At 46.1% G+C, this 72,089-nt stretch overlaps 1 protein-coding gene across 1 annotated transcript; it reads left to right on the top strand.

Annotated features, from left to right (window-relative positions):
• The first annotated feature begins 20,768 nt into the window (after nt 1–20,768).
• Nucleotides 20,769–70,560, top strand: LOC125519326 (anthocyanin 3'-O-beta-glucosyltransferase-like). Its single transcript, XM_048684169.1, has 4 exons — nt 20,769–20,948; nt 21,444–21,890; nt 41,319–41,341; nt 69,867–70,560. Exons 1-4 carry the CDS (start codon nt 20,769–20,771, stop codon nt 70,558–70,560), a joined length of 1,344 nt encoding a protein of 447 aa, XP_048540126.1.
• Nucleotides 70,561–72,089: the final 1,529 nt, after the last annotated feature.

Genomic DNA, 72,089 nt, shown 5'->3' with positions numbered 1-72,089 from the left:
ATATACATACCAAATCCGAATCATAGACAGGACGAGGGCCGACGGGGGCGGATACCAAAACCATCGCACTATATAAGATGCAATAATAAATGTAAGAAAATGATACAAGTATCTATCTAAACATACAAGTAAGAAATTTTTTCCTTTTAGAAAGAAGATAAGAACAAGAGGCTCACCACGGTGGTGTCGGTGATGAGATCGGCGCGGGTGATCGACGGCAGTGAAGACGGGGACGGGGCGTGACGGACCGCTAAATCTAGACAAATCTCGAGGAAAATGGAGCTTGGAGGTCGAGCTTCGAGAGGAGAAAGCTTAAGTAGTGTGGCTCGGGCATTCCATCGAACACCTCATGTGCATAGGAGGTGAGCTAGAGCACCACAAAGCCCTCTCCCCCTCGGCCAGAAAAAACAGAGCACTGTGCTCTGCTCTTGCGCGAGGGGGTATATATAGGCACCTCATTGGTCCCGGTTGGTGACATGAACCGGGACTAAAGGGGATCCTTTGGTCCCGGTTCAAGCCACCAACCGGGACCAATGGTGGTGGGCCAGGAGCGAGGCCCATTGGTCCCGGTTCGTCCCACCAACCGGGACCAAAAGGTCCAGACGAACCGGGACCAATGGCCCACGTGGCCCGGCCGGCCCCTTGGGCTCACGAACCGGGACCAATGCCCACATTGGTCCCGGTTCTAGACTGAACTGGGAGTAATGGGCTGAGCCGGCCTGGACCATAGCCCTGTTTTCTACTACTGTGAAGATATATTCCAAACTTTGGTGATCGGTGAAGATCTTGCAACGATTACCGAGAAGGTAATGTCGCCAAGTTTTAAGTGCATGGACTACAGCTGCAAGCTCTAGATCATGTGTGGGATAATTTTCCTCATGGGGTGTAATTGCCGTGAAGCATAGGCAATTACCTGTCGATCTTTCATGAGTATGCAACCTAGTCCTTGTCGCGAGGCGTCGCAATAGATAATAAAGTCCTTGGAGAAATCTGGTGGTACCAGTACGGGAGCAGATGTCAGGCGTATTTTCAGTTCCTGCAAGCTGAACTTGCACTGTGGGGTCCACTCGAACTTTTTATCTTTCTTGAGGAGTTCAGTTAGAGGTTTAGCAACCTTGGAGAAATTCTCGATGAAGTGGCGACAATAGCTTGCTAAGCCAAGGAAGCTCCGAACTTGCTTGACCGTCTCAGGTGGAGTCCAATCAAGGACGGCTTGAACTCGCTCGGGATTGACAGCAATACCCTTAACAGAGATTACATGGCCTAGATAGGTCACTTCTGGCAACCAAAATTCACACTTGGAGAATTTGGCATAAAGGCGATGCTCTCGAAGTTTCGTCAATACCAGCCTTAGATGTTTGGCATGTTCTTCCTCACTCTTGGAGTAGATGAGTATATCATCGAGATATACCACGACGAATTTATCCAAATACTCCATGAAGACCGAGTTCATTAACCGAGAGAAGGTGGCTGGGGCATTGGTTAAACCGAAGGACATAACGGTGTACTCGTATTGGCCATAACGAGTAACAAAAGCCGTTTTGGGAATGTCCCCGTTTTTTATTTTGATTTTATGGTAGCCCAACCTCAAATCCATTTTGGAGAAGACTGAGGATCCAGCGAGCTGATCATACAGATCGTTGATCCTGGGGAGCGGATACTTGTTCTTGATAGTGACAAAGTTGACAGGTCGGTAATCTACAACCATCCGATCCGTTCCATCCTTCTTCTTGACGAAGAGGACGGGGCAAGCCCAAGGAGAAGAACTAGGACGGATGAAACCCTTTTTCAAGGACTCATTGAGTTGAATCTTAAGCTTGGCTAGTTCTAAGGGTGCCATCTTATAGGGTCTTCTAGAAATTGGGACGGTTCCTGGAACAAGGTCTATCACGAACTCGACATCCCTGTCAGGTGGAACACCCGACAGTTCTTCTGGAAAGACATCCGGGAAGTCTTGGACTACCAGAATATCTTCAAGGTCTGGAAGGGGGTTGGCATTTAGGGAGTAAAGCTGGCGCTTGGCCACTCGAGTTAAGACATTGACTGTCTTGCCCGATGGGTGAGTAAGTTAAACGGTTCTAGTGGCACAATCAATCTTAGCATAATGAGCTGACATCCAGTCCATACCCAAGATGATGTTTATGTCTGAGGACTTGAGAGCTATTAAGGATGCAAGGAAGACAAGTCTATCGACAAGAATTTCATTCCCATGGCTTACTCTAGAAGTTTGCCATTTGGAACCCGGAGTTTGAATTACCATGGAAGTGGGCATGTCATAGAATGTCGTGTTATGCAATCGAGCATAGCTCTCAGATATGAATGAATGAGATGCTCCAGTATCGAAAAGAACAGATGCCGGATGGCAATTAACAAGGAGCGTACCAAGGACGACGTTAGGATCATCATGAGCCTCCTCAGCTGAGACATAGTTGACATGGCCACGTGTAGTGGTGGCTGGCTTGGCGTAAAATGTGTTTCCCGCTGGCTTACCACGGCCAACAGACTTTCCAGACTGGTTGGGGTTGTTGTTCTGGGGACACTCTCGACTGTAGTGACCCGGCTCTCCACACTTGAAACATGTCACAACATTGGGGCGCGGAGCAGCATTAGCAGCGGGGCCACCATAGGTCTTAGGTGGTGCAAACTGCTGGTTGGGGCGAGGCGCCTCAAAGGATGGCCTCGGAGTGAACCTGGGTGGCAGGGCTGTGCTTGGAATCCACACCCGGCGCTTCTGAGATCCAGAGCCGGATGAAGAACCAAAATCACGGGAGTGCTTGCGTGAAGCGTCATAGTCAGTCTGACCTGTCTCATCACTGATGGCCTTATTGACCAACTTCTGGAAGGAGGTGCACTCGTGCAGACGAAGATCGCGGTGAAGCTCGGGGCTAAGTCCCTTACGAAACCTTGCCTGCTTCTTAGCATCAGTGGATACCTCTTCAGGAGCATAACGTGCCAGATTTCCAAACTCACAACTATATGCATCCACAGTCAGTCTGCCTTGGGTGAAATTGCAGAACTCTTCCCTCTTACGATCCATGAGACCTTCCAGGATGTGATGCTCACGGAAAGCCTCACTGAATTCAGCCCAAGTAGTGATTTGGCCGACCGGGCGCATAGCCTCAAAGTTTTCCCACCAAAGGCTAGCAGGGCCTTCGAGGTGATATGCAGCATAGGTAACCTTATCAGCTTCGGCTACGTTGGCAGAACGTAGCTTGTGGGTGATGCTGCGAAGCCAGTCATCCGCGTCGAGGGGCTCGACGGAATGATTAAACTTTGGTGGGTACAACTTGATAAAGTCATTGATTGACACCAAGTCGTTTCGCTGATGACATGCAGTGTTCTGCTCAATCTGCTCCAGCAAGTGGTTAGTCTCACGCTTGTTTCTTTCTGCCTCCAGCATAACTTCGGCCAGAGAAGGCGGGTGAGGCAGATTCTCATCCCTAGCTGCACTGGCTTCCCCCCTGCTCCGGGGCAGCAGGGTTGCTGCGGGTGTTGACCATCCTAGGAAAAACAAGACAATGGTTTAGACAAGGATGGCACAATCTTGGCAAGGAAGTGCAGAATGTAATGGATAACATGGAATGCTGAGATGTTCATTGCACGACATGGTAATATAGAAACTGCCATATATATACCATTGGTCATACGCACCGTACATAGTTTAGTACAAGCCCAGGCTAGAGTACAACTATGGTGAGAGACATTACATCTCATCGGAGGCATTCCAAGATCCTATACATTATTTTCTACACCTCCGGAGCGTGATACACACCAAGTCGTATCCCATGGGTCACGCAGGACTGTGGAGAATACAACTATTACAGTACTAGTGAAACTACTACTAGCTCAGACAGCTCTGTAGTAATCCTCATAAAAGTCACCACCAAAACCTGGAAGCGGAACATGATCATCTGGGAACAGACGGTCCTGTGGAGCTTGCGGTCCATAGGGACTCGGATGTGGCCTTGCTCCCACAAACGGTGGCAGACGGGGACCACGAGGAGGGGTGATGCCTCCTACATCATGCCAGTCCATACAATCTGGCAACCCAAACCGCACAGGGTACACGTCCCTCATGTCCATGTATCCCACCTGCACAGCAGGTGCAAACCGAGTCAAAGTGGCCAAGTGATCAGAACAAGACTTGAAGAGCTCCATCCGCAAGGCTTGATTTTCACGGTCCTTGTCCTTGAGCATCTCGGCAGTGGTGCAAAGTAGTGACTCCTCATGTGTAGAGTCATAGTACAAAGCCTGATAGTACCCCTGTGCTCCAGGGAGTGAGGCTGGCATGTAGCGAAAATCGGTGTTGTGGAGCAAGGCAGTTCTGGCTCGAATGATAGTCATCATTGAGTAAGCTGCGTCCTGCACGGACATCTCAATAGTAACCGCAAGTCCTTAAGAGCAGTGGAGGGGTTCAGTGGCTCCAGGATAAGAGGGATATATCCTGACGGTACAAAGGTACTGGCTCTGATTGAAGTCTCGGAACTGCTCCTCGACAGTATACTCAGGATACCATCGATAGCCTGTCTCGACCATCACCCGGACCAGCATGGACGTGTGACCGGGTACATCGAGGCACCGAGTCAGATGAACCACTTGGTTCTGGGAACGGGTGGCCATCTGAAAGCACAAAATAATGCAAAGGCATTAGAATTTTCATGGAGAAATCAGACAACATAACGGCTGTAAATGCTCAGAAAAAGATTTGAGACATTCACAACAGTTTGCAAAACCACTCAACAACATCATATCAAGGTTCTGGTTCAACTCACAACATACTAAAAGTAGTAGAAACTAAACCGAGGCTTGTAACAACAATCCTATAAGCTACTACGGATTAGTAACACGTGAACCTGCTAGAGAGAAGAGAGCCTAGTCCTTAACCCACGTAGAAAGAGAAGAGAATGACTCAGATCAGAGGGCATAAGGCAAAGGAGTAAAAGAGCCTTACGTTCCCTCCCACAATCAATTCCCCTACATATAACTAAAGCATTTCTAGACTCGACATCGACCAGTTTGGCTCAACGAACCTACCAGCAGTCCGGCTCTGATGCCAACGCTGTCAGGACCCCGATTCCAAGTCACATCGATCTAGCCGGTAACACCTCATATCACTTTGCGGCCTCACGCACGGTATTCCCACGAGTGTCGCCTTACCATGGCCCGGGACCGTTTGCGCCTTTTGGCTCACGTATATGATAGTGTCGCTAGCATCCATATGACAGAGAACCCGGGCTGACATGGCTAGTCGTGAACCCAAAGCGGCACAAACCTATGGGGACAGGCATACATGAATCACATCGAGCATGTCGGTCAACAGCGTGTGAATCCGGGCTGTAGCACTGGGTTAACAGGACTCCGGGGAACCCGGGCTGTAGCAGGCTAGGCAGGACTCCAGATGTCACCGCGTGACATTTCCCCGAAGGGACAGACACATGAACGAAGTGAAACACATGCCGGCCAGTCAAGTGTCCTGAGCAGTAGTGCTGGGCTAGCAGGACTCCGGTGAACCGGGCTGTAGCGGACTACTATGGCTCAAGGAGGCACTATACATTTCCCCATAAGAGAGGCTGCCAGGGATAAACAACTAGATTGTTGGATCCCACACATACCAAGCATTTCAATCATACACATAATATGCTCGATATGTGTAAATACAACATGGCATCACAACAAAACTCTACAACTCAAGTACGTTATTTAAAGGCTCCGGAGAGCCATACATAACATGTTAATACAGGTAGGGGTCACATGACCCGACACTCAAGTCATATAAGCATACAAGCACATGCGGAAGCAAATAAGTCTGAGTACAGATACTAGAAAGAAAGAAGGCTTGACGAAGCCTGTCTGTCTACAAAGGGCCCTCCATGGCCAGAATCATCACCTGGGTGGCACGTCACTCATCAACGTCGAGGTATACGTAAAACCCGTCGGAGGGGGCGGTGTTATCGTCTAAAAACAGTAATTAAAGCAACATAAGTACAAAGGTACTCAGCAAGTCTTACACCAGATCCTACTATACATGCTCATTCTCAAGAAGGTGGTGGATTTATTGCAGCAAGCCAGCTTTGACTCTTGGCTAAGCTATCCTACGAGACACCACTAGTAAAATAGTTTTCGCACACGAGTCCACTAATCACCAACACAATACTCCATCATGGATCCTCCCTCGTCATCCTACGAGAGGGCCATCCTCGGTACTCACACTTATCTTGAGTCTTTTTGTAGTAACCATTAACTTGTCTATGAACTGTATAGGCAACCAAGTAGTCCTTTACCGCAGACGCGGCTATTCGAATAGGTTTATACCCTGCAGGGGTGTACTTCGTCACACATGTTTCCACCACTTAGCGTCTGCACACGACATGTGCTCGGCAGACTTCAAGCGAAAGTCGACGTGGGTGTAGACCACGACCTGACTAACCACACAAGTCTCTAGTCTAGGTTTATCGCCTATTTGGGTTCCATCCGCAAGGAAATCCGGCCGGGGTGTCCTCAACGGCCCCAAACGATGTGTGCAGGGTTCCCGAGACACCAAACGGGCGACTCGGTACACCGTGCCACGGTGTATCTACCGCATCATAGCCCACCCCTGGGGTCAGCGCTACGCACGGACGCCAACACATAACCTATAAACACCAGAAACTAGTTGCAACTCCTGGACAGAGGACGAGAGGGGCCAGTAAGTCGAGCGGGGTCATATTTCAGGGCCCAATGTGTGGTAGTAGCTGAATCTTAAATCACGCATACAGATCTCAGTTCTTAGGGACGACCTCAATGAAACAACCCACCATGTACTCCTACATGGCCTCTCATCGATACCTTTACCAAATCATGTTCAACACATCCCTCACATTACCGACATAATCATTTCACTCTAGCCCATCACCTAGATGAACCAGACCTGACACAACTCTAAGCATAGCAGGCATAGCAAGGTAGGAAACACATACATGTCTCAATCAACTCCTACACATGCTAGTGGGTTTCATCTAGTTTCTGTGGCAATGACAGGTCATGCAGAGGATAAGGGTTCAGCTACCGCAGCACACAGCGGTTTGAAACGTTGTTGTTTTAATGCAGTAAATGAGAGCAGGAGCGAGAACATGGGATTGTATCGATATGATCAATGGGGCTGCTTGCCTGATGGAGTAGTAGTAGGGTACTGCCCTTCAGTTGGATACTCGGAAATATCCTCGGAGGCAGAACCTACCATGAAAGACACCACAGAACACAATCATCACATGGCAATATGCAACAATATGATGCATGATATGACATGGCAATATGAGGTGTCCTGGCTAATGCATTGTGAAACAAGTTGGTTTGAGTCCATTTGAATCAAGGATTCAAATGGAAGCTTATGTTCTTAAGCCATATAAGTGCATTAGCTTGTTTCACCTATAAAGTAGGGTTAAAATGTTTTTTCATGCATGAAACCATTACAGATGGAAAGATTGAATTTTTCTCATCAAATTTCATATATAAATCTTTGCATTTGCAGTTACAGATTAAAAGATATGAATTTTTGAAGTTTGTAATATTTTCTAGAATTTCCTATATAAGGATAATTCTAGTAATTGAATTATTGCGTCAGCATTGCGTTAGGGTGACGTCAGTGGTCAACGGGGCCGGTCCAGGTCAAACCTGACCAGTTGGACCTGCGTGTCAGTAGTTAATTAACTAAATAAATTTAGTTAGTGCTAATCTAAGTTAATTAGCAGAGCGGTCCCACTTGTCATGGACTCAGGGGGAGTCAACTTGGGCCCACACGGGGTCAATCGGGGTCAAACTCGCTGGCGTTTAGCTGCCGGCGAGGCCAGACGCGGCGGAGCGGTACGGGTTTCGTGCTCCGGCGACCAAAACGACGGCGGAGGACATCTACGTGATGCGGGGAGTGAGCCGCGTCGAGTGGTGGCAGTGGGTGGAGCTGGGGTGGCCGGAAACGTCGCCGTGACGAGCTGCGCGGCTGCCGGAGCTCGGGTGAGGTCGAACCCAAGGCTACGGGGCACGACGAGGCGCGTGGAGAGGTGCTATGGGCTTCTACGAGTGCGGTGAGTGCGTTGGTCACGGTGGTGTGGCCGGTGGGTGGACGGAGTCACGTCGGCGACGAGCTAGGCGGCGGCGGGCGCGGGTGAACGTGGTGCGGTGCATATGATGCAGGAGAGAGTTAATGGAGAGGGGGAGGACGTAGCTGAGCTCACGGCGGTTGTAGCAAGCGTCAAAGCGGGCTCGGGGAAGGCCGGAGCTGAGCGGGGCGACGATGGCGATCTCGGCAGCCAGAGTTGGGGGAGACGGTGTCGGGGCCGACTCCAGAGCGGGCGAGCGCTCGGGGCTCGGCCTGCTCGACGTAGTCGACGACGGCGGAGCGAACGGACACAATGACGCGACACGGGGACGACGACGGACGCGGTTATCACGGTGGCGCGGGCGCGGAAGCATCGGCCATGGTGGGAGAGGGCGAGGGAGAGAGGCAGAGGAGTGAGCGAGGTGTCTGCAGGGTCGGGGCGGCGACGTGGAGCTCGCCCAGGTGTCTAGGGGCGAGGGCGGCAAGCAGCTGACGCGCTGGCGAGCTCACGCACGCCGGCGTCACCTCCCTGCCTGCCTGGCGGGGACGAAGCAGCTGGCTGGCACGGGCCAGCATAGTGCTGGGCCGCCAGGTGGCTTTGCCAGGTAAGTTAGTTTCCCTTTTATTTTTCTGTTTTCTTTATTTATGCAAGTTTGTGGCTTTTCTAAAAATACTTAGGCATTTCCAAAAATCACCAAACTGCACATGCCCACTGTTTAGAACATATCCCACATGGAACATTTCAGTTTGGGATTATTTGGACATTTAAAATACTTAGTAGCATTTAAATGTCCAAATGAAAATAGCATATGGTTTAATCCAATGACCTTATGATGTCCTAGAAAAGTGTGCACCATTTTTGTCAAAGGTTCTAGACCAAGGCAAAGATGATGAACATTTTAGAAGGGCATTTCAGGTTCATTGAAAAAGATTTTAGTAAACCCTAGTTGGTTTCCAGGGGGGGTGCTGGGGGTTCTGTCATCCCCATTTCAGTTTTCTGGAAAAGAAGACATGATGCAACACTCTAATGCATGAACTAGCTAGGGTGTGACATACTAACAACATTGCAATCATGCTCATCATTCAAAGATTTAGTGCCAAACATTCTAATGCATTCTTCCTCTAGCAATTGGGCACAATTATCGAAATCCTTACTTTCATGAAATATATTAAAAAGATGAAGCATATGAGGTACCCTCAATTCCATTTTTTTGTAATTTTCTTTTATAGACTAAACTAGTGATAAAACAAGAAATAAAAAGATTCGATTGCAAGATATAAAGATATACCTTCAAGCGCTAACCTCCCCGGCAACGGCGCCAGAAAAGAGCTTGATGTCTACTACACAACCTTCTTCTTGTAGACGTTGTTGGGCCTCCAAGTGCAGAGGTTTGTAGGACAGTAGCAAATTTCCCTCAAGTGGATGACCTAAGGTTTATCAATCAGTGGGAGGCGTAGGATGAAGATGGTCTCTCTCAAGCAACCCTGCAACCAAATAACAAAAAAGTCTCTTGTGTCCCTAACACACCCAATACAATGGTAAATTGTATAGGTGCACTAGTTCGGTGAAGAGAGGGTGATACAAGTGCAATATGGATGGTAGATAAAGGTTTTTGTAATATGAAAATAAAAAACAGCAAGGTAACTAATGGTAAAAGTGAGCGTAAACGGTATTGCAATGCCAGGAAACAAGGCCTAGGGTTCATACTTTCACTAGTGCAAGTTCTCTCAACAATAATAACATAATTGGATCATATAACAATCCCTCAACGTGCAACAAAGAGCCACTCCAAAGTCACTAATAGCTGAGAACAAACGAAGAGATTATTGTAGGGTACGAAACCACCTCAAAGTTATTCTTTCTGATCGATCTATTCAAGAGTCCGTAGTAAAATAACACAAAGCTATTATTTCCATTCAATCTACCATAGAGTTCATACTAGAATAACACCTTAGGACACAAATCAACCAAATCCCTAATGTCACCTAGATACTCCAATGTCACCTCAAGTATCCGTGGATATGATTATACGATATGCATCACACAATCTCAGATTCATCTATTCAACCAACACAAGGAACTTCAAAGAGTGCACCAAAGTTTCTACCGGGGAGTCAAGACGAAAATGTGTGCCAACTCGTATGCATAAGTTCACGAGGTCACAGAACTCGCAAGTTGAGCACCAAAACATACATCAAGTGGATCACGTGATATCCCATTGTCACCACATATAAGCACATGCAAGACATACATCAAGTGTTCTCAAATCCTTAAAGACTCAATCCGATAAGATAACTTCAAAGGGAAAACTCAATTCATCACAAGAGAGTAGAGGAGGAGAAACATCATAAGATCCAAATATAATAGCAAAGCTCGCGATACATCAATATCGTGCCGACTCAAGAACACGAGAGAGAGAGAGATCAAACACATAGCTACTGGTACATACCCTCAGCCCCGACGGTGAACTACTCCCTTCTCGTCATGGAGAGCGCCGGGATGATGAAGATGGCCACCGGAGAGGGATTCCCCCCTCCGTTAGGGTGCCGGAACGGGTCTAGATTGGTTTTCGGTGGCTACTGAGGCTTGTGGCGGCGGAACTCCCGATCTAGGTTATTTTCTGGAGGTTTCTATATTTATAGGAATTTTTGGCGTCGGTCTCACGTCAAGAAGGTGCCCGAGTCGTCCACGAGGCAGGCCCACGCGCCTGGGGGGGGGGGGGGGCGCGCCCCCACCCTCGTGGACGGCCCAGGACTCTTCTGGCCCAACTCTTTCACGCCGGGGTCTTCTTTTGGTCCATAAAAAATCGTCAAAAATTGGAACGTCAATTGGACTCCGTTTGGTATTCCTTTTCTGTAAAACTCAAAAAACAAGGAAAAACAGAAACTGGCACTGGGCTCTAGGTTAATAGGTTAGTCCCAAAAATCATATAAAATAGCATATAAATGCAGATAAAACATCCAAGGTTGATAATATAATAGCATGGAACAATCAAAAAATATAGATATGTTGGAGACGTATCAGGGCACCGGAGTCAGGCCATCGCAGTATGCCAATTGATCTGGACGATGAGGAGGATGACGAGATGGTGAATGCTATGGCCGCGCTGGAGGACAACTACAAGGCCAAGGGGCCCCACAGCTCCAAACGCCTCTAGGGTCGCCAGGGCTAGGATTTACTTCTACTGTTTAAGATTAACCACGAATCCCCATTCCCCTTGTATTTAATCTTGATTGGAACCCTAAAATCCATAGCTACTTAGTGCTCCCTTTGTCCCAAAATAGAAGAGCATTTTAACACTACACTAGTGTAAAAAACGCTCTTATATTATGGGACGGAGGGAGTACTCATGAAGACGTGTTGATCAATCCTATGGCTATTTACCCTGATTCCCCATTTCCGTAGAATGCGGATTGAATACAAAAATCGTAAGCGAGGAGGTAAAAATAGGTCTTACCACCATTGCCGAAGTTCTACAGGGTATGTTGGTGATGCCGGTGATGGAGGTCGGTGGTCACCTTGTTGTTCTCCGATCCGCTGATCGCCGCCATCGATGTGAGAGTGGAGAGAGAGAGAGCGGTGAGGGTAATTATTGCCGGCGCTTCGGGAAACAACGCAACATCTTAAGCGTGGCTCCTCGCGTGCAGCCGCCGCCACCCATGTTCATCCCCTGGGCCCGAGTATGAAAAAACTGCCAATTCGGCGGTTCCCGGCGGGCCTGGCCCCAAGTTGCTTAAGTTTCGTGCTATGTGGGCCAAATAGTGAATGTAGGTAACCAAATAGGCCAAAAAAATCGCGCGGGCCTGATTGGGCTTGCTACCTCTTGAGCACTGCATTGGTTTTCCCTTGAAGAGGAAAGGGTGATGTAACAAAGTAGCGTAAGTATTTTCCCTAGTTTTTGAGAACCAAGGTATCAATCCAGTAGGAGGCCATACGCAAGTCCCTCGTTCCTACACAAACAAATAAGAACCTCGCAACCAACGCGATAAAGGGGTTGTCAATCCCTTCACGGTCACTTACGAGAGTGAGATCTGATAGAGATGATAAGATAATATTTTTGGTATTTTTATGATAAAGATTGAAAGTAAAGATTGCAAAATAAAATAGATTGGAAACTTATATGATAAAAGATAGACCCGGGGGCCATAGGTTTCACTAGTGGCTTCTCTCAAGATAGTATAAGTATTACGGTGGGTGAACAAATTACTGTCGAGCAATTGATAGAAAAGCGAATAATTATGAGTATCTAGGCATGATCATGTATATAGGCATCACGTCCGTGACAAGTAGACCGACTCCTGCCTGCATCTACTACTATTACTCCACACATCGACCGCTATCCAGCATGCATCTAGAGTATTAAGTTCATAAGAACAGAGTAACACATTAGGTAAGATGACATGATGTAGAGGGATAAACTCAAGCAATATGATATAAACCCCATCTTTTTATCCTCGATGGCAACAATACAATACGTGCCTTGCTGCCCCTACTGTCACTGGAAAAGGACACCACAAGATTGAACCCAAAGCTAAGCATTTCTCCCATTGCAAGAAAGATCAATCTAGTAGGCCAAACCAAACTGATAATTCGAAGAGACTTGCAAAGATAAACCAATCATACATAAAAGATTTCAGAGATGAATCAAATATTGTTCATAAATAAACTTGATCATAAACCCACAATTCATCGGATCTCGACAAACACATCGCAAAAAGAGTTACATGGAATAGATCTCCAAGAAGATCGAGGAGAACTTTGTATTGAGATCTAAAGAGAGAGAAGAAGCCATCTAGCTAATAACTATGGACCCGAAGGTCTGAAGTAAACTACTCACACATCACCGGAGAGGTCATGGAGTTGATGTAGAGGCCCTTCGTGATCGATGCCCCCTCCGGCAGAGCTCCGGAAAAGGCCCCAAGATGGGATCTCTTGGGTACAGAAGGTTGTGGCGGTGGAAATGGGGTTTTGTGGTGCTCCTGGTTATTTTCAGGGTATATGAGTATATATAGGAGGAAGAAGTATGTCAGTTGAGACACGAGGGGCCCACGAGGGGGAGGGCGCGCCCAGGGGGGTAGGCGCGCCCCCTGCCTCGTGGACTCCTTGTTTGTTTCTTGACGTCCACTCCAAGTCCTCTAGATCATGTTTGTTTCAGAAATAACTCTTCCGAAGGTTTCATTCCGTTTGGATTCCGTTTGATATTTCTTTTCTGCGAAACACTGAAATAGGCAAAAAAACAGCAATTTGCACTGGGCCTTGGGTTAGTAAGTTAGTCCCAAAAATAATATGAAAGTGTAAAATAAAGCCCATTAACATCCAAAACAGATAATATAATAATATGGAAAAATTCAAAAATTATAGATATGTTGAAGACGTATCAGGACTCTATGTGAGCAACCAAACACGCCCGTAGTGTTTGAACGAATATGATGTAGGAGCGAGCTCCATCAACCGCACCATCGAGGTGATGCTTTCTGGCTACAACTTCGAGCGGCTCAACAAGGAGTACGTGAGCGGGACAACGAACCTGGAGAGCTGTAGCCTATAGAAACCGACTGAGGGTGTCGTGGCTGGCAGGGTCATCGCTGCTCTACCGCATTGTTACACCAGGACAAGGTCTTACTGGCAAGGCCGTCTCTATAAACTTGGGATCCTGAGATGAAACACAAAATGTGGCCATAAAATTTACTTTTAGTATAGCTAAAGAACTAATACAATTAAAGCATAATTTTACCTTGTTATGTAACTTCAAATATGCGTCGTTCCATATAATGTTTAGGAAAATATCAAATATTAACTATATATATGTCCGAATTGCAATGGCTAGCGCTGCAATTTTTTAGTTTCTAAATGATATCACACATGTTATTGCAGAAATATTTGGCAATATATTTAAATGGGATTCGATTGCATGAAACATGAATATTTGGAGTAATAATGTGAGAAATAAAATTGAAAGTACATATGATTTACTGTGTTTGATTTGATTATTGTATAGTTGTAAATTATTTATTAAATATAAATAGCATAACATAATGAAAATTCTCATGCATGTTTACGTCATTCAATGTTGTGGTGGGCACTTTTTCATGCATGTCGCATGTTGAGATGGCATGCTTACATGTTGCAAGAAATATGTTAGTGGAGACTAGGAATTTAGATATCAGTTTGGCTAAAGCACATCTAGATGTGTCATAAGTATTGCACATCTAAATTCTATGACATTGATCTTACACAAAGACTCGCGTGGACTTTTTTTTTTCATTTTTCTTTTTCTCTTTATACTTGATTCACTCACTTAGATATGCAATAACTAGACAAACCCGATATAAAAGATGAATGCCAGAAATCAAAGAGCGCATGTGCGATAGAGTTAGAGTTCGGACCTTGATTTTTGGCAAGCTGTCTACTTTGTTCCCTGTTATTAGAACCATGCCGGTGAAGATGCATCAGTTGTGGCAACGATGTCACTCGGACGGCGGAAATGATTCCGGGAAAATTGTACTTCGACTCACTGCATCCACCACAGAAAAAAAATAAAAAATAAATAAATCATGTTGTACAGTTATAGTACATATTACAGTCATTCAGACATGCAGTAATCATCAGGTGTCTCTGAACGCAAAATCACAGCACCCTGTCGATATCTCAAGCATTCATGTGGCGGTTAGCACCGATCTTAAGATTGATTTCAGAGCTGATGATGAAAGGAGGCTCACACCCAACCTAAAACCACGACATCAATAACTGAGAAAGCTACCAACATTAATCACACACAAAGCAACGATATGATGTAGAGTAGATTGATTTGTGTTTTCTTTTTTCTCGAGAAAACACAAAGCCTGCGTTTGAATGAAAGTGTCCTTCTCGGCTCGAGCTCATATGAGCTCGTGTGAACAGTAAAATTCAGAAAGAAAACAAATCAAAACATTCTGAAATATTTTGGTGACAAACTTTGACAAAATTTGCGATTCTTGCAATTTTTATCATGAAATGACATTCATGAAAGTCATGGAAAGAAAATGGATACTCCAAAATTCTTTTGAAGCATCGATTTTGTTTTTCTCCCACGTCTTTTATGAATGTCATTCTTTGATGAAACTTTGCAAGCATTCAAAACATTTATCAAAGTTTGTAACAAAAAGAATTCATTTTTGTTCAAATTTAAGTGTTCAGTGTTTACCCAAACTTATATGAACTCGAGCTCAGTTAATCTGCATCCGCTTTTGAATCCTTTGATTGAAAAATGATTTACAACCCAGCAACCCAAAAATAAGCCGAAACAACCAAGCACTCAAGACAAGGCTACGACACACACTACAACAGACACCACCAGTTCAGAGGGACATCGTGTGACTTGGCATCACCGTATTTTGTCCATTGAATCTGACATTGATCCAAAGACCAAGTTGACGCTGCCCTGCCTTTTCTCGGCAGTTACTGAAACTGCTAGCCTGTGCAAAAGTCTTTTAACCAATATGGCATGCAGAAGCACATGGAACGTCGCGCGTACATCTTTATTCGTAATGGAACAGTTGGTAGTTTTCGTCGGTTAATTTTCGTCCCATCTATCATGGTTTTTTTTTCATCCCACCTTCGTTGGTTTTTTTTTCATAGATTTTTTTCGTCCCCTCCCCCCCACTTTATCGGTTTATTTTTGCGTCACCCTCTCACACAACGAAAGAAATCTAAACAGATCAGAACTTTCCATACCGGCGCAAGTTATTTAGTAATGTAGAATCAATCACGAACAATCTTTAAAGATCAAATCTAAATTAATTAAACTTACCTTAAATCACTCAATCAAATTAATTAGAAAACATTTTCTTTCCTAACTACACCCCGCTTAGTGTGCACATAACAATCCGAAGTAATTAGAGCCACATGATTGAATCCATTTATTTAGAGCCACTTGATTGAATCCATTTATTAACAATAAAATCCCCACCAAAACTGCGCTTAGCAATTTTAGAGGGCAGACCAAAACTCTGCCATCCGCTCGCCCGCGTTTGTTTAGGTACAGGAAAAAATGGCATAATATATGGAAACAACACGACCGGGGCGGGGGCGCAATCTTCGGGGGTAGGGGATCGGAGGAGAAGGATTGGCCTGGCAGCATGATCGGGGTGCTTCCCCGCGGCCGCGGTCGTCCTCGCGATGCCACCTACCCGAAATCAACGCTGCTCCCTGCCGTCAGCCGAGGCGACGCCGCCTGCCCTCCTACCCACGGTCCGCGGCCGCGTGGGCCTACGGCGGGAGGAGTAGCAACGGGGCCGAGGTCCTCCATTCGTTCCGGGATGGAGGCCATGATTTCGTCGAGGTCGTTGCTGCCTCCTGCACTCAGGGTGTGTCGCCGAGATCGAGGCGAGCATGAGGAGATGTGGCCACCGCCATGGTCACCCCATCGCAGGGGATGGAGCACGCCGTCGGCCTACAGCTTGTGGAGATCACTGTTGCTCTTCAGGTCGCATGGTGACCGGATCTTGCCGACGCGTCCCTCCCCGACAACCTCCTCTTCGCCCGGTTGGCCGACATGGATCTCGCCACTGCTGCCCTCAACTTCTCTGTCTCGAGCTCGACGGTCAGCCACCATGGATCCCCCAGCTGGAGGGTCACGTGAACCAGCAGTCCTCCCATGCTGCAGCGGCGAGAAGGTGACATGGCTCTCCGTACACGAAGAGTGGAGTTCAGTCAAGTACTTATATACTTGGCCTCTACTGCTGATCCATGTACATGGAGAAGAACAGACAACCGCTCATTCATGCTTCGTTCCACTCCTTTGCGCTACATTACTGGAGGTGACATTTTCCTATCTGTCTATGTTGTAACAAGCCTACTGCCTGCATAGTTAATGGATTTTTTCTTTTAAAATTTATCGCTGCTTAGTGCTTTGTTTCAATTGTTCACCCAAGATTCTTATATATAATCTGAGCGTACGTAGGCATACTTAGCTTTGCTATTCCGTTTTTTCTGGCGCATAGAAATAAGAGTATTGTCCAGGTTAGGTATTCAATTGAGTAAAAAGTGAACAAGTAAAATTTTCTTGCATTTAAATTTTCTTCCGTATCAGTTCTTGCATTAGATTAGATTGTCCATCTTCCCATTTTCATTGCCATGCTATTAAATTTGGATCCGCCTTTTTTTCGTTCCAATTAAAATCAACATCTATGATATTTATATGATAACTGCTTTGTTCTCTATGTTTGATACACTCCACCTTAATTTTCTTTTATTTAGAAAGATGACTAGAGATTATATTCTTCCCATTATGTGCAGTATGGTACCTAACTATTTTTAGCGGAAAATACTCTAAAAATATCATACCGTTTCAATTTTGATTTTTTTTCATACTTGGCATAAATTTAAGTGGTCGGACCCTTCTCCGGACACTGCGCAAGCGGGAGCTAGGTGTACCGGACTTTTTATATTTGGCACAAATTTCTTTGGAGCAAAATTTTCTGGACCTCCCAGCATATGGTTGCTTCTAGGTGGAATATGTGATTGCCGGCGATACACAAAGGTGCCCCTGAACACTGATAAAATTTAATGATCTGCATTGAGAAATTTTGATTGGTAAAGCTGTAAGTTTAGGTGGAATATGTGATTGGGGGCGATACGCTGAACGATGTGGCGGCAGATGGGCTATGCTCTGGTAGTGACTGCAGGGATGGCGTAGGACGAAGTTTGCAACGATGGTAGGAGTTAGTGCTGGGAAAGGGAAGTGGTGTTGGTTGGTTATTCTCCATCATTTTGTGTATTGTCTGTCATTTTTGTTTGAGTAGCTGACATCCTTCTCTCTATTATATCTCTATTGTTTCTGTCTATGCTCAGGAAAGAAGAAATGTCCGAAGAAGGACCAATGCGGGTTATTACATGATTTGGATGTCTGGTTAATCAATACACATAAATTTGTTAGTTTGTCCCGCTCATGGACACTATTTTATTGATCATTGACTTATGGACTTTTGCTGCATGTAGGTGCAATGTTTTTGAAAATAAAGGTTTCAAGCATGGTTCACTTTTAACTGGCGATAATGCTCTCGAGTCATATCCTGATGTGAGATTGATATCTTTTATATTTAACTTCTGTTTCTTTATGAGTTCCCTGTCACCCCTTTTGCATTTGGATGTCAAAGCTTTGTGGGTTGTTCATTTCAGTTCTGCGACTACTTCTCTTATGGATCTTAAGAGAACTCGAGGGATATCGTTTCGGACAAAGTTGGTCACTTGTTTCTCCAGAAATTACGCTGTTGCATAGTATCATACCTGCTGCAAAGGAACGAAAGTAGTATGGTAGTATAAATAAATAAGGTTGTATTGTTTTCCTTTTTATCCGTTTGATAATTATGATAGAATTATTGCATGAAGCTGTGTGCGCATACAATATGTAACCAAATGTGAATTATAATAGATTCAAGCCTTGCTTCTTCACTTGGAAGCAAATCTTCATCTTCTTAAGGGATTATCCGCTACAGTGCCTAGGAAATTCAGAGGACGTTTTAATGGTCTGTTAACTAAAGCGATGGTCATCCAGAAAAAATATTTGAAGTTGATACTAGCCATAATAAGTGCATAACAAGCCTACATGTTCTCTACATTTTTGCAGATCTGGCTATCCTTGTTTAACTCAATGAAATCAGATAATTTAATCGTGTTCCCTAACAAGTCCTTGTAGATGTGCACCTTCCTCCTCTGACCATCTCCTCAGGGTCTCTCTCTCTAATCCTAGAGCCAGGCAACAAGAATGGTTGGTTTTAAGAACAACATGTATCTATTTATTCATTATTGGTTTATTGTTTTCGGGGAATTGTTTTGCCCCTAATCATATCATTGTTACTCTGCTTGCACTAGATTATGAGTATGACAATGATGAATTTTATGTAAATTCTAATGGTTGACTACCACATTACAATGCTCGGCCTGCCTGACTTTTGAGGACCCTTCTACTTTCCGTTCCACGAAGAAAAATAACACATAAATTTATCGCACAGTAGATACAGTAGATACTGTTCCAACGAGTGCCTGTCCCTGGGCGTGGCGAAATCCTGCCCACGGCACTGCTTCCATGTATCACATTTTGTATTCTACTTTCTTTACCCGAATGATGCACAATTCAAGCAGATTTACCTTAATTGTGTTTAATTTGTTTAATTGCAGATTTATGTATTTATTTAGTCTTGGCCATGTATAATTTTGTGCAAGATGTTGGGAATGGTACTTATTGACAACTTCCAGCAACTTTGTTTACTATGTACAATGCCGATTACATGGCACGAATGTTGATTCTCATAACATGTTTTTTGGTGCACTTCTCACTTATACACCGAGAATGAAATTGGAGACAACATCCATGAGAATTGCATAATCTAATTTATGAATTACTGGGATAATTGCTTGTGTCTTCACTCTTTACACTATGCATAGAATGATAAATTATAGCATTTCTTGGACATTTGAATCATAAGTTGATTGGCCCAGGAGCTTTGCCGGCGTATTGAGGACGAAGTCGGATTGCAGATGCTCTCCGGGGCCAAAGCCCAAAGGGTTGGCTGATATCTGGAGATAATTTCATTTCAACTGTATGTGGGTTGTTTTCCTTTCCGTGACATTATGGTTGCCCGCCAGGTGTAGTCGCGTCGTCTTTGTAACCGCGGCATGGCCACCCGACTCTATGTAATGTCTATTTCTTCTTCTAATACATCAGCATGCAAACCTTCTAATACATCTTCTAATAAAAAAAGTTGATTTATGGTATTTGGATTGCTATCAGAATGTCTTTTCTATGCATGTGATTTCTCACATTTGGTTATAATATTTGTGAAGATGTGCATTGCACGTGCACTTGGAAGCGGGCCCGTGGCCCGCGCCGGAAGGCGCCGACGTTGACCCGGGCCACCTCGTCCACGTATTCTTGGAGATGTGGCTGGCCGATTTACATGAAATTAATTCCCTCAGTTGTGGTGGCAAATATAATACACATAATCCATATTGTTATGCACTAGCATGTGTGTGTGTGAAATAGATGGATTATGGTCCTGTACCCAATAAAATGGATATGTGTGTGTTAGAGAGAGAGGGAGAGGGGGAGAGAGAGTGAGGAAGAGGGAGGGAGGGAGAGAGAGAGAGAGTGTGTGTGTGAGGATTTGATGGTAAAAAAGGTCGCCAATGTTGTAATATTGAACTCTTAAAGTTAATGTGGCCCCGTTGCAATGCACGAGCGTTCTTCTAGTACCTGATGAGTGGCGACTGGCGGCTGATATTTAGCACGACAACTGTTTTGACCTTTTTATCACAATTTAGCATGATTTTTTCTTAAGTTGGCACGAACTGACTCTTTTTGGTTACGCCACCTAGCATGGCGTTGGGTTGCACGGGGGACATCAGAGCATCTCCACTCATTTGCCCCTAGAGGAGGCATTTTTTTAGCCAATTGGGGAGCTGCCCGTGAAAATTTTGGCCGGGGGGGGATGGGAAAATTTTTCCACTCGTTGCGCCCTCCAGGAGCTGGTCTTCGGCGACGACGAAGAGGAGGTTGGTCGCAAGCGCGGCGGCATAGACGGGGGCCAGGGCCGCTTGAGGTGGGCGACGGCATCGCGGAGCTCAGCGTGCTTGCGCATCTCGTAGAGCTGGTGCTCACGCGCGAGGCGGGCCTTGAGGAGCTGCTTCGCGAGGTCCCCGCGGCGGAGGGGGTGGCCGATGGGGGAGGGGAGTGAGAGGAAGGGGAGGCTGAGGCGGGCCTTGAGGAGCCGCTTCGCGAGGTCCCCGCGGCGGAGGGGGCGGCCGGCGGTGGAGGGGAATGAGAGGAAGGGGAGGCCAAGGCAGACCTTGAGGAGCTGCTTCGCGAGGTCCCCGCGGCGGAGAGGGCGGCCGGCGGGGGTGGGGAGTGAGAGGAAGGGGAGGCCGAGGCGGGCCTTGGGGAGTTGCTTCGTGAGGTCCCCTTAGCGGAAGGGGTGGCCGGTGGTGGAGGGAAGTGAGAGGAAGGGGAGGCCGAGGCGGACCTTGAGGAGCTGCTTCGTGAGGTCCCCGCGACGGATGGGGCGGCCGGCGGGGGAGGGGAGTGAGAGAAAGGGGAGGCCGAGGAGGTGAGAGGAGAGCGGCAACGGCAGCGCCGACGGCAGAAGGCGCGGCGAGGGCGGGTGCCAGGGCGGCTTGGTGGAGGGCGGCTAGTCGGTGCAGGGCGTCCAGGATTGCTGGAGAGTAGGGAGGCAGTGCAGAGGCTGGCGTGCTTCGAGTGGATGCGTGGGGTAGGTGGAAAGAGAGGAGAGAGAGGGAAAAGGTGGCTGACTGTGAGCCAATTGCATGTGAAAAATAGCGCCGGTTTCCCCAGCCTGCCTGCCATGGGAGCTGCTACCATGAGCATGAGCAGTGTAGCAGCACCCCACCTGCCTGCCATGGGAGCCGTTCGAGCGGTTCCTGGCCGACTGCCACGCCGACGTCAACGCCGTGGTCTCCTATGGCTTCTACTACTGGTCCGTGGACGTCGCGGCTGCGTACGGCGTCCCACGTCTCATGTTCCTTGGTATGAGTATGTTCGCCCAGTCCTGCGCCCAGTCTGCGTTGTCACAAGAGCATAGTCGCAACCCACACTACGACGACGATCCCGATGCTGTGGTGTCGCTGTCGGGTCTACCGCACCGCGTGGAGATGAGGCGGAGCCAGATGATGAAGGAGCCGCACTTCCTGGCCTTCTTCAGGAGCATCTACGTTGCAGGTCGGAGGAGCTACGGCGAGCTGTTCAACAGCTTCGAGGAGCTAGAGCAGGACAACGTCGAGCACTACCGCATGACGCTCCGCCGCCGCGCGTGGCTCGTCGGGCCGGTCGCTATTAAACATAGGATTTGTGGGAACTGGCTCAACCCTCTAGGGGTGGCCTATCACATATATTTATAAGGTTACACAATATACAGTTTACACAGTTGGGCTACGTTACAAAGTCTAACACCCTCCCTCAATCTCAACTCACTCATGATGCATCTAGGAGGTTGAGATTGCGCCTACAGACCTCGAACATGGGAGAAGGTAGAGGCTTGGTGAAGATGTCGGCAAGTTGATCCTTCGAGGAGATAAACTTGATCTGTAGTAGCTTTTGTGCAACACGTTCCCTCACAAAATGATAGTCAATCTCAATGTGTTTGGTTCATGCATGGAACACCGGGTTTGTCGAAAGAAACGTAGCACCGATGTTGTCACACCAAAGAACCGGAGGATGTGACTGGGAGATTCCTAGCTCTCGAAGCAAAGACTCAATCTAGATAAGCTCAGCAGTCGCATTGGCAACGGCTTTGTACTCGGCTTCTGTGCTGCTGCAAGAAACAATGGCTTGCTTGCGTGCACTCCAGGCAATCAAATTAGGACCCAAAAAATATAGCATATCCCCTCGTGGATCGACTATCATCCGGACACCCAGCCCAATCGGCATCTGAGAATGCAGATAGAACAGCAGAGGAACTAGGTCGCAGATGAAGACCATAGGAGACAGTGAGGCGCACATAACGAAGAATGCGCTTCACAGCAGACCAGTGCACATCAGTAGGGGCATGAAGATACTGACACACCCTGTTAACCGCAAAGGAAAGATCTGGACGTGTGATAGTCAGATACTGCAAGCCACCAACAATACTCCGATACTCCGTAGCATCCGTAGGAGACATAATAGTACCAGCAGTAGCCGAGAGCTTATCAGTAGAGGACATGGGCGTGGGGGATGGCTTACACTTGAGCATACAAGCACAGCGCAAGAGGTCAAGGGAGTACTTCTTCTGGGTGAGAGCTAAGCTGCCACGAGACTGATGTGCAACTTCAATGCCCAGGAAGAAGTGTAGCTGTCCCAAATCTTTTACCGCAAAATCTCTGCCAAGTGCAGTCACAAGAGCATCAGCAGCCGTTGCAGAGGAGCTGACCAGAATAATGTCATCCACGTACACAAGCAAATACACAGTCACACTGGGGCGCTGAAATAAGAACAGCGATCTATCAGCTGTCGACGGAACGAAGCCATGAGTATGAAGAGCCGAAGCAAGGCGAGCATGCCAGGCACGAGGCTCCTGTTTCAGTCCATATAGAGCCTTTGTTAGATGACATAGATGATGAGGCCGAGCGTGATCAACAAACCCTGGTGGCTGTCGCATGTAAACCTCCTCTTCAAGCAGCCCATGGAGAAAAGCATTCTGCACATCAAGCTGTCGAAGAGACCAACCACGAGAGATTGCAAGAGACAGGAGTAGCTGAATAGTAGTAGGCTTAACAACCGGGCTGAATGTATCCTCGTAGTCTAGACCCTGACACTGTTTAAACCCTCTAGCCACGAGACGCGCCTTGTAGCGCTCAATAGATCCGTCCGCATGTCTCTTGACTTTGAAAACCCACTTTGAATCAATGATGTTGACGTGAGGTGGAGGGGGAACTAGTGTCCATGTCTCATTATGCATAAGAGCGTGGTGCTCTTGCTCCATAGCAGCCCGCCAGTGAGGAATACTCATAGCGGCCTCATAGTTGCATGGTTCATCATTGGGATCTGCAACAGAATGAGCAAGATGTTGGGGAACGTAGTAATTCCAAAAAATTTCCTACGCACACGCAATATCATGGTGATGCATACCAACGAGAGGGAAGAGTGTTGTCTATGTACCCTCGTAGACCGGAAGCGGAAGCCTTAGCACAACGCGGTTGATGTAGTCGTACGTCTTCACGGCCCGACTGATCAAGCACCGAAACTATGGCACCTCCGAGTTCTAGCACACGTTCATCTCGATGACGATCCCCGGACTCCGATCCAGCAAAGTGTCGGGGATGAGTTCCGTCAGCACGACGGCGTGGTGACGATCTTGATGTTCTACCGTCGCAGGGCTTCGCCTAAGCACCGCTACAATATTATCGAGGATTATGGTGGAGGGGGGCACCGCACACGGCTAAGAGATCAATGATCAATTGTTGTGTCTATGGGGTGCCCCCTGACCCCGTATATAAAGGAGTGGAGGAGGGGGCCGGCCAAGGAGGGTGGCGCGCCCTAAGGGGGAGTCCAACTCCCACAGGGAGTAGGACTCCCTTTTTTCCTATTAGGAGTAGGAGAGGCAAGGAAGTGGAAGGAGGGAGGAAGGAAAGGGGGGGCCGGCCCCCCTCCCAATCCGGATTGGGCTTGGGGGGGCGCCCCCTCTCTTGCTCCTTTCCCCTCCTTTCCACTAAGGCCCAATAAGGCCCATATACCTCCCGGGGGGTTCCTATAACCTCCCGGTGATCCGGTATTGTCCCAATCTCACCCGGAACCTTTCCTGTGTCCAAATATAGTCGTCCAATATATCGATCTTTATGTCTTGACCATTTCGAGACTCCTCGTCAAGTCCGTGATCACATCCGGGACTCCGAACAACCTTCGGTACATCAATATATAAACTCATAATGAAACTGTCATCGTAACGTTAAGCGTGCGGACCCTACGGGTTCGAGAACAATGTAGACATGACCGAGACACGTCTCCGGTTAATAACCAATAGCGGAACCTGGATGCTCATATTGGCTCCTACATATTCTACGAAGATCTTTATCGGTCAGACCGCATAACAATATACGTTTGTTCCCTTTTTCATCGGTATGTTACTTGCCCGAGATTTGATCGTCGGTATCTCAATACCTAGTTCAATCTCGTTACCGGCAAGTCTCTTTACTTGTTCTATAATACATCATCTTGCAACTAACTTATTAGTTGCATTGCTTGCAAGGCTTAAGTGATGTGCATTACCGAGAGGGCCCAGAGATACCTCTCCGACAATCGGAGTGACAAATCCTAATCTCGAAATACCCCAACCCAACATGTACCTTTGGAGACACCTGTAGAGCACCTTTATAATCACCCAGTGACATTGTGACGTTTGGTAGCACACAAAGTGTTCCTCCAGTAAACGGGAGTTGCATAATCTCATAGTCATAGGAACATGTACAAGTCATGAAGAAAGCAATAGCAACATACTAAACGATCGGGTGCTAAGCTAATGGAATGGGTCATGTCAATTGCATCATTCTCCTAATGATGTGATCTCATTAATCAAATGACAACTCATGTCTATGGTTAGGAAACATAACCATCTTCGATTAACGAGCTAGTCAAGTAGAGGCATACTAGTGACACTTTGTTTGTTTATGTATTCACACAAGTATTATGTTTCCGGTTAATACAATTCTAGCATGAATAATAAACATTTATCATGATATAAGGAAATAAATAATAACTTTATTATTGCCTCTAGGGCATATTTCCTTCAGTCTCCCACTTGCACTAGAGTCAATAATCTAGATTACACAGTAATGATTCTAACACCCATGGAGCCTTGGTGCTGATCATGTTTTGCTCGTGGAAGAGGCTTAGTCAATAGGTCTGCTACATTCAGATCCGTATGTATCTTGCAAATCTCTATGTCTCCCACCTGGACTAGATCCCGGATGGAATTGAAGTGTCTCTTCATGTGCTTGGTTCTCTTGTGAAATCTGGATTCCTTTGCCAAGGCAATTGCACCAGTATTGTCACAAAAGATTTTCATTGGACCCGATGCACTAGGTATGACACCTAGATCGGATATGAACTCCTTCATCCAGACTCCTTCGTTTGCTGCTTCCGAAGCAGCTATGTACTCCGCTTCACATGTAGATCCCGCCACGACGCTTTGTTTAGAACTGCACCAACTGACAGCTCCACCGTTTAATGTAAATACGTATCCGGTTTGCGATTTAGAATCGTGTGTATCAGTGTCAAAGCTTGTATCAACGTAACCATTTACGATGAGCTCTTTGTCACCTCCATATACGAGAAACATATCCTTAGTCCTTTTCAGGTATTTCAGGATGTTCTTGACCGCTGTCCAGTGATCCACTCCTGGATTACTTTGGTACCTCCCTGCTAGATTTATAGCAAGGCACACATCAGGTCTGGTACACAACATTGCATACATGATAGTGAAGGAAATATGCCCTAGAGGCAATAATAAAGTAATTATTTATTTCCTTATTTCATGATAAATGTTTATTATTCATGCTAGAATTGTATTAACCGGAAACATAATACATGTGTGAATACATAGACAAACAGAGTGTCACTAGTATGCCTCTACTTGACTAGCTCGTTAATCAAAGATGGTTATGTTTCCTAACCATAGACAAAGAGTTGTTGTTTGATTAACGAGGTCACATCATTAGTTGAATGATCTGATTGACATGACCCATTCCATTAGCTTAGCACCCGATCGTTTAGTATGTTGCTATTGCTTTCTTCATGACTTATACATGTTCCTATGACTATGAGATTATGCAACTCCCGTTTGCCGGAGGAACACTTTGGGTGCTACCAAACGTCACAACGTAACTGGGTGATTATAAAGGAGCATTACAGGTGTCTCCAAAGGTAGATGTTGGGTTGGCATATTTCGAAATTAGGATTTGTCACTCCGATTGTTGGAGAGGTATCTCTGGACCCTCTCGGTAATGCACATCACATAAGCCTTGCAAGCATTGCAACTAATGAGTTAGTTGCGAGATGATGTATTACGGAACGAGTAAAGAGACTTGCCGGTAACGAGATTGAACTAGGTATTGGGTACCGACGATCGAATCTCGGGCAAGTAACATACCGATGACAAAGGGAAGAACGTATGTTGTTATGCGGTCTGACCGATAAAGATCTTCGTAGAATATGTAGGAGCCAATATGGGCATCCAGGTCCCGCTATTGGTTATTGACCGGAGACGTGTCTCGGTCATGTCTACATTGTTCTCGAACCGTAGGGTCCGCACGCTTAAGGTTTCGATGACAGTTATATTATGAGTTTATGAGTTTTGATGTACCGAAGGAGTTCGGAGTCCCGGATGAGATCGGGGACATGACGAGGAGTCTCGAAATGGTCGAGACGTAAAAATTGATATATTGGACGACTATATTCGGACATCGGAAAGGTTCCGAGTGATCCGAGTATTTTTCGGAGTACCGGAGAGTTACGGGAATTCGCCGGGGAGTATATGGGCCTTATTGGGCTTTAGGGGAAAGAGATAGGAGAGGTTGGGCGCCCCCCCAAGGCCTAGTCCGAATTGGACTAGGGGGAAGGGCTGCGCCCCCTCCTTCCTTCTCTCCTCTTTTCCCTTGCCTTGACTCCTACTCCTAATACATGGAAGGACTCCTAGTTGGACTAGGAAAGGGGGAATCCTACTCCCGGTGGGAGTAGGACTCCCCTAGGGCGCGCCATAGAGAGGGCCGGCCCTCCCCTCCTCCACTCCTTTATATACGGGGGCAGGGGGCACCCCATAGACACACAAGTTGATCCTCGTGATCGTTCCTTAGCCGTGTGCGGTGCCCCCCTCCACCATATTCCACCTCGGGCATATTGTTGCAGTGCTTAGGCGAAGCCCTGCGACGGTAGAACATCAAGATCGTCACCACGCCGTCGTGCTGACGGAACTCATCCCCGAAGCTTTGCTGGATCGGAGCCCGGGGATCGTCATCGAGCTGTACGTGTGCTAAGAACTCGGAGGTGCCGGAGTAACGGTGCTTGGATCGGTCGGATCGGGAAGACGTACGACTACTTCCTCTACGTTGTGTCAATGCTTCCGTTGTTGATCTACAATGGTACGTAGATCATACTCTCCCCTCTCGTTGCTATGCATCACCATGATCTTGCGTGTGCGTAGGAAATTTTTTGAAATTACTACGTTACCCAACAGATAGAGCCTATGGCTGAAGCATAGGGAACATCTTTCATTTTCTCTCTATCTTCTGCAGTGGTCGGGCATTGAGTCTTACTCAACTTTACACCTTGTAACACAGGAAAGAATCCTTTCTTTGATTGATCCATTTTGAACTTCTTCAAAACTTTGTCAAGGTATGTGCTTTGTGAAAGTCCAATTAAGCGTCTTGATCTATCTCTATAGATCTTAATGCCCAATATGTAAGCAGCTTCACCAAGGTCTTTCATTGAAAAACTCTTATTCAAGTATCCCTTTATGCTATCCAGAAATTCTATATCATTTCCGATTAGTAATATGTCATCCACATATAATATCAGAAATGCTACAGAGCTCCCACTCACTTTCTTGTAAATACAGGCTTCTCCAAAAGTCTGTATAAAACCAAATGCTTTAATCACACTATCAAAGCATTTATTCCAACTCCGAGATGCTTGCACCAGTCCATAAATGGATCATTGGAGCTTGCACACTTTGTTAGCTCCCTTTGGATCGACAAAACCTTCCGGTTGCATCATATACAACTCTTCTTCCAGAAATCCATTTAGGAATGCAGTTTTGACATCCATCTGCCAAATTTCATAATCATAAAATGCGGCAATTGCTAACATGATTCAGACAGACTTAAGCATCGCTACGGGTGAGAAGGTCTCATCATAGTCAATCCCTTGAACTTGTCGAAAACCTTTTGCAACAAGTCGAGCTTTGTAGACAGTAACATTACCGTCAGTGTCAGTCTTCTTCTTGAAGATCCATTTATTCTCAATTGCTTGCCGATCATAGGTCAAGTCAACCAAAGTCCACACTTTGTTCTCATACATGGATCCCATCTCAGATTTCATGGCTTCAAGCCATTTTGCAGAATCTAGGCTCACCATCGCTTCTTCATAGTTTGTAGGTTCATCATGATCTAGTAGCATGACTTCTAGAAAAGGATTATCGTACCACTCTGGTGCGGATCCTACTCTAGTTGATCTACGAGGTTCAGTAGTAACTTGTTCTGAAGTTTCATGATCATCATCATTAGCTTCCTCACTAATTGGTGTAGGTGTCACAGAAACCGGTTTCTGTGATGTACTACTTTCCAATAAGGGAGTAGGTACAGTTACCTCATCAAGTTCTACTTTCCTCCCACTCACTTCTTTCGAGAGAAACTCCTTCTCCAGAAAGGATCCATTCTGAGCAACAAATGTCTTGCCTTCGGATCTGTGATAGAAGGTGTACCCAACAGTCTCCTTTGGGTATCCTATGAAGACACATTTCTCTGATTTGGGTTCGAGCTTATCAGGTTGAAGCTTTTTCACATAAGCATCACAACCCCATACTTTCAGAAACGACAACTTTGGTTTCTTGCCAAACCATAGTTCATAAGGTGTCGTCTCAACGGATTTTGATGGTGCCCTATTTAACGTGAATGCGGCCGTCTCTAAAGCATAACCCCAAAACGATAGCGGTAAATCTGTAAGAGACATCATAGATCGCACCATATCAAGTAAAGTACGATTACGACGTTCGGACACACCATTACGCTGTGGTGTTCCGGGTGGCGTGAGTTGCGAAACTATTCCGCATTGTTTCAAATGTAAACCAAACTCGTAACTCAAATATTCTCCTCCATGATCAGATCGTAGAAACTTTATTTTCTTGTTACGATGATTTTCAACTTCACTCTGAAATTCTTTGAACTTTTCAAATGTTGCAGACTTATGTTTCATTAAGTAGATATACCCATATCTGCTTAAATCATCTGTGAAGGTGAGAAAATAACGATATCCGCCACGAGCTTCAACATTCATTGGACCACATACATCTGTATGTATGATTTCCAACAAATCTGTTGCTCTCTCCATAGTACCGGAGAACGGCATTTTAGTCATCTTGCCCATGAGGCACGGTTCGCAAGTACCAAGTGATTCATAATCAAGTGGTTCCAAATGTCCACCAGTATGGAGTTTCTTCATGCGCTTTACACTGATATGACCTAAACGGCAGTGCCACAAATAAGTTGCACTATCATTATCAACTCTGCATCTTTTGGCTTCAACATTATGAATATGTGTATTACTATTATCGAGATTCATCAAAAATAGACCACTCTTCAAGGGTGCATGACCATAAAAGATATTACTCATATAAATAGAACAACCATTATTCTCTGATTTAAATGAATAACCGTCTCGCATCAAACAAGATCCAGATATAATGTTCATGCTCAACGCTGGCACCAAATAACAATTATTTAGGTCTAATACTAATCCCGATGGTAGATGTAGAGGTAGCGTGCCGACCGCGATCACATCGACTTTGGAACCATTTCCCACGCGCATCGTCACCTCGTCCTTCGCAAGTGTTCGCTTAATCCGTAGTCCCTGTTTCGAGTTGCAAATATTAGCAACAGAACCAGTATCAAATACCCAGGTGCTACTGCGAGCTCTAGTAAGGTGCACATCAATAACATGTATATCACATATACCTTTGTTCACCTTGCCATCCTTCTTATCCGCCAAATACTTGGGGCAGTTCCGCTTCCAGTGACCAGTCTGCTTGCAGTAGAAGCACTCAGTTTCAGGCTTAGGTCCAGACTTGGGTTTCTTCTCCTGAGCAGCAACTTGCTTGCTGTTCTTCTTGAAGTTCCCCTTCTTCTTCCCCTTGCCCTTTTTCTTGAAACTAGTGGTCTTGTTGACCATCAACACTTGATGCTCCTTCTTGATTTCTACCTCTGCAACTTTTAGCATTGCGAAGAGCTCGGGAATTGTCTTATTCATCCCTTGCATATTATAGTTCATCACGAAGCTCTTGTAGCTAGGTGGAAGTGATTGGAGAATTCTGTCAATGACGCAATCATCCGGAAGATTAACTCCCAGTTGAATTAAGTGATTATTATACCCAGACATTTTGAGTATATGCTCACTGACAGAACTGTTCTCCTCCATCTTGCACCTATAGAACTTATTGGAGACTTCATATCTCTCAATCCGGGCATTTGCTTGAAATATTAACTTCAACTCCTGGAACATCTCATATGCTTCATGACGTTCAAAACGTCGTTGAAGTCCCGATTCTAAGCCGTAAAGCATGGCACACTGAACTATTGAGTAGTCATCAGCTTTGCTCTGCCAGACGTTCATAACATCTGGTGTTGCTCCAACAGCAGGCCTGGCACCCAGCGGTGCTTCCAGGACGTAATTCTTCTGTGCAACAATGAGGATAATCCTCAAGTTACGGACCCAGTCCGTATAATTGCTACCATCATCTTTCAACTTTGCTTTCTCAAGGAACGCATTAAAATTTAACGGAACAACAACACGGGCCATCTATCTACAATCAAACACAAACAAGCAAGATACTATCAGGTACTAAGTTCATGATAAATTTAAGTTCAATTAATCGTATTACTTAAGAACTCCCACTTAGAAAGACATCCCTCTAATCTTCTAAGTGATCACGTGACCCAAATCAACTAAACCATAACCAATCATCACGTGAAATGGAGTAGTTTTCAATGGTGAACATCACTATGTTGATCATATCTACTATATGATTCATGCTCGACCTTTCGGTCTCAGTGTTCCGAGGCCATATCTGCATATGCTAGGCTCGTCAAGTTTAACCTGAGTATTCTGTGTGAGCAAAACTGGCTTGCACCCGTTGTAGATGGACGTAGAGCTTATCACACCCGATCATCACGTGGTGTCTGGGCACGACGAACTTTGGCAATGGTGCATACTCAGGGAGAACACTTTTATCTTGAAATTTAGTGAGAGACCATCTTATAATGCTACCGTCAATGAAATCAAGATAAGATGCATAAAAGATAAACATCACATGCAATCAATATAAGTGATATGATATGGCCATCATCATCTTGTGCTTGTGATCTCCATCTCTGAAGCATCGTCATGATCACCATCGTCACCGGCGCGACACCTTGGTCTCCATCATAGCATCGTTGTCGTCTCGCCAATCTTATGCTTCCACGACTATCGCTACCGTTTAGTGATAAAGTAAAGCATTACAACGCGATTGCATTGCATACAATAAAGCGAAAACCATATGGCTCCTGCCAGTTGCCGATAACTCGGTCATGATCATCTCATACAATAAAATTTAGCATCATGTCTTGACCATATCACATCACAACATGCCCTGCAAAAACAACTTAGATGTCCTCTACTTTGTTGTTGCAAGTTTTACGTGGCTGCTACGGGCTTAGCAAGAACCGTTCTTACCTACGCATCAAAACCACAACGATAGTTTGTCAAGTTGGTGCTATTTTAACCTTCGCAAGGACCGGGCGTAGCCACACTCGGTTCAACTAAAGTTGGAGAAACTGACACCCGCCAGCCACCTGTGTGCAAAGCACGTCGGTAGAACCAGTCTCGCGTAAGCGTACACGTAATGTCGGTCCGGGATGCTTCATCCAACAATACCGCCGAACCAAAGTAGGACATGCTGGTAAGCAGTATGACTTATATCGCCCACAACTCACTTGTGTTCTACTCATGCATAACATCAACACATAAAACCTAGGCTCGGATGCCACTATTGGGGAACGTAGTAATTTCAAAAAAATTCCTACGCACACGCAAGATCATGGTGATGCATAGCAATGAGAGGGAAGAGTGTTGTCTACGTACCCTCGTAGACCGGAAGCAGAAGCGTTAGCACAACCTCACCCGGAACCTTTCCGGTGTCCAAATATAGTTGTCCAATATATCGATCTTTATGTCTCGACCATTTCGAGACTCCTCGTCAAGTCCGTGATCACATCCGGGACTCCAAACAAGCTTCGGTACATCAAAATATATAAACTCGTAATGAAACTGTCATCGTAACGTTAAGCGTGCGGACCCTACGGGTTCGAGAACAATGTCGACATGACCGAGACACCTCTCTGGTCAATAACCAATAGGGGAACCTGGATGCTCATATTGGCTCCTACATATTCTACGAAGATCTTTATCGGTCAGACCGCATAACAACATACGTTTGTTCCCTTTGTCATCGGTATGTTACTTGCCCGAGATTCGATCGTCGGTATCTCAATACCTAGTTCAATCTCGTTACCGTCAAGTCTCTTTACTCGTTCTATAATACATCATCTTGCAACTAACTTATTAGTTGCATTGCTTGCAAGGCTTAAGTGATGTGCATTACCGAGAGGGCCCAGAGATACCTCTCCAACAATCAGAGTGGCAAATCCTAACCTCGAAATACGGCAACCCAACATGTACCTTTGGAGACACCTATAGAGCACCTTTATAATCACCCAGTTATGTTGTGACGTTTGGTAGCACACAAAGTGTTCCTCCGGTAAACAGGAGTTGCATAATCTCATAGTCATAGGAACATGTATAAGTCATGAAGAAAGCAATAGCAACATACTAAATGATCGGGTGCTAAGCTAATGGAATGGGTCATGTCAATCACATCATTCTCCTAATGATGTGATCTCGTTAATCAAATGACAACTCATGTCTATGGTTAGGAAACATAACCATCTTCGATTAACGAGCTAGTCAAGTAGAGGCATACTAGTGACACTTTGTTTGTTTATGTATTCACACAAGTATTATGTTTCCGGTTAATACAACTCTAGCATGAATAGTAAACATTTATCATGATATAAGGAAATAAATAATAACTTTATTATTGCCTCTAGGGCATATTTCCTTCACAAGACAAGCAGCCAAATATGTGATAGTACCATCATGACGCTACTTGGGTTGAACAATACCGCTGCGGCTGCGAGTATGCGGTCGTTGCGGTGCAACGGAAACAGGAGCCGGCGACGCCAATACTGGAGACGACGGCAGGTCGGGCGACGGGGGCCTAGATGAGGACCCAGGCGAGAGCTCAGGCTGTTGGAAATATGCCCTAGAGGCAATAATAAAATGGTTATTATTATATTTCTTTGTTCATGATAATTGTCTATTGTTCATGCTATAATTGTGTTATCCGGAAATCGTAATACATGTGTGAATACATAGACCACAACACGTCCCTAGTGAGCCTCTAGTTGACTAGCTCATTGATCAAAAGATAGTCATGGTTTCCTGATTATGGACATTGGATGTCATTGATAACGGGATCACATCATTAGGAGAATGATGTGATGGACAAGACCCAATCCTAAGCATAGCTCAAAGATCGTGTAATTCGTTTGCTATAGCTTTTCCGAATGTCAAGTATCATTTCCTTAGACCATGAGATTGTGAAACTCCCGGATACCGTAGGAGTGCTTTGGGTGTGCCAAACGTCACAACGTAACTGGGTGACTATAAAGGTACACTACAGGTATCACCGAAAGTGTCTGTTGGGTTGGCACGAATCGAGACTGGGATTTGTCACTCCGTCTGACGGAGAGGTATCTCTAGGCCCACTCGGTAATGCATCATCATAATGAGCTCAATGTGACCAAGTGGTTGATCACGGGATCATGCATTACGGTACGAGTAAAGTGACTTGCCGGTAACGAGATTGAACGAGGTATTGGGATATCGACGATCGAGTCTCGGGCAAGTAACGTACCGATTGACAAAGGGAATTGTATATGGATTGATTGAATCCTTGATGAGGGAGTCCTGGATTAGGGGGTGTCCGGATGGCCGGACTATACCTGCAGCCGGACTCCTGGACTATGAAGATACAAGATTGAAGACTTCGTCCCGTGTCCGGAAGGGACTTTCCTTGGCGTGGAAGGCAAGCTTGGCGATACGGATATGTAGATCTCCTCCCATTGTAACCGAATTTGTGTAACCCTAACCCTCTCCGATGTCTATATAAACCGGAGGATTTTAGTCCGTAGGACAACATACAGAACAACAATCATACCATAGGCTAGCTTCTAGGGTTTAGCCTCTCCGATCTCGTGGTAGATCTACTCTTGTACTACCCATATCATCAATATTAATCAAGCAGGACGTAGGGTTTTACCTCCATCAAGAGGGCCCGAACCTGGGTAAAACTTCGTGTCCCCTGCCTCCTGTTACCATCTGGCCTAGACGCATAGTTCGGGACCCCCTACCCGAGATCCGCCGGTTTTGACACCGACATTGGTGCTTTCATTGAGAGTTCCTCTATGTCATCGCCGTCAGGCTCGATGGCTCCTATGATCACCAATAACGATGTAGTCCAGGGTGAGACCTTCCTCCCCGGACAGATGTTCGTCTTCGGCGGCTTTGCACTGCAGGCCAATTCACTTGGCCATCTGGAGCAGATCGAAAGCTATGCCCCTGGCCGTCAGGTCAGATTTCGAAGTTTAAACTACACGGCTGACATCCGCGGGGACTTGATCTTCGACGGATTCGAGCCACTGCCGAGCGCGTCGCACTGTCTCGACGAGCATGATCTAGCTCTGCTGCCGAACAGTGCCCTGGAGGCCGCACCTGCATCGGCTTCGACCCTTAATTCGGAGCCAACTGCGCCAATCGAGGATGGGCGGTTGGACGCCGCCTCGGGGGCTGCGATCCCAATGGCGATTGTGCCAAACACCAGCCCCGCACTCCGCGAGACTCGTGACTCCAAGGAGCCGGACTCCTCTCCGGACTCCGAACCCTCCACGCCCCTGCCGATCGAATCCGATTGGGCGCCGATCATGAAGTTTACTGCCGCGGACATCTTTCAGCACTCGCCCTTTGGCGATATTATAAAATCACTAAAGTCTCTCTCTTTATAAGGAGAGCCCTGGCCGGACTACGGTCAGCGAGATTGGGATACGGACGATGAAGAAATTCAAAGCCCACCCACCACCCACTTTGTAGCCACTGTCGACGATTTAACTGACATGCACGACTTCGACTCCGAAGACATCGACGGTATGGACGCCGATGAAGGAGATGATGAAGAACCAGCGCCTATTGGGCCCTGGAACGCCACCTCGTCATATGACGTATACATGGTGGACGCACCAAAAGATGACGACGAGGAGCAGAAGGACGCACCAAAGGCTTGTTCCCTCGAAAAGCAGTCAAAGCGGCGACGCAAGCGCCGCCCCAAATCCCGCCTCGACAGAAATAGCGATCACACAGACCCAACGTTGGAGCAGGGCGAACCGCTGCCGGACAACGGCAATCCGTATAATCAAACCGAACAAACAAATCCTATCAAGGATAATGGTCCAGACGACATAACACCGGACAGACACCCGGAGCAGCAGACTGCCCGTAAAAGGCTTGTTGCCACCGCGAGGAGTTTGAAAAAGCAGAAGCAAAGGCTCAAGGCTGCGCAAGACACACTCCACATCCGATGGAGTAAAATACTCAACACAGCAGCGGTGTACGGTGACAATCGCCCCTCCAAGAGCTACCCAAAGTGGAAGCTGCTACCTGAATTCGATGAGGAGGCCTCAGACCCCCCACAACCAAATATCAAAGCAGCCACCTGGTTGGATAGACGACCCCTCTATCAACACAGAGTGGCATATAACGCCACTCACAATACAACACGCGACCCATGCGAGGGCTCGCACCCAAAGGACATCGCAACAAGATCCATCTATGGACCACGCAAGCGCGCCCCAGCATACAATGCAACACAACAAACATCCGAACAACGCGGTACACCCAGCTATAGGGGTGCCGCACACCCCCTATGTTTCACCGATGAGGTCCTGGACCATGAATTTCCAGAGGGATTCAAGCCCGTAAACATAGAGGCATACGACGGAACAACAGACCCTGGGGTCTGGATTGAGGACTATATCCCTCATATCCATATGGCTCGAGGAGATGATCTCCACGCCATCAAGTACTTACCCCTCAAGCTCAAAGGGCCAGCTCGTCACTGGCTCAAAGGCCTCCCCGAAAGCTCCATTGGAAGTTGGGAACAGCTCGAAGACGCCTTTCGGGCAAATTTTCAAGGGACTTATGTCCGACCTCCGGACGCGGACGATTTGAGCCATATAACTCAACAGCCCAGAGAGTCAGCCCGAAAGCTTTGGAACATGTTTCTTACTAAAAAGAACCAGATTGTCGACTATCCGGACGCTGAAGCCTTGGCAGCTTTCAAGCATAGCGTCCGTGACGAATGGCTCGCCAGACACCTCGGCCAAAATAAGCCGAGAACGATGGCCGCATTAACAAACCTCATGACCCGCTTTTGCGCGGGCGAGGACAACTGGCTAGCCAGATGCAGCACCAGTGACCCCAGTACATTTGAAGTTAGAGATGGAAACGGGAAATCACGGCGCAACAGGAATAACAAACGCCGGAATAAAGAAGACAACACGAAGGGCATGACAGTAAATGCCGGATTCAAAAGCTCTCGACCAGGTCAAAAGCCGCCCCCTAAAGGCACCAGGGATGAACTGTCCAGCCTCAACAAAATTCTGGACCAAGTATGTCTGATCCATAGTACCCCTGGTAAACCTGCTAATCATACCCACAGAGATTGTTGGGTCTTCAAGCAGTCCGGCAAGCTCAACGCCGTACACAAGGGGGAGGATACACCAAGTGAAGATGAGGACGAGCCTCCCAAGCAAGACACTGGGGAACAAAAGAAATTTCCACCAGAAGTCAAAAAAGTAAACATTTTCCACGTGATCAAGGGAAATAATGCGGCACTCCCAGAGAAATATACCCAAGCGCCTGTCACCGCGAAGTCCTGCCACTGGTCGTCTCAACCGATCACTTTCGACCATCGCGATTACTCAGCAAGTATCCGACACGCAGGATGGGCTGCCCTGGTATTAGACCCAGTAATTGGCGGATATCACTTCACACGAGTCTTGATGGACGGCGGCAGTAGCCTAAACCTAATATATCAGGATACAATCCGCAGGATGGGGTTAGACCCAACACAAATTCGCCATAGCAATACTACCTTTAAAGGAGTAATGCCAGGCCCAGGGGCTCATTGTACGGGCTCCCTCCTACTACAGGTTATATTCGGCTCCCCCGATAACTTCCGTTGCGAGCATTTAACCTTCCACATCGCTCCGTTTCAAAGTGGCTATCAAGCACTGCTCGGACGCGAAGCTTTCGCTCGCTTTAATGCAATACCACACTACACCTCCCTCACACTCAAGATGCCCGGTCCACGTGGCATCATTTCAGTGCACGGAAATATCAAGCGATCTCTGCGCGCTGAAGAGATTGAGGCTGCCTTGGCAGCCGCGCACTAAAGGCGCCCGGACCAGCGAAAGCATCCAATAGGTCGTCAAGACATCAGACACAACTAATCGAGTCCGGCGCTGCTACTTATACCGAATAAATGGTCACACCCCTATTTGTCAATACAAGGGGCTCAATGCGCGCAGACAAGTGGCAATTTCTCCTCATCTTGAATTATACATGGTTTCCTTAAAAAACTATCTTTTTGCACGGCAACTTTTTCACCTAAATTCCTCTCTTTTATAGACGATCATCGTGCTACACCCGTCTAGGATACGGCACAACGGAGACACAGGCGCAGACATGCAGCAGGGACCCGCTCCAAGGATTCCTTTTAGATTAAGACCCTGCGTAAACCTTTTTTACTGTCTCTTGTTGATACATATCCACCATTGAGAAGGATGCTGACGTCTTGGCATGTGGCCACGCCAGAACAATGCACGTACCTGGACACAAGGGGCTTCTTACAAAGGCCATTATTTAGGCCCGGTTTATACCACTAAGACCGACTACCTTAGGGAGTGTTCGGCGTCGCGAGTTTGGCCTTATATGCATCAGCTCCGAATCATTGTCTTTGGTCAAATGTTGGGTTTGCCCGGCTCCTGTGTTTTGGAGCCTTATGTTCCACTTTACCGGCTAAGGTAGCACCAGGAGAACTACTACGATTGTGCCCTGGTTCATCCAGACAAGCACCTCTGTAGAGAAAGCCGAAAACTGACTGTCATGATATAGCGTGAGACTGGTCAACCACTCGATGACCTATTGGAATGTTAGGATTCCTCCGCCTTAACGAAGGGCCGTTTTCCGGCCAGGCATGTACGCACCCCGGGATCGGGAAAGTGCGGAGCCACCAAGGGCTATTTAGTAGCCCCACTGTCAAACTCCTATGGCTAAGTGAAAGTGCTAAAGCATTATAGTCCGGTTGCCTCGCTCGCTCCGCTATCACCTCCTTAATAGGACCAAGACGTTGGGTTAAGTGTGAACGCATGTTTTTGCGAGCACCTCCGCATTATATGCATGAGGGTTGAAGCCGACGGCTGCAATCTTTCAGGTTATACACATGTATACATAAATGGCTGCCGAGGAGGCATCATATTACTTTCAGGCAAAAGTATAAAAATAGCCTTATAAAAATTTATAAAAGCATTTCGCTTACAATGAGATTACATATCACTCAAACATAATATTTTTTGAGCACTGGGTCTCTATCAAACGAGCAACCTCAAGAACTTCTTCAAAGTAGTGCTCAGCAGCCCTTCGACCTATGGCCGAATCCCGCGCTGCAATAGTGGTAACATCCATCTCCGCCCAGTATGCTTTAACACGGGCAAAAGCCATCCGTGCGCCCTCTATGCACGCCGACCTCTTCATTGCATTAATGCGCGGCACCATGTCAAGGAACTGCTGCACCAAGCTGAAATAGCTGTTCGGTTTTGACCTTTTCGGCCATAGCTGATCCACAACAGACCTCATGGAGAGTCCGGACAACCTATTTAGTTCGGCCCATTCGGCTAATTGGTCAGTCAATGAAAGTGGACGCTCGAGAGAATGGAATTGTCTCCAAAATAGCTGGTCTACTTCACGGTCCGTCTGACCCTGGAAATACTTGGCCGCATCGGCAGCTCTCGCCGCCAAATCCATATATACATCCTCCGAACTCCACAGCCGATCTAGAGGGGCATACCATGGATCTCCGAACTTCCTCCGCAACATAAAGGATTTCCCAGCTACAATATCCCCGGCTTCCCGCAGATCCTCCTTCTTTGCCCTCATAGCAGAGCAGAGGTCTTTTCTCGTCGCAGCAGCCTTCTCAAGGTCCGATGCCTTCGCTTGGTTTTCCTTTTCAAGAACCCGGCAACGGTCGGCGGCGACTTTTAATTCTATGGCCATCTTGGCCATCTTGTCTCAGCTCTCGCCATGCGCGGCCTTCTCGGCTTGCAACTCTTCGTCCGCCTTCAAGGCAGCCGCATTACCCAACCTCGCTTGGTCCTTGACTCGGGCAAGTTCGGCCCACAAGGCTTCAACAGTGGCAGCTCCATCTGCACTCACAACATATTAAAGATACTGGCATCATGCTGCTCTTCCTATGTGGCATTTACTAGATAATGACACTTACCCTGTGCCTCGTCAATCCTTTTGTTAACAAGCTCGATTTTGGCGTCTGCCGCATCCAACTGCCGTTCTAAATGGGCAAACTCGCTAGTCCGGCTAGCCACCGAAGCTTCCATCACCTGCACATAGAGGCAGTATGGTTATTACCTGGGAATATGATCCTCTGTTCGTCGTTGTTTCCGACGACAACCAGAGTCTCAGGGGCTAGTATCTACACAGGGCACACCTAGCATGTGCAGGACTATCATACATTCTTTTACGTACCTTAAAGCCTGTCAGTAGACTCATAAAAGCTTCATGCAATCCGCTTTCGGCAGACGATATTCTCTCCAGCACCGTATTCATCAGCACACGGTGTTCATCTGAGATGGCCACTCGCCCCATCAATTCCCTCAGAACATCCGATCGCACACTAGACGGTGCCGGACTCTTTTGTTTGCTCTCTTCGGGAGCCGGGCACTGGGAGCTTTGGGGGTCAATGGGATTATCTTCCGGCCTCACCGGACTCGGAGAGGCCCTCTGCGACGACACTTCAGGGTCGCCCGCTTCCGGAGCGGAGGAGTCCGGAGGAGGCGTTTCGCTCTCCATCATCTCTGGAAGAAGATCCCCCGAAGACGAGCTCATTTGAGAGGGGCTAAGGCCCGAACTGCAAAGATATATGCGGTGGTTATTTTCTCAGAAGAAAAAGATGGCATATCTGTACTATTAAAGTATTTCAGGTCACTTACGACTCGCGGGAGAATTGATCTCCCCGCGGACTTTGTGCGGCAACAGCGCCCCCCAAGGTAGGACCCTCTGTGGGAGACTTCTTCTCCCGTTTGGAAGCTTCGGCTTCCGAATCCTCGGGCGCAGTCCTTTTCCTCTTCTGGTCGTCTTCCTTCATGGAGACGCTCGCTCCCTCGGTTAGAATGGGCAGCGTTGGGGGCCCACGTCCACCCGTAATATCCTCCACAGTATCTTCCTTCAAGGGCTCCGGGCAAGGTGCGGTCTGGAACATCTTTTCCAATACCGGATTTTCCAAACCCTCAGGGAGGGGGGCCGAACACCGAATCAACTTCGCCGTTGTTAGCCAGTCCTGGTCAAAAAGCAAACTCTCAGAAATAACTTCGTAACAAAGGAGAGATAGTATGTTCGGCCGGAAGATGCCTTACCTGTTCGGCAGCGCGGTTACTACTCAGGCCCACGTCCTCGGTGATTTCCGGACACTCCACCTGAGGTCCGAAGAATGACTTGTACATCTCCTCGTGCGTCAGGCCGAGAAAATTTTGAATGGCACGCGGTCCCTCGGGATTGAACTCCCACAGGCGAAGAGGCCGGCGTTTGCAAGGTTGGACTTGACGAACCAGCATAACTTGTATTACCGCAACCAAACTGAAATCTCCATTAAAGAGATCTCGAATGCGGCTTTGCAGTATAGGCACGTCCTTGGCTGGACCCCAGCTCAGACCTCTACTGATCCATGACATCAGTTGTGGTGGAGGGCCTGAGCGGAAAACAGGGGCGGCCGCCCACTTGGCACTTCTAGGAGCCGTGATGTAGAACCACTCCTATTGCCACAATTCAGACACCTCTGGGATGGAACCTTTGGGCCATGGAGCTCCCGTCATCTTGCGTATTGAGGCACCTCCACATGCTGCATGTTGCCCCTCGATCATCTTTGGCTTTACTTCAAAGGTCTTGAGCCATAGGCCAAAGTGAGGGCTAACCCGGACGAAGGCCTCGCACACGACAATAAATGTCGTGATATGAAGAAAGGAGTCCGGAGCTAGATCATGGAAGTCTATCCCATAATAAAACATCAAACCCCTGACGGAAGGATCCAGAGCAAGGCCTAGACCTCGGAGGAAGTGGGAAATGAACACGACGTTTTCGTTGGGTTCGGGGGTGGGGACGGCCTTCCCTTGAGGAGGCAGCCGATGCAAGATCTCGGCGGTCAGATATCTGGCCTCCCTCAACTTTTTGATGTCTTCTTCCGTGATGGAGGAAGGCACCCATCGGCCTTGAAGGCTAGATCCGGACATGACTGAAGGTTCGGAGCACCTGACCTGAGCTTTGGGCGTTTGAGCTTGAGGTGGGGGAAGGATTCGATTGAGCACGGGAGGGAAAAATAAAAGCCTTGTCCCTTTATAAAGAGGGTGAATATCAAGCGTCCTCTCTCTGTCCGTTTGGACTTGCCTATAATCTAGGAGTCCTAGAAGCGGTTGGGTTACCCACGCCCGTATTGATGAGAATCCCGGAATAAGGGGACACGATCTCTGCTTTAACAAGACGTGCCAAGGAAACCGCCTCGCATGACGCGCTGAGGTGGGATAATGAAACGACTCGGATAAAGGCTTGGCCGTGGTGTGTCACACTACGGAGTACGTCAGCAGATTAGACTTGTGTAAATATTATTCTCTATGGCAATATGTGGAAACTTATTTTGCAGAGCCGGACACTATATTTGTGTTCAAAATCTTCTATAAAGTACTTGGAGGAGGAACCCGCCTTGCAATGCCGAAGACAATTTGCGCGCCGGACTCGTCGTCATTGAAGCCTGGTTCAGGGGCTACTGAGGGAGTCCTGGATTAGGGGGTGTCCGGATGGCCAGACTATACCTTCAGCCGGACTCATGGACTATGAAGATACAAGATTGAAGACTTCGTCCCGTGTCCGGAAGGGACTTTCCTTAGCGTGGAAGGCAAGCTTGGCGATACGGATATGTAGATCTCCTACCATTGTAACCGACTTTGTGTAACCCTAACCCTCTCCGGTGTCTATATAAACCAGAGGATTTTAGTCCGTAGGACAAGATACAGAACAACAATCATACCACAGGCTAGCTTCTAGGGTTTAGCCTCTCCGATCTCGTGGTATATCTACTCTTGTACTACCCATATCATCAATATTAATCAAGCAGGACGTAGGGTTTTACCTCCATCAAGAGGGCCCGAACCTGGGTAAAACTTCGTGTCCCCTGCCTCCTGTTACAATCCGGCCTAGACGCACAGTTCGGGACCCCCTACCCGAGATCCGCCGGTTTTGACACCGACACTGGACATCGTGGTTCATCCGATGAGATCATCGAGGAGCATGTGGGAGCCAACATGGGTATCCAGATCCCGCTGTTGGTTATTGACCGGATAGTCGTCTCGGTCATGTCTGCGTGTCTCCCTAACCCGTAGGGTCTACACACTTAGGTTCGGTGACGCTAGGGTTGTTGAGATATTAGTATATGGTAACCCGAAAGTTGTTCGGAGTCCCGGATGAGATCCCGGACGTCACGAGGAGTTCCAGAATGGTCCGGAGGTGAAGATTTATATATAGGAAGTCAAGTTTCGGCCATCGGGAAAGTTTCGGGGGCACTCGATATTGTACCGGGACCACCGGAAGGGTCCCGGGGGTCCACCGGGTGGGGCCACCTATCCCGGAGGGCCCCATGGGCTGAAGTGGGAGGGGAACCAGCCCTAGTGGGCTGGTGCGCCCCCCTTGGGCCTTCCCCTGCGCCTAGGGTTGGAAACCCGAGGGGTGGGGGGCGCCCCACTTGGCCTGGGGGGCAAGCCACCCCCTTGGCCGCCGCCCCCCTTGGAGATTGGATCTCCTAGGGCCGGCGCCCCCCCCTAGGGACCCTATATATAGTGGGGGAGGGAGGGCAGCCGCACCCTAGCCCCTGGCCTCACCCTCTCCCTCCCGTGACACTCCTCCCTCTCCATGTGCTTGGCGAAGCCCTGCCGAGATCACCGTTGCTTCCACCACCACGCCGTCATGCTGCTGGATCTTCATCAACCTCTCCTTCCCCCTTGCTGGATCAATTTGGAGGAGACGTCTTCCCAACCGTACGTGTGTTGAACGCAGAGGTGCCGTCCGTTCGACGCTAGGTCATCGGTGATTTGGATCACGACGAGTACGACTCCATCAACCCCGTTCTCTAGAACGCTTCCGCGCGCGATCTACAAGGGTATGTAGATGCACTCCCCTCTCCCTCGTTGCTAGATGACTCCATAGATTGATCTTGGTGATGCGTAGAAAATTTTAAAATTCTGCTACATTCCCTAATAGTGGCATCATGAGCTAGGTCTATGCGTAGTTTCTATGCACGAGTAGAACACAAAGCAGTTGTGGGCGTCGATATTGTCAATTTGCCTGCCGTTACTAGTCTTATGTTGATTCGGCGGCATCGTGGGATGAAGCGGCCCGGACCGACCTTACACGTACGCTAACGTGAGACTGGTTCCACCGATTGACATGCACTAGTTGCATAAGGTGGCTGGCGGGTGTCTGTCTCTCCCACTTTAGTCGGATCGGATTCGATGAAAAGGGTCCTTATGAAGGGTAAATAGAAATTGGCATATCACGTTGTGGTTTTGGCGTTGGTAAGAAACGTTCTTGCTATAAACCTATAGCAGCCACGTAAAAACTTGCAACAACAATTAGAGGACGTCTAACTTGTTTTTGCAGCATGTGCCGTGTCATGTGATATGGCCAAAAGGATGTGATGAATGATATATGTGATGTATGAGATTGATCATGTTCTTGTAATAGAAATCATGACTTGCATGTCAATGAGTATGACAACCGGCAGGAGCCATAGGAGTTTTCTTAATTTATTTATGACCTGCGTGTCAACATAAACGTCATGTAATTACTTTACTTTATTGCTAAAGCATTAGCCGTAGTAGTAGAAGTAATAGTCGACGAGACAACTTCAAGAAGACACGATGATGGAGATCATGATGATGGAGATCATGGTGTCATGCCGGTGACAACGATGATCATGAAGCCCCGAAGATGGAGATCAAAAGGAGCAAACGATATTGGCCATATCATGTCACTATTTGATTGCATGTGATGTTTATCATGTTCTACATCTTATTTGCTTAGAACGACGGTAGCTTAAATAAGATGATCCCTCGTAATAATTTCAAGAAAGTGTTCCCCCTAACTATGCACCGTTGCGAAGGTTCGTTGTTTCGAAGCACCAAGTGATGATCGGGTGTGATAGACTCTAACATTTGAATACAATAGGTGTAAGCCAGATTTACACACGCAATACACTTAGGTTGACATGACGAGCCTAGCATGTACAGACATGGCCTCGGAACACAGAAGACCGAAAGGTCGACCATGAGTCGTATAGAAGATACGATCAACATGAAGATGTTCACCGATGTTGACTAGTCCGTCTCACGTGATGATCGGACACGGCCTAGTCAACTCGGATCATGTTTCACTTAGATGACTAGAGGGATGTCTATCTGAGTGGGAGTTCATTGAATAATTTGATTAGATGAACTTAATTATCATGAACTTAGTCTAAAATCTTTACACTATGTCTTGTAGATCAAATGGCCCATGCTAATGTTGCCCTCAACTTCAACGCGTTCCTAGAGAAAACCAAGCTGAAAGATGATGGCAGCAACTATATGGACTGGGTCCGGAACCTGAGGATCATCCTCATAGCTGCCAAGAAAGATTATGTCCTAGAAGCACCGCTAGGTGACGCACCCATCCCAGAGAACCAAGACGTTATGAAGGCTTGGCAGTCACGTGCTGATGATTACTCCCTCGTCCAGTGTGGCATGCTTTACAGCTTAGAACCGGGGCTCCAAAAGCGTTTTGAGAGACACGGAGCATATGAGATGTTCGAAGAGCTGAAAATGGTTTTCCAAGCTCATGCCCGGGTCGAGAGATATGAAGTATCCGACAAGTTCTTCAGCTGTTAGATGGAGGAAAATAGTTCTGTCAGTGAGCACATACTCAAAATGTCTGGGTTGCATAACCGCTTGACTCAGCTGGGAGTTAATCTCCCGGATGACGCGGTCATTGACAGAATCCTTCAGTCGCTTCCACCAAGCTACAAGAGCTTTGTGATGAACTTCAATTTGCAGGGGATGGAAAAGACCATTCCTGAGGTATATTCAACACTGAAATCAGCGGAGGTGGAAATAAACAAGGAACATCAAGTGTTGATGGTGAATAAAACCACTAAGTTCAAGAAAGGCAAGGGTAAGAAGAACTTCAAGAAGGACATAAAGGGAGTTGCCACACCCGGTAAGCAAGCTGCCGGGAAGAAGCCAAAGAATGGACCCAAGCCCGAGGCTGAGTGTTTTTATTGCAAGGGAAGTGGTCACTGGAAGCGGAACTGCCCCAAATACTTAGCGGACAAGAAGGCCAGCAACACTAAAGGTATATGTGATATACATGTAATTGATGTGTACCTTACCAGTACTCGTAGTAGCTCCTGGGTATTTGATATCGGTGCAGTTGCTCACATTTGTAACTCAAAGCAGGAGCTGCGGAATAAGCGGAGACTAGTGAAGGACGAGGTGACGATGCGCGTCGGGAATGGTTCCAAGGTCGATGTGATCGCCGTCGGCACGCTACCTCTACATTTACCTACGGGATTAGTTTTAAGCCTCAATAATTGTTATTTAGTGCCAGCTTTGAGCATGAACATTGTATCAGGATCTCGTTTAATTCGTGATGGCTACTCATTTAAATCCGAGAATAATTGTTGTTCTATTTATATGAGAGATATGTTTTATGGTCATGCTCCGCTGGTGAATGGTTTATTCTTAATGAATCTCGAGTGTAATGTTACACATATTCATAGTGTGAACACCAAAAGATGTAAGGTTGATAACGATAGTCCCACATACTTGTGGCACTGCCGCCTTGGTCACATAGGTGTCAAACGCATGAAGAAGCTCCATGCCAATGGAATTTTGGAGTCTCTTGATTACGAATCATTTGACACGTGCGAACCATGCCTCATGGGTAAAATGACCAAGACTTCGTTCTCAGGAACAATGGAGCGAGCAGCCAACTTATTGGAAATCATACATACTGATGTGTGCGGTCCAATGAGTGTTGAGGCTCGCGGTGGCTATCGTTATGTTCTCACCCTCACTGATGACTTGAGTAGATATGGGTATCTCTACTTAATGAAACACAAGTCTGAGACCTTTGAAAAGTTCAAGGAATTTCAGAGTGAGGTTGAGAATCAACGTGACAGGAAAATCAAGTTCTCGCGATCAGATCGTGGGGGAGAATACTTGAGTCACGAATTTGGCACGCACTTAAGAAAATGTGGAATAGTTTCACAACTCACGCCGCCTGGAACACCTCAGCGAAATGGTGTGTCCGAACGTCATAATCACACTCTATTGGATATGGTGCGATCTATGATGTCTCTTACCGATCTACCACCGTCATTTTGGGGCTATGCTTTAGAGACTGCCGCATTCACTTTAAATAGGGCTCCGCGAAATCCGTTGAGACGACACCGTATGAATTATGGTTTGGGAAGAAACCTAAGCTGTCATTTCTAAAAGTTTGGGGATGCGATGCTTATGTCAAGAAACTTCAACATGAAAAGCTCGAACCCAAATCGGAAAAATGCGTCTTCATAGGATACCCTAAAGAAACTATTGGGTATACCTTCTACCTCAGATCCGAAGGCAAGATCTTTGTTGCCAAGAATGGGTCCTTTCTAGAGAAAGAGTTTCTCTCGTAAGAAATAAGTGGGAGGAAAGTAGAACTTGATGAAGTATTACCTCTTGAACCGGTAAGTGGCGCAGCTCAAGAAAATGTTCGTGAGGTGCCTACACCAACTAGAGAGGAAGTTAATGATGATGATCATGAAACTTCAGATCAAGTTGCTACTGAAGTTCGTAGGTCCACGAGGACACATTCCGCACCAGAGTGGTACGGCAACCCTATCTTGGAAATCATGTTGTTAGACAACGGTGAACCTTCGAACTATGAAGAAGCGATGGCAGGCCCGGATTCTGACAAATGGCTGGAAGCCATGAAATCCGAGATAGGATCCATGTATGAAAACGAAGTATGGACTTTGACTGACTTGCCCGTTGATCGGCGAGCCATCGGAAATAAATGGATCTTTAAGAAGAAGACAGACGCGGATGGTAATGTAACCATCTATAAAGCTCGGCTTGTCGCTAACGGTTATCGACAAGTTCAAGGGGTTGACTACGATGAGAATTTTTCACCCGTAGCAAAGCTGAAGTCCGTCCGAATCATGTTAGCAATTGCTGCATTCTATGATTATGAGATATGGCAAATGGACGTCAAAACGGCATTCCTTAATGGTTTCCTTAAGGAAGAATTGTATATGATGCACCCAGATGGTTTTGTCGATCCTAAGAATGCTGACAAGGTGTGCAAGCTCCAACGCTCGATTTATGGGCTGGTGCAAGCATCTCGGAGTTGGAACATTCGTTTTGATGAGATGATCAAAGCGTTTGGTTTATGCAGACTTATGGAGAAGCCTGCATTTACAAGAAAGTGAGTGGGAGCTCTGTAGCATTTCTCATATTGTATGTGGATGACATACTATTGATGGGAAATGATATAGAATTCTTGGAAAGCATAAAAGCCTACTTGAACAAGTGTTTTTCAATGAAGGATCTCTGAGAAGCTGCTTATATATTAGGCATCAAGATCTATAGAGATAGATCGAGACGCCTCATTGGTCTTTCACAGAGTACGTACCTTGACAAGATATTGAAGAAGTTCAAAATGGATCAGTCAAAGAAGGGGTTCTTGCCTGTATTGCAAGGTACAAGATTGAGCACGGCTCAATGCCCGACCACAGTAGAAGATAGAGAAAAGATGAGTGTCGTCCCCTATGCCTCGGCCATAGGGTCTATCATGTATGCCATGCTGTGTACTAGACCTGATGTAAACCTTGCCATAATTTTGGTAGGAAGGTACCAAAGTAATCCCGGCATGGAACACTGGACAGCGGTCAAGAATATCCTGAAGTACCTGAAAAGGACTATGGATATGTTTCTCGTTTATGGAGGTGACGAAGAGCTCGTTGTAAAGGGTTACGTCGATGCTAGCTTCGACACAGATCTGGATGACTCTAAGTCACAAACCGGATACATGTATATTTTGAATGGTGGGGCAGTAAGCTGGTGCAGTTGCAAGCGAAGCGTTGTGGCGGGATCTACATGTGAAGCGGAGTACATGGCAGCCTCGGAGGCAGCACAAGAAGCAATCTGGGTGAAGGAGTTCATTACCGACCTAGGAGTCATACCCAATGCGTCGGGCCCGATGACTCTCTTCTGTGACAACACTGGAGCTATTGCCCTTGCCAAGGAGCCCAGGTTTCACAGGAAGACCAGGCATATCAAGCGTCGCTTCAACTCCATTCGTGAAAGTGTTCAAAATGGAGACATAGATATTAGTACAGTACATATGGACCTGAATGTGGCAGATCCGTTGACTAAACCTCTCCCTAGAGCAAAACATGATCAACACCAGAACTGCATGGGTGTTCGATTCATCACAATGTAACTAGCCTATTGACTCTAGTGCAAGTGGGAGACTGTTGGAAATATGCCCTAGAGGCAATAATAAAATGGTTATTATTATATTTCTTTGTTCATGATAATTGTCTATTGTTCATGCTATAATTGTGTTATCCGAAAATCATAATACATGTGTGAATACATAGACCACAACACGTCCCTAGTGAGCCTCTAGTTGACTTGCTCGTTGATCAAAAGATAGTCATGGTTTCCTGACTATGGACATTGGATGTCATTGATAACGGGATCACATCATTAGGAGAATGATGTAATGGACAAGACCCAATCCTAAGCATAGCTCAAAGATCGTGTAGTTCGTTTGCTATAGCTTTTCCGAATGTCAAGTATCATTTCCTTAGACCATGAGATTGTGCAACTCCCGGATACCGTAGGAGTGCTTTGGGTGTGGCAAACGTCACAACGTAACTGGGTGACTATAAAGGTACACTACAGGTATCTCCGAAAGTGTTTGTTGGGTTGGCACGAATCGAGACTGGGATTTGTCACTCCGTATGACGGAGAGGTATCTCTGGGCCCACTTGGTAATGCATCATCATAATGAGCTCAATGTGACCAAGTGGTTGATCACGGGATCATGCATTACGGTACGAGTAAAGTGACTTGCCGGTAACGAGATTGAACGAGGTATTGGGATACCGATGATCGAGTCTCGGGCAAGTAACGTACCGATTGACAAAGGGAATTGTATATGGATTGATTGAATCCTCGACATCATGGTTCATCCGATGAGATCATCGAGGAGCATGTGGGAGCCAACATGGGTATCCAGATCCCGCTATTGGTTATTGACCGGATAGTCGTCTCGGTCATGTCTGCGTGTCTCCCGAACCCGTAGGGTCTACACACTTAAGGTTCGGTGACGCTAGGGTTGTTGAGATATTAGTATATGGTAACCCGAAAGTTGTTCGGAGTCCCGGATGAGATCCCAAATGTCACAAGGAGTTCCGAAAAGGTCCGAAGGTGAAGATTTATGTATAGGAAGTCAAGTTTCGGCCATCGGGAAAGTTTCGGGGCACTCGGTATTGTACCGGGACCACCGGAAGGGTCCCAGGGGTCCACCGGGTGGGGCCACCTATCCCGGAGGGCCGCATGGGCTGAAGTGGGAGGGGAACCAGCCCTAGTGGGCTGGTGCGCCCCCCTTGGGCCTTCCCCTGCAACTAGGGTTGGAAACCCTAAGGGTGGGGGGCGCCCCACTTGGCTTGGGGGGCAAGCCACCCCCTTGGCCGGCGCCCCCCTTGGAGATTGGATCTCCTAGGGCCGGCGCTCCCCTAGGGACCCTATATATAGTGGGGGGAGGGAGGGCAGCCGCACCCTAGCCCCTGGCCTCTCCCTCTCCCTCTCGTGACACTCCTCCCTCTCCCTGTGCTTGGCGAAGCCCTGCCGAGATCACCGTTGCTTCCACCACCACGCCGTCGTGCTGCTGGATCTTCATCAACCTCTCCTTCCCCCTTGCTGGATCATGTTGGAGGAGACGTCTTCCCAACCATACGTGTGTTGAATGCGGAGGTGCCGTCCGTTCGGCGCTAGGTCATCGGTGATTTGGATCACGACGAGTACAACTCCATCAACCCCGTTCTCTTGAACGCTTCCGCGCGCAATCTACAAGGGTATGTAGATGCACTCCTCTCTCCCTCGTTGCTAGATGACTCCATAGATTGATCTTGGTGATGCGTAGAAAATTTTAAAATTATGCTACGTTCCCCAACACAGGCGAGAGTTCAGGCGAGGCCATGGTAGGCCTGGCCGACCCAGGTGAGAGGGGCGGCAGGGACATACGGGCGGGCGACGGAGGCGATGAAGGAGGCGAGGCCGGGCGTGGAGACGATGACAAGGATTGCTCGAGCCGCCCAGGTGAGGCCATCGGAGATGTGGGCCGTGCCTCGTCTGGTGTGGGCCGGGCCTCGGCTGACACCGGCCCAGGTACGGAGGCCAGGGCCGGTCCAGTTGCATGGGCGGGCGTGGCTCCAGAGACGGGGTCGACGACGGGAGTCGGTGCATGCACGTGCACCGACCGATCAACATGCGTCACATGAGTTGCATCTAGAAGTAGTTCCAGGCGAGCACCACGTCCAATACCTGCACCATGGTTAGGTAACAACACAGGCGAATATGCAACATCTTCAAATTGGCCAAGCATAATAGGAGATGAATGCATAGATGGAGGTGTGGCGGGTTGCTGCGGCATGGCGGAAAAGGGGAAGACGTTCTCATCAAAGACAACATCCTGGGATATGTAGACACGATTTGTTGGCACATGAAGGCACTTGTAGCCTTTATGAAGAGAACTATAACCCAGAAACACACATTTCTTAGACCGAAATTCAAGCTTTCTATGATTATATGGACGAAGATGGGGCCAACATGCACACCCGAACACCTTAAAGAAGCTATAGTCAGGAGTTTCATGTAAAAGGAGCTCAATAGGAGTTTTCATATTAAGGACATGCGTAGGTAGTCAGTTAATAAGAAAACATGTTGTAGCAAAGGCATCGCTCCAAAAGCGAAAGGGTACAGAAGCGTGAGCTAGGAGTGTGAGTCTGGTCTCAACTACATGTCGATGCTTGCGCTCAACAGTGTCGTTCTGCTGATGTGTATGAGGACATGATAAACGATGAGAGATGCCAAGCTTATTAAAGAAAGTGTTGAGGTTGTGATATTCGCCCCCCCAATCGGACTGAACATGGATAATTTTATGCTTGAGAAGACGTTCTACATGCACTTGAAACTGAATGACTATATCAAACACATCAGATTTTCGCTTAAGAAGATAAAGCCAGGTAAAGCGAGTATAGGCATCAATAAAGCTACCATAATAGTTGTGACCACTCATAGATGTTTGGGCGGGACCCCATACATCAGAAAACACAAGTTCAAGAGGACTCGTTACTTGACAAGTAGAAGAAACAAATGGTAACTGATGACTCTTGCCTTGTTGACAGGCATCACACACGGACATCTCCTTATTGCTAGACTCGATAGGCAGCTCATGGCGGTGAAGTATATGGCAAACTATGTGAGTGGCAGGGTGACCAAGGCGAGAGTGCCACTGGGATGGCGACACACGAACACCACTGAAGACGCGTGGGGCGGATGGATCCTCCAAGCGGTATAGGCCATGGCTGAGGCGACCTCTAAGCAGAATTTCCCGGGTGGCTCGGTCCTTAACAAAAAGATCAAACGGGTGAAATTCACATAGGACATTGTTATCAAGAGTGAGCTTTGGAACAGATAACAGACTAAGAGTCACCGAGGGGACCTGTAAAATATTACGAAGATGAAGCTGCCTAGATGGATGACTAGTTAAGAGAGATGTTTGACCAATGTGAGAGATGGGCATACCTACACCGTTGGCGGTGTGAACCTTGTCGTGACCATAGTATGGCTGGTGGGTGGACAACTTGTCGATCTCGTTCGTCATATGATTCGTGGCACCGGTGTCCATATACCACGCAGGATCAATCGGGAATGACGGTGTAAAGCCGTGTTCGACACGTGTATCCTTGCCCTTGGCGGCAACATGAGCAGCAGGAGGGCCAAAATCCGCCATGGCAAATTGATGCTCATTACCTTTTCCATCATTATCAATACCCAGGAAGCTCCATTGAAACCGCTTGTGGCACTTAGAGGCGAGATGCCTCTCACGCCCGCAGAGCTGGCACCACACGGGGCCTCCGCCCGAGGATGGCGCCGGGGGTTGGCGACCCGGGCAGGCGACGAAGGTGCAAGGGGGTGTGATACGTCTCCAACGTATCTATAATTTTTTGATTGCTCCATGCTATATTATCTACTGTTTTGGACTATATTGGGCTTTATTTTCCACTTTTATATTATTTTTGGGACTAACCTATTAACCGGAGGCCCAGCCCAGAATTGTTGTTTTTTGCCTATTTCAGTATTTCGGAGAAACAGAATATCAAACGGAGTCCAAACGGAATAAAACCTTCGGGAACGTGATTTTCTCACCGAATGTGATCCAGGAGACTTGGACCCTACTCCAAGGAGTCAAAGAGGCGGTCACGAGGGTGGGGGGCACGCCCCCCTGCCTCGTGGGCCCCTCGGTGCTCCACCGACGTACTCCTTCCTCCTATATATACCTACGTACCCCCCAAACGATCAGAAGAGGAGACAAAAACCTAATTCCACCGCCGCAACTTTCTGTATCCATGAGATCCCATCTTGGGGCCTGTTCCAGAGCTCCGCCGGAGAGGGCCGTCATCACGGAGGGCTTCTACATCATCATAGCCCCTCCGATGAAGTGTGAGTAGTTTACCTCAGACCTTCGGGTCCATAGTTAGTAGCTAGATGGCTTCTTCTCTCTTTTTGGATCTCAATACAAAGTTCTCCCCCTCTCTTGTGGAGATCTATTCGATGTAATCTTCTTCTTTTTGCGGTGTGTTTGTTGAGACCGATGAATTGTGGGTTTATGATCAAGTCTATCTGTGAATAATATTGGAATCTTCTCTGAATTCTTTTATGTATGATTGGTTATCTTTGCAAGTCTCTTCGAATTATCCGTTTGGTTTGGCCAACTAGATTGGTAGTTCTTGCCATGGGAGAAGTGCTTAGCTTTGGGTTCGATCTTGTGGTGTCATTTCCCAGTGACAGAAGGGGCAGCAAGGCACGTATTGTATCATTGCCATCGAGGATAACAAGATGGGGTTTATTTCATATTGCATGAATTTATCTCTCTACATCATGTCATCTTGCTTAAAGCGTTACTCTGTTTTTAACTTAATACTCTAGATGCATGCTGGATAGTGGTCGATGAGTGGAGTAATAGTAGTAGATGCAGAATCGTTTCGGTCTACTTGTCACGGACGTGATGCCTATATACATGATCATGCCTAGATATTCTCATAACTATGCTCAATTCTGTCAATTGCTCAACAGTAATTTGTTCACCCACCGTAGAATACTTATGCTCTTGAGAGAAGCCACTAGTGAAACCTATGGCCCCCGGGTCTATTCTTATCATATCAATCTCCATCACTTTAATCTTGCTTTGCTTTTTTACTTTGCCTTTACTTTTTACTTTGCATCTCTATACCAAAAATACCAAAAATATTATATCTATCAGATCTCACTCTCGTAAGTGACTGTGAAGGGATTGACAACCCCTAATCGCGTTGGTTGCGAGTAGCTATCGTTTTGTGCAGGTACGAGGGACTTGAGCGTGGCCTTGTACTGGATTGATACCTTGGTTCTCAAAAACTGAGGGAAATACTTATGCTACTCTGCTGCATCATCCCTTCCTCTTCGGGGAAATCCAACGCAAGCTCAAGAGGTAGCAAGAAGAATTTCTGGCGCTGTAGCCGGGGAGTCTACGCAAAAGTCAACATACCAAGTACCCATCACAATCCCTATCTCTCGCATTACATTATTTGCCATTTGCCTCTCGTTTTCCTCTCCCCCACTTCACCCTTGCCGTTTTATTTGCCCTCTCTTTCCCAATCTCCTTCTCCTTCTCTTTCTCCGTTTTCCTTTTTCTCGCTTGCTTGTCGTCATGGCTAGTCTCATATCTTCTCCATTGTCTCCCGAGAATGAAGTTCTAAATTTTAAACAAAGGGAGGGAGAAAATCTAAAGGATGCTTGGTATAGAATTTGCAATGCTCAAAATAGATCTACCAGGAAGCAATCTACTTCAGTTCTTCTCCGCAATTTTTATGTAGGTGTTAATCCTTGGTATAGATATATCCTCGATACCATTACCGGAGGGAACTTCTTGGGTAGCCATACTTTTGATTATTATAATGCTATGTTAGATTTATTTGGCTCACCACCTCTTTTGGTTAATGGAACCATGTTAACTTTGGAGCATGTTATGCAAAGACTTGAAATTATTGAAAATAAAGTTGCTACTATTGAATTAATTGCAAATCTACATAAAAAGATCCACAATCAAATTACCCAATATGGATCTAAGGTAGGAATGACTTTGAAAAATATTAAGGAAAAGGAACCCATAGTTAATGAGAAGATAAACTTAGATTCTACTAGAATTGATAAACTTGAGGGTATCATTACAAACTTGGGAACCGATTTTTCTTCCGTAAAGAATACTCCAAGTCCTCCTACTAAAATTGCCAAGCTTATGTATGTTCCTAAAAATAAGGGTGAATCATCTAGTAAAGAAACTGCTGATCTTAAATCTATAAGTATTCATCCCAATCTTTTTTGCTATCATTAAGGAACCAATTGCTACAAATGAATTTTTTGATCTTGTGCATAAAAGTTTGATAATCACTAGAAATAAAGAAATTCCTAAGGGAAATAGATGCCTCATCGAAGAATTGCCTACTAAAGATGGCAATACCTAGATCTATCCTCGCTTTTATGCCTAGCTAGGGGCGTTAAACGATAGCGCTTGTTGGGAGGCAACCCAATTTTATTTTAATTCCTTGCTTTTTGCTCCTGTTTAGTAATAACTAATTTATTTAGCCTATGTTTTGGTTTTGTTTTTTTGTTTAATTAGTGTTTGTGCCAAGTAGAACCGTTGGGAAGACTTGGGGAAAGTCTTGTTGAACTTGCTGTAAAAAACAGAAACTTTAGCACTCACGAGAACTGCTGTCATTTTTATTTGAAGAGTGCTATTTAGTTAATTATTTTGGCAGATGATTAATAGATAAATTCCTCACGTCCAGAAATTTATTTTAGAATTTTTGGGGCTCCATATCTTGCGCTAGCTACAGATTACTACAGACTGTTCTGTTTTTGACAGATTCTGTTTTTCGTGTGTTGTTTGCTTATTTTGATGAATCTATGGCTAGTAAAATAGTTTATAATCCATAGAGAAGTTGGAATACAGTAGGTTTAACACCAATATAAATAAAGAATGAGTTCATTACAGTACCTTGAAGTGTTTTTTTTGTTTTCTTTCGCTAACGGAGCTCACGAGTTTTCTACTTTAAGTTTTGTGTTGTGAAGTTTTCAAGTTTTGGGTGAATTCTTTTGATGGATTATGGAACAAGGAGTGGCAAGAGCCTAAGCTTGGGGATGCCCATGGAACCCCCAAGATAATCCAAGGACACCAAAAAGTCAAAGCTTGGGGATGCCCCGGAAGGCATCCCCTCTTTCGTCCACTTCCATCGGTAATTTACTTGGAGCTATATTTTTATTCACCAACATGATATGTGTTTTTCTTGGAGCGTCTTATACTATTTGTGTCTTTGTGTTTTAGTATGCCACAATCATCCTTGCTGTACACACCTTTTGAGAGAGCCATACATGAATTAAAATTTGATAGAATACTCTATGTGCTTCACTTATATCTTTTGAGCTATGTAGTTTTTCTCTATGTGCTTCACTTATATCTTTTGAGCGTTATAATTTTACTCTATGTGCTTCACTTATATGTTTTGAGTTATGTAGTTTTGCTCTATGTGCTTCACTTAGATCTTTTAGAGCACAGTGGTGGATTCGTTTTAAAGAAACTATTGATCTCTCATGCTTCACTTAAATTATTTTGAGAGTCTCTTAATAGCATGGTAATTTGCTTAATAATAATATGCTTGGTATTCAAGATTTGTGAAACTTTCTTTTGAGTGTGTTGAATACTAAGAAAAGATTGAACCATGATAATTGTTTTGAGATATGGAGGTGATAATATTAGAGTCATGCTAGTTGAGTAGTTGTGAATTTAAAGAATACTTGTGTTAAAGTTTGTGATTCCCGTAGCATGCACGTATGGTGAACCGTTATGTGATGAAGTCGGAGCATGATTTATTGGTTGATTGTTTTCCTTATGAGTGGCGGTCGGGGACGAGCGATGTTCTTTTCCTACCAATCTATCCCCCTAGGAGCATGCGCATAATACTTTTCTTTGATAACTTCTAGATTTTTGCAATAAGTATATGAGTTTTTATGACTAATGTTGAGTCCATGGATTATACGCACTCTCACCCTTCCACCTTTGCTAGCCTCTCTAATACCGCGCACCTTTCGCCGGTATCATACACCCACCATATACCTTCCTCAAAACAGCCACCATACCTACCTATTATGGCATTTCCATAGCCATTCTGAGATATATTGCCATGCAACTTTCCACCGTTCCATTTATCATGACACATTCATCATTGTCATACTGCATATCCCGGTACACCGCCGGAGGCATTCATATAGAGTCATATTTTGTTCTAAGTATCGAGTTGTAATTGTTGAGTTGTAAGAAAAATAAAAGTGTGATGATCATCATTTTTAGAGCATTGTCCCAAGTGAGGAAAGAATGATGGAGACTATGATTCCCCCATAAGTCGGGATGAGACTCTGGACGAAAAATAAATAAAAGAGGCCAAAGAAGCCCAAATAAAAAGAGAAATAAAAGAGGCCATAAAAAAGAGAAAAGGCCCAAATAAAAAATGAGAGAAAAAGAGAGAAGGGACAATGTTACTATCCTTTTACCACAGTTGTGCTTCAAAGTAGCACCATGATCTTCATAGTAGAGAGTCTCTCATGTTATCACTTTCATATACAAGTGGGAATATTTCATTATAGAACTTGGCTTGTATATTCCAATGATGGGGTTCCTCAAATTGCCCTTGGTCTTCATGAGCAAGCAAGTTGGATGCACACCCACTTAGTTTGTTTTTGAGCTTTCATATACTTATAGCTCTAGTGCATCTGTTGCATGGCAATCCCTACTCACTCACATTGATATCTATTGATGGGCATCTCCATAGCCCGTTGATACGCCTAGTTGATGTGAGACTATCTTCTCCTTTTTGTCTTCTCCACAACCGCCGTTCTATTCCACCTATAGTGCTATATCCATGGCTCACGCTCATGTATTGCGTGAAGATTGAAAAAGTTTTGAAAAAGTTAGAGTATGAAACAATTGCTTGGCTTGTCATCGGGGTTGTGCATGATTTAAATACTTTGTTGAAGGAAATATGCCCTAGAGGCAATAATAAAGTTATTATTTTATTTCCTTATATCATGATAAATGCTTATTATTCATGCTAGAATTGTATTAACCGGAAACATAATACTTGTGTGAATACATAGACAAACTAAACGTCACTAGTATGCCTCTACTTGACTAGCTCGTTAATTGAAGATGGTTATGTTTCCTAACCATAGACATGTGTTATCATTTGATTAACGGGATCACATCATTAGGAGAATGATGTGATTTACATGACCCATTCCATTAGCTTAGCACCCGATCGTTTAGTATGTTGTTATTGCTTTCTTCATGACTTATACATGTTCCTATGACTATGAGATTATGCAACTCCCGTTTGCCAAAGGAACACTTTGTCTGCTACCAAACGTCACCACGTAACTGAGTGATTATAAAGGAGCTCTACAGGTGTCTCCAAAGGTACATGTTGGGTTGGCGTATTTCGAGATTAGGATTTGTCACTCCGATTGTCGGAGAGGTATCTCTGGGCCCTCTCGGAAATGCACATCACATAAGCCTTGCAAGCATTGCAACTAATGAGTTAGTTGCGAGATGATGTATTACGAAATGAGTAAAGAGACTTGCCGGTAATGAGATTGAACTAGGTATAGAGATACCGACGATCGAATCTCAGGCAAGTAACATACCGATGACAAAGGGAACAACGTATGTTGTTATGTGGTCTGACCGATAAAGATCTTCGTAGAATATGTGGGAGCCAATATGAACATCCAGGTTCCGCTATTGGTTATTGACCGGAGACAAGTCTTGGTCATGTCTACATTGTTCTCGAACCCGTAGGGTCCGCACGCTTAATGTTACGATGACAGTTTCATTATGAGTTTATATATCTTGATATACTGAAGTTTGTTCGGAGTCTCGGATGTGATCACGGACATGACGAGGAGTCTCGAAATGATCGAGACATAAAGATTGATATATTGGAAGCCTATATTTGGACATTGGAAGTGTTCTGGATGAAATCGGCATTTTACCGGAGTACTAGGAGGTTACCGGAACCCCCCGGTAACCTAATGGGCCTTAATGGGCCTAGTGGAGGAAGAGGAGAGGAGGCCTAGGGGCTGCCATGCGCCCCTTCCCCCCCAAGTCTGAATTGGACAAGGAGGGGGGCGGCGCCCCCCCTTTCCTTTCTTCCCTCTCCTCCTTCCCCCAAAGTCCTAATCCAACTAGGGAAAGGGGGGAGTCCTACTCCCGGTAGGAGTAGGACTCCTCCTGCGCGCCTCCTCCTAGGGTCGGCCGCACCCCCCCTTTCTCCTTTATATACGGGGGCAGGGGGCACCTCTAGACACACAAGTTGATCTTCAAGATCGTTCTCTTAGCCGTGTGCGGTGCCCCCCTCCACCATAGTCCTTGATAATATTGTAGTGGTGCTTAGGCGAAGCCCTGCGACAATAGAACATCAAGATCGTCACCACGCCGTCGTGCTGATGGAACTCTTCCCCGAAACTTCGCTGGATCGGAGTCCGGGGATCGTCATCGAGCTGAACGTGTGGTAGAACTCGGAGGTGCCGTAGTTTCGGTGCTTGATCGGTCAGGCCGTGAAGACGTACGACTACATCAACCGCGTTGTCATAAGCTTCCGCTGTTGGTCTACGAGGGTACGTAGACAACACTCTCCCCTCTCGTTGCTATGCATCACCATGATCTTGCGTGTGCGTAGGAAATTTTTGAAATTACTACATTCCCCAACAGTGGCATTAGATCCTAGGTTTTATGCGTTGATGTTGTGCACGAGTAGAACACAAGTGAGTTGTGGGCGATATAAGTCATACTGCTTACCAGCATGTCACACTTTGGTTCGGTGGTATTGTTGGATGAAGCGGCCCGGACCGACATTACGCGTACGCTTACGCGAGACTGGTTCTACCGACGTGCTTTGCACACAGGTGGCTGGCGGGTGTCAGTTTCTCCAACTTTAGTTGAACCGAGTGTGGCTACGCCCGGTCCTTGCGAAGGTTAAAACATCACCAACTTGACAAACTATTGTTGTGGTTTTGATGCGTAGGTAAGAACGGTTCTTGCTTAGCCCGTAGCAGCCACGTAAAACTTGCAACAACAAAGTAGAGGACGTCTAACTTGTTTTTGCAGGGCATGTTGTGATGTGATATGGTCAAGACGTGATGAGATATAAGTTATTGTATGAGATGATCATGTTTTGTTGAAGTTACTAGCAACAGGCAAAAGCCTTATGGTTATCTCTCTATTGCATAAGATGCAAGCACCAAATAATTGCTTTACTTTATCACTATGCGATAGCAATAGTTGCAAGAGAAATTGTTGGCGAGACAACCATGTGACGACACATTGATATAGATCAAGATGATGGAGATCATGGTGTCATGCCGGTGATGATGGAAATCATGACGATACTTTGGATATGCAGATCAAAGGCACAAGATGATGATGGCCATATCATGTCACATATTTTGATTGCATGTGATGTTTATCTTTTATACATCTTATTTTGCTTAGTTCGACGGTAGCTTTATAAGATGATCTCTCACTAATTATCAAGGTACAAGTGTTCTCCCTGAGTATGCACCGTTGCGAAAGTTCTTCGTGCTGAGACACCATGTGATGATCGGGTGTGATAGGCTCTACGTTTAAATACAACGGGTGCAAAACAGTTGCACACCCGGAATACTCAGGTTAAACTTGACGAGCCTAGCATATAACAGATATGGCCTCGGAACACGGAGACCGAAAGGTCGAGCGTGAATCATATAGTAGATATGATCAACATAGTGATGTTCACCATTGAAACTACTCCATCTCACGTGATGATCGGACATGGTTTAGTTGATTTGGATCACATGATCACTTGGAGGATTAGAGGGATGTCTATCTAAGTGGGAGTTCTTAAGTAATATGATTAATTGAACTTTAATTTATCATGAACTTAGTCCTGGTAGTATTAGCATATCTATGTTGTAGATCAATAGCTCGCATTTAGCTCCCCTATTTTATTTTTGATATGTTCCTAGAGAAAACTAAGTTGAAAGATGTTAGTAGCAATGATGCGGATTGGATCTGTGATCTGAGGTTTATCCTCATTGCTGCACAGAAAAATTATGTCTTTGATGCACCGCTAGGTGACAAAGCTATTGCAGGAGCAGATGCAGGTGTTATGAACATTTGGCTAGCTCAATATGATGACTACTTGATAGTTTAGTGCACCATGCTTAAACGGCTTAGAATCGGGACTTCAAAGATGTTTTGAACGTCATGGACCATATGAGATGTTCCAGGAGTTGAAGTTAATATTTCAAGCAAATACCCGAGTTGAGAGATATGAAGTCTCCAACAAGTTCTATAGCTAAAAGATGGATGAGAATAGCTCAAGCAGTGAGCATGTACTCAGATTGTCTGGGTACTACAATCACTTGAATCAAGTGGGAGTTAATCTTCCAGATAAAATAGTGATTGACAAAATTCTCTAGTCACCATCACCAAGTTAGTAGAACTTCATGATGAACTATGATATGCAAAGGATAACGGAAACGATCCCCAAGCTCTTTGTAATGCTGAAATTGACGAAGGTAGAAATCAAGAAAAATATCAAGTGTTGATGGTAGACAAGACCACTAGTTTCAAGAAAAGGGCAAATGGAAGAAGGGGAACTTCAAGAAGAACGGCAAACAAGTTGCTGCTCAAGTGAAGAAGCCCAAGTATGGTCCTAAGCCTGAGACTAAGTGCTTCTACTACAAAGGGAATGGTCACTGGAAGCGGAACTGCCCCAAGTATTTGGCGGATAAGAAGGATGGCAAAGTGAACAAAAGGTATATTTGATATACAGATTATTGATGTGTATTTTACTAGTGTTCGTAGCAACCCCTCGGTATTTGATACTGGTTCAGTTGCTAAGAGTAGTAACTCGAAACGGGAGTTGCAGAATGAACATAGACTAGTTAAGGGTGAAGTGACGATGTGTGTTGGAAGTGGTTCCAAGATTGATATGATCATCATCTCACACTCCCTATACTTTTGGCATTAGTGTTGAACCTAAATAAGTGTTATTTGGTGTTTGCGTTATGCATGAATATGATCTGATCATGTTTATTGCAATACATTTATTCATTTAAGTAAGAGAATAAATTGTTGTTCTGTTTACATGAATAAAACCTTATATGGTTACACACCCAATGAAAATGGTTCGTTGGATCTCGACCGTAGTGATACACATATTCATAATATTGAAACCAACAGATGCAAAGTTAATAATGATGGTGCAACTTATTTGTGGCACTGCCGTTTAGGTCATATTGGTGTAAAGCGCATGAAGAAAATCCATGCTGATGGGCTTTTGGAATCACTTGATTATGAATCAGTTGATGCTTGTGAACCATGCCTCATGGGCAAGATGACTAAGACTCCGTTCTCCGGAACAATGGAGCGATCAACAAATTTGTTGGAAATCATACATACTGATGTATGTGGTCCGATGAATATTTTGGCTCATGGCAGGTATCATTATTTTCTGATCTTCACAGATGATTTGAGCAGATATGAGTATATCTACTTGATGAAACACAAGTCTGAAACATTTGAAAAGTTCAAAGAATTTCAGAGTGAAGTGAGAATCATCGTAACAAAAATAAAAGTTTCTACGATATGATCGCAGAAGTAAAATATTTGAGTTAGGAGTTTGGCCTTCGGTTAAAAACAATGTGAAATAGTTTCACTACCCACGCCACCTGGAACACCAAAGTGTAATGGTGTGTCCGAACGTCATAACTGTATTTTATTAGATATGGTGCGATCTATGATGTCTCTTACCGATCTACCACTATCGTTTTGGGGTTATACATTAGAGACAACTGCATTCACGTTAAATAGGGCACCATCTAAATCCGTTGAGACGACACCGTATGAACTATGGTTTGGCAAGAAACCTAAGCTGTCGTTTCTTAAAGTTTGAGGTTGCAATGCTTATGTGAAAAAGTTTCAACCTGATAAGCTCAAACCCAAATCGGAGAAGTGCGTCTTCATAGGATACCCAAAAGAAAATGTAGGGTACACCTTCTATCACAGATCCGAAGGCAAGATATTCGTTGCTTTGAATGGATCCTTTCTAGAGAAGGAGTTCTCTTGAAAGAAGTGAGTGGGAGGAAAGTAGAACTTGATGAGGTAACTGTACCTGCTCCCTTATTGGAAAGTAGTTCATCACACAAATCTGTTCCTGTGACTACTACACCAATCAGTGAGGATGCTAATGATGATGATCATGTAACTTCAGATCAAGTTACTACCGAACCTCGTAGGTAAACCAGAGTGAGATCCACACCAGAGTGGTATGGTAATCCTGTTCTAGAGGTCATGTTGACCATGACGAGCCTACGAACTATGAGGAAGCGATGATGAGCCCAGATTCCGCGAAATGGCTTGAGGCCATGAAATCTGAGATGAGATCCATGTATGAGAACAAAGTATGGACTTTGATTGACTTGCCCATTGATCGGCGAGCCATTGAGATTAAATGGATCTTCAAGAGGAAGACAGACGCTGATAGTAGTGTTACTATCTACAAAGCTAGAATTGTCGCAAAAAGGTTTTCGACAAGTTCAAGGTGTTGACTACGATGAGAGTTTCTCACTCGTATCTATGCTTAAGTCTGTCCGAATCATGTTAGCAATTGCCACATTTTATGAAATCTGGCAAATGGATAAACAAAACTACATTCCTTAATGGATTTATTAAAGAAGAGTTGTATATGATGCAACAAGAAAGTTTTGTCAATCCTAAAGGTGCTAACAAAATATGCAAGCTCCAGCGATCCATCTATGGACTGGTGCAAGCATCTCGGAGTTGGAATATACGCTTTGATAAGTTGATCAAAGCATATAGTTTTATACAGACTTGCGGTGAAGCCTGTATTTACAAGAAAGTGAGTGGGAGCACTACAGCATTTCTAATAAGTATATGTGAAAGATATATTGTTGATCGGAGATAATGTAGAATTATTCTGCCAAGCATAAAGGAATATTTGAAAGGAGTTTTTCAAAGAAAGACCTCGGTGAAGCTGCTTACATATTGAGCATCAAGATCTATAGAGATATGTCAAGATGCTTGATAAGTTTTTCAATAAGTACATACGTTGACAAGATTTTGAAGTCGTTCAAAATGGAACAGTCAAATAAGAAGTTCTTGTCTGTGTTACAAGGTGTGAAGTTGAGTAAGACTCAAAACCCGACCACAGCAGAAGATAGAGAGAGAATGAAAGTCATTCCCTATGCCTTAGCCATAGGTTCTATAAAGTATGCCATGCTGTGTACCAGACCTATTGTATACCCTGCCGTGAGTTTGGCAAGGGATTACAATAGTGATCTAGGAGTAGATCACTGGACATTGGTCAAAATTATCCTTAGTGGAATAAGGATATGTTTCTCGATTATGGAGGTGACAAAAGGTTCGTCGTAAAGGGTTACGTCGATGCAAATTTTGACACTGATCCAGATGACTCTAAGTCTCAATCTGGATACATATTGAAAGTGGGAGAAATTAGCTAGAGTAGCTCCATGTAGAGCATTGTTGACATAGAAATTTGCAAAATACTTACGGATCTGAATGTGGCAGACCCGTTGACTAAACTTCTCTCACAAGCAAAACATGATCACACCTCAGTACTCTTTGGGTGTTAATCACATAGCGATGTGAACTAGATTATTGACTCTAGTAAACCCTTTGGGTGTTGGTCACATGTAGATGTGAACTATGGGTGTTAATCACATGGTGATGTGAACTATTGATATTAAATCACATGGCGATGTGAACTAGATTATGGAATCTAGTGCAAGTGGGAGACTGAAGGAAATATGCCCTAGAGGCAATAATAAAGTTATTATTTTATTTCCTTATATCATGATAAATGTTTATTATTCATGATAGAATTGTATTAACTGGAAACATAATACTTGTGTGAATACATAGACAAACTAAACGTCACTAGTATGCCTCTACTTGACTAGCTCATTAATCGAAGATGGTTATGTTTCCTAACCATAGACATGTGTTATCATTTGATTAACGGGATCACATCATTAGGAGAATGATGTGATTGACATGACCCATTCCATTAGCTTAGCACCCGATCGTTTAGTATGTTGCTATTGCTTTCTTCATGACTTATACATGTTCCTATGACTATGAGATTATGCAACTCCCATTTGCCGGAGGAACACTTTGTGTGCTACCAAACGTCACAACATAACTGAGTGATTATAAAGGAGCTCTACAGGTGTCTCCAAAGGTACATGATGGGTTGGCGTATTTTGAGATTAGGATTTGTCACTCCGATTGTCGGAGAGGTATCTCTGGGCCCTCTCGGTAATGCACATCACATAAGCCTTGCAAGCATTGCAACTAATGAGTTAGTTGCGAGATGATGTATTACGAAACGAGTAAAGAGACTTGCTGGTAACGAGATTGAACTAGGTATAGAGATACCGACGATCGAATCTCGGGAAAGTAACATACCGGTGACAAAGGGAACAACGTATGTTGTTATGCGGTCTGACCGATAAAGATCTTCGTAGAATATGTGGGAGCCAATATGAGCATCCAGGCTCCGCTATTGGTTATTGACCGGAGACATGTCTTGGTCATGTCTACATTGTTATCGAACCCGTAGGGTCCGCACGCTTAACGTTACGATGACAGTTTCATTATGAGTTTATATATTTTGATGTACCGAAGTTTGTTCGGAGTCTCGGATGTGATCACGGACATGACGAGGAGTCTCGAAATGGTCGAGACATAAAGATTGATATATTGGAAGCCTATGTTTGGACATCGGAAGTGTTCCGGGTGAAATCGGCATTTTACCGGAGTACCGGGAGGTTACCGGAACCCCCCGGTAACCTAATGGGCTTTAATGGGCCTAGTGGAGGAAGAGGAGAGGAGGCCTAGGGGCTGCCGTGCGCCCCTTCCCCCAAGTCCTAATTGGACAAGGAGGGAGGGGGGGCGGCGCCCCCCCTTTCCTTTCTTCCCTCTCCTCCTTCCCCCCAAGTCCTAATCCAACTAGGGAAAGGGGGGGAGTCCTACTCCCGGTAGGAGTAGGACTCCTCCTGCGCGCCTCCTCCTAGGGCCGGCCGCACCCCCCTTGCTTCTTTATATACGGGGGCAGGGGGGCACCTCTAGACACACAAGTTGATCTTCAAGATCGTTCTCTTAGCCGTGTGCGGTGCCGCCCTCCACCATAGTCCTCGATAATATTGTAGTGGTGCTTAGGCGAAGCCCTGCGACAGTATAACATCAAGATCGTCACCACGTCGTCATGCCAACGGAACTCTTCCCCGACGCATTGCTGGATCGGAGTCCAGGGATCGTCATCGAGCTGAGCGTGTGCTAGAACTCGGAGGTGCCGTAGTTTCGGTGCTTGATCGGTCAGGCCGTGAAGACGTACGACTACATCAACCGTGTTGTCATAATGCTTCCGCTATCGGTCTACGAGGGTACGTAGACAACACTCTCCCCTCTCGTTGCTATGCATCACCATGATCTTGCGTGTGCGTAGGAAATTTTTGAAATTACTACATTCCCCAACATTTGTGTGGTGAAGATTGAGCATAGCCAGACTATATGATTTTGTAGGGATAACTTTCTTTGGCCATGATATTTTGAGAAGACATAATTGCTTTGTTAATATGCTTGAAGTATTACTATTTTTATGTCAATATAAACTTTTGTCTTGAATCTTTCGAATCTGAATATTCATATCACAATTAAGAAGATTTGCATTGAAATTATGCCAAGTAGCACTCCGCATCAAAAATTCTCTTTTTATCATTTACCTACTCGAGGACGAGCAAGAATTAAGCTTGGGGATGCCTGATATGTCTCCAATGTATCTATAATTTTTGATTGCTCCATGCTATATTATCTACTGTTTTGGACTATATTGGGCTTTATTTTCCACTTTTATGTTATTTTTGGGACTAACCTATTAACCGGAGGCCTAGCCCAGAATTGCTGTTTTTTTTCCTATTTCAGTATTTCGAAGAAACAGAATATCAAACGGAGTCCAAATGGAATAAAACCTTCGGGAATGTGATTTTCTCACCGAACGTGATCCAGGAGACTTGGACCCTACTCCAAGGAGTCAAAGAGGTGATCACGAGGGTGGGGGGCGCCCCCCCTAGGGCGCGCCCCCTGCCTTGTGGGCCCCTCGGTGCTCCACCGACGTACTCCTTCCTCCTATATATACCTACGTACCACCAAACGACCAGAAGAGGAGCCAAAAACCTAATTCCACCGCCGCAACTTTCTGTATTCACGAGATCCCATCTTGGGGCCTGTTCCGGAGCTCCGCCGGAGAGGGCCGTCATCACGGAGGGCTTCTACATCATCATAGCCTCTCCGATGAAGTGTGAGTAGTTTACCTCAGACCTTCGGGTCCATAGTTAGTAGCTAGATGGCTTCTTCTCTCTTTTTGGATCTCAATACAAAGTTCTCCCCCTCTCTTGTGGAGATCTATTTGATGTAATCTTCTTCTTTTTGCGGTGTGTTTGTTGAGACCGATGAATTGTGGGTTTATGATCAAGTCTATCTATGAATAATATTTGAATCTTCTCTGAATTCTTTTATGTATGATTGGTTATCTTTGCAAGTCTCTTCGAATTATCCGTTTGGTTTGGCCAACTATATTGGTAGTTCTTGCCATGGGAGAAGTGCTTAGCTTTGGGTTCGATCTTGCGGTGTCCTTTCCCAGTGATAGAAGGGGCAACAAGGCACATATTGTATAATTGCCATCGAGGATAACAAGATGGGGTTTATTTCATATTGCATGAATTTATATCTCTACATCATGTCATCTTGCTTAAAGCATTACTCTGTTTTTAACTTAATACTCTAGATGCATGCTGAATAGCGGTCGATGAGTGGATTAATAGTAGTAGATGCAGAATCGTTTCGGTCTACTTGTCACGGACGTGATGCCTATATACATGATCATGCCTAGATATTCTCATAACTATGCTCAATTCTGTCAATTGCTCAACAGTAATTTGTTCACCCACCGTAGAATACTTATGCGCTTGAGAGAAGCCACTAGTGAAACCTATGGCCCCTGGGGTCTATTCTTATCATATCAATCTCCATCACTTTAATCTTGCTTTGCTTTTTACTTTGTCTTTACTTTTTACTTTGCATCTCTATACCAAAAATACCAAAAATATTATATCTATCAGATCTCACTCTCGTAAGTGACCGTGAAGGGATTGACAACCCCTAATCGCGTTGGTTGTGAGTAGCTATCGTTTTGTGCAGGTACGAGGGACTTGAGCGTGGCCTCCTACTGGATTGATACCTTGGTTCTCAAAAACTGAGGGAAATACTTACGCTACTCTGCTGCATCATCCCTTCCTCTTCGGGGAAATCCAATGCAAGCTCAAGAGATAACAGGGCGCTGGCCACGCGATGCCCAAAAGGCCGCTGGCTGGTCGGCGATGGTGGCAACGGAGCGGCGTGCTTCGATGCGTTGCTCGGTGAAGAGCAGACGGGAGAAGAGCTCGTGCAGAGGAAGCGGTGGCTTGGCATTGTGGACGGCCTCGGCAAGGTTGTCGTAGTCGGCATTGAGACCCTTAATAACGTAGCCGGCGAACTCCTCATCACTCAGCGGTCGACCAATGGAGGTCAATGTATCTGCCAAGACCTTGATTTTGTTGAAGTACGTTGTGGCAGATGAGTCCAGTTTCTTGCTGCGAAGAGCCATCGAGTGGGCGGTGGAGGTCTATGCAAACGCATGCTCCAGAGTCGTCCACGCATCCAAGGAGGAGGCAGCGAAGAGGCAAAGGCTAGCAAACCCATTTCCGAGGGAACCCTGGATGGCGGAGAGGATTGCTTGGTCTTGCTGCACCCAGACACGGTGCGCCGGGTTAATGGCTAGGCCGTGGATGGTGTGGATAACCTGCGGCGGACACGGGAGGGAGCCATCGACATAGCCAAGGAGGGAGCGGCTGCGGAGCAGCGGTAGAACCTTGGCGCGCCAAAACAAATAGTTGTTCGGCATGAGACGAGTCGTGATTAGGTTGTCGAAGTGGAACAGTCCGGAGATCATGGCGGCGTCGCTGGTAGCAACAGCAGAGACCGCAGGGGCTTCGGGTGCCACACCCGCGGGCTGATCAGTGGAGGCCCCCGAGGCCGCCGGCATGATGGCGAGTGTCGGGGACGAGCCAACAGTGGCTGCAGGTGGTGCCATCATCGTGGCAGCGGAGGCCGCCACCGTCGACGGCGGGAGACGGCGGGATCGGAGCCGAGAATAAAGAACCAACGGCGGTGGTGCCGAAGACTTGGGGCCGCGGTGATGCACCAGCGTGGGTGGGAAGATTGAGAAGAGCGGCCAGCGTCACGGGGATGGCCCCGGAGCTGGCGGAACCAGAGGCAGAAGCGGTCATGGCAGCGGCGGCGGTGGCGGCTGAGGTGGAGGTTGAGTATGTCCTAGGTTTAGTCTGATACCATGTTAAACATAGGATTTATGGGAACTGTCTCAACCCTCTAGGGGTGGCCTATCACATATATTTATAAGGTTACACAATATACAATTTACACAGTTGGACTACGTTACAAAGTCTAACAGTCGCGCTCGCCATCGGCAGCAAGGACGTGGCGTCAAGAGGTGCAGACGTGCTCTCCCCGGTGGCGGCCGGCTGCCTCCTCTGGCTCGACGCCAAGCCGGCCGGCTCGGTGGCGTACGTCGCATTTGGCACCCAGACTAGCTTCTCGCCGGAGCAGCTACGGGAGCTCGCCCGCGGCCTCGACCTCTCAGGCAAGAACTTTGTGTGGGCCGTCTCCGGCGCCGACGCGGCATCATCATACCTATGGATGCCGGAAGGCTTCCCGACAACTTTGCGTGGGCACATCATCTGTGGCTGGGTGCCGCAGGTGCTCATCCTAAACCACCCAGCCATGGGCTGCTTTGTGACGCACTGCGGGTGGAACTCGATACTGGAGGCCGTGAGCACCGGCGTGCCGATGGTGACTTGGCCACGATACGCTGACCAGTTCTACAACGAGAAGCTCATCGTGGAGGTGCTTGAGCTGGGCGTCAGCGTGGGTGCCAAGGACTATGCATCATCTGCGGAGCCGGAGGCCCACCGGGTGATCGGAGGCGGCGTAATTGCCGAGTCTGTCAGGAGATTGATGGAGGTTCGGGGTGAGGCAATATGGAAGAAGGCTCAAGATCTCGGTGCCAAGGCAAGAAATGCGGCGGAGAAGGGTGGATCGTCATACGGTGACATTGGACGACTGGTGAACGAGCTCATGGTTCGCCGGAGTGCACAACGTGATTGACCCGAAGGCGCCGGCGTGTCTTGTTCATTTTTTTCCCAATAAAAGTGAGATTCAGTCTATCAGCGTCCCGCCGGTCCTGAAAGCAATGTAGGCCATTGTGCTGCGGCGTAAAATGCACGGGTGAAAAGTGAAAACATCTAAGGAATTATCATCGCATGAACGTTTCTCATGCTCTTTTTTCTCAAAATATATCAGATCTACAGTAAAACTTCACCGGAAATACAAAGAATCTCAAACATAATAAAAATTTAGATCGAGATACCGACGCAACTGAACAACCACCACTATCGCCGCTGCCCTACCGAAGCCGGCTCTACTTTGTCGATGACAGGAAGTCTTCGTTTATGTACCCCTAAAGACCAGCAACCTAGACACACAATCATCGCCCTTGAACCCTCGCATAGATCTGAAGCACCTGGCACCAAATTTTATGACATAATGAGAAACCCTAACCTTACACTACTAGGAAAAGGCATGCTAGTGGTGCACCGAATTTGCCTTCTAATGGCGCACTACCGGTGCGACACTGGCATCATGCCATTAGAATTAAATTCTAATGGCGCACCACCGATGCGCCATTAGTATCTGATGTTCTAATGGCGCACCACGTAGTGCGCCATTAGTATAGCCTGCAGTGCGCCATTAGAATGCCTCCCAGGGAGCCATATGTACCCATGTGCTTTGGCATTCTAATGGCGCACCAGCAGTTAATGCGCCATTAGTGTGATGATCACAGTGCGCCATTAGTGTCTTGTGTGGTGCGCCATTAGTATGAATATTAGGTTTTTTTTTCTTTTCTAATTTTTGCACAGGTTACAAAATATATTATTGGACAGAATATAGACAGCAGCACACAGCAACATCAGATTCATCAAATACAATAGAAGATTAGTCTCCGAATACAATTCATCATATTAGTCTCCAAATTCAAAAGACCGAACAAAGATAAAACATTACAAGTCTCAAGACCGCGAGTATCGAGTTTGCCTTCACATTACAAGTCGATATCGATCATCTAAACTACCATCACATAGAAGAGAGCTGTGGTCATCACGATGAGCATCATCGCGATCAAACTGGTCTTCATCCGGTTCCTCCAACGCTCCCTCCTCTCTCCCTCTAGATAGCGGGCGTAAATACATTCGGCCTCTGCCCTAGTGGTGTACCCTTTGTAACTGTTACCACTGAAATGGTGAACCTGTCTCCGACACTCCTCCCAGTCGTCGTAGACTCCGGGAACCTTACCCTTGTACACGACATACGACGGCATCTCTATGCACAAGCCAAACAACAGACAATACATAAGCAATATGTAAGTATGCAACAAAAGGATCGGAAGAGAAAAGCAAGACATTAATAGCACGATTCATGGTCCTACTAATAAATAGCATCGATTACATCTAAGTTGAACGACTGTCCAAACCAAAGAGACATACGAATTCATTAAAGTATAATTACAACATGAGCCAATCAATGTTTCAGAACTACACATCACTACTTTCGACTCGACTCATCGGACAGGAACGTGG

Source organism: Triticum urartu, chromosome 7 (assembly GCF_003073215.2).
Source record: "Triticum urartu cultivar G1812 chromosome 7, Tu2.1, whole genome shotgun sequence".
NCBI classification, from domain to species: domain Eukaryota; kingdom Viridiplantae; phylum Streptophyta; class Magnoliopsida; order Poales; family Poaceae; genus Triticum; species Triticum urartu.
Note: the sequence above shows the minus strand (reverse complement) of the source record. Positions and strands in the feature narration are given on the sequence as shown.

What these genes read in the sequence shown, in the direction of transcription:
- LOC125519326 (XM_048684169.1), top strand. Translation starts at nt 20,769, where the DNA reads ATGGGGGAGGGGAGTGAGAGGAAGGGGAGGCTGAGGCGGGCCTTGAGG. An exon ending in GGAGAGGGCGGCCGGCGGGG is followed by an intron (nt 20,949 to 21,443) that starts GTGGGGAGTGAG and finishes TGAGCAGTGTAG; the next exon opens with CAGCACCCCACCTGCCTGCC. An exon ending in AAGAGGCCGGCGTTTGCAAG is followed by an intron (nt 41,342 to 69,866) that starts GTTGGACTTGAC and finishes CGCCATCGGCAG; the next exon opens with CAAGGACGTGGCGTCAAGAG.